This window comes from Lycium barbarum, chromosome 3 (genome assembly GCF_019175385.1).
Source record: "Lycium barbarum isolate Lr01 chromosome 3, ASM1917538v2, whole genome shotgun sequence".
Classification (NCBI taxonomy): domain Eukaryota; kingdom Viridiplantae; phylum Streptophyta; class Magnoliopsida; order Solanales; family Solanaceae; genus Lycium; species Lycium barbarum.
In genome coordinates this window covers 146,936,707-146,995,671 of record NC_083339.1, presented here as the reverse complement: position 1 = coordinate 146,995,671, position 58,965 = coordinate 146,936,707, and the positions used below count along the sequence as shown (strand labels likewise).

The 58,965-nt window shown below is 35.0% G+C and overlaps 6 protein-coding genes across 8 annotated transcripts; 4 read left to right on the top strand and 2 right to left on the bottom strand.

Annotated features, from left to right (window-relative positions):
• The first annotated feature begins 2,799 nt into the window (after positions 1–2,799).
• LOC132633458 (protein FLX-like 3) lies at positions 2,800–17,704 on the top strand. 2 transcript variants are annotated; one of them, XM_060349888.1, is made up of 5 exons: positions 2,800–2,959; positions 5,580–6,117; positions 6,247–6,392; positions 11,972–12,051; positions 12,159–12,499. In XM_060349888.1, the coding sequence occupies exons 2-5, from the start codon at positions 5,591–5,593 to the stop codon at positions 12,240–12,242; spliced, it is 837 nt and encodes a 278-aa protein (XP_060205871.1). In that variant the 5' UTR covers positions 2,800–2,959; positions 5,580–5,590; the 3' UTR covers positions 12,243–12,499. The 2 variants fall into 2 exon arrangements, with proteins under 2 accessions (XP_060205871.1, XP_060205873.1); XM_060349890.1 differs by lacking the exons at positions 11,972–12,051; positions 12,159–12,499 and adding an exon at positions 16,627–17,704.
• Positions 17,705–19,236: 1,532 nt separating this feature from the next.
• Positions 19,237–21,990, top strand: LOC132633459 (thioredoxin-like 2, chloroplastic). The gene is made up of 4 exons (XM_060349891.1): positions 19,237–19,649; positions 20,253–20,432; positions 21,265–21,429; positions 21,627–21,990. The coding sequence occupies exons 1-4, from the start codon at positions 19,464–19,466 to the stop codon at positions 21,684–21,686; spliced, it is 591 nt and encodes a 196-aa protein (XP_060205874.1). The 5' UTR covers positions 19,237–19,463; the 3' UTR covers positions 21,687–21,990.
• A 311-nt stretch (positions 21,991–22,301) lies between these two features.
• LOC132633457 (phospholipase D alpha 4) lies at positions 22,302–26,697 on the bottom strand. The gene is made up of 4 exons (XM_060349887.1): positions 26,384–26,697; positions 25,543–26,097; positions 23,436–24,627; positions 22,302–22,923 (listed from the first exon to the last, which is right to left on the bottom strand). The coding sequence occupies exons 1-4, from the start codon at positions 26,468–26,470 to the stop codon at positions 22,490–22,492; spliced, it is 2,268 nt and encodes a 755-aa protein (XP_060205870.1). The 5' UTR covers positions 26,471–26,697; the 3' UTR covers positions 22,302–22,489.
• Positions 26,698–33,529: 6,832 nt separating this feature from the next.
• LOC132633456 (PRA1 family protein F3-like) lies at positions 33,530–34,460 on the top strand. The gene has a single exon (XM_060349886.1). The coding sequence runs from the start codon at positions 33,640–33,642 to the stop codon at positions 34,180–34,182; it is 543 nt and encodes a 180-aa protein (XP_060205869.1). The 5' UTR covers positions 33,530–33,639; the 3' UTR covers positions 34,183–34,460.
• Positions 34,461–35,432: 972 nt separating this feature from the next.
• LOC132633455 (uncharacterized) lies at positions 35,433–40,803 on the top strand. Its single transcript, XM_060349885.1, has 10 exons — positions 35,433–35,775; positions 37,244–37,306; positions 37,804–37,885; positions 38,040–38,114; positions 38,795–38,870; positions 38,982–39,027; positions 39,537–39,643; positions 39,858–39,927; positions 40,249–40,331; positions 40,443–40,803. Exons 1-10 carry the CDS (start codon positions 35,572–35,574, stop codon positions 40,471–40,473), a joined length of 837 nt encoding a protein of 278 aa, XP_060205868.1. The 5' UTR covers positions 35,433–35,571; the 3' UTR covers positions 40,474–40,803.
• A 902-nt stretch (positions 40,804–41,705) lies between these two features.
• LOC132633454 (inactive protein kinase SELMODRAFT_444075-like) lies at positions 41,706–48,563 on the bottom strand. Of its 2 annotated transcripts, none has more exons than XM_060349883.1 (10): positions 48,339–48,563; positions 45,993–46,284; positions 45,275–45,429; positions 45,086–45,180; positions 43,978–45,005; positions 43,122–43,282; positions 42,874–42,950; positions 42,654–42,801; positions 42,383–42,532; positions 41,706–42,166 (listed from the first exon to the last, which is right to left on the bottom strand). In XM_060349883.1, the coding sequence occupies exons 2-10, from the start codon at positions 46,177–46,179 to the stop codon at positions 41,930–41,932; spliced, it is 2,238 nt and encodes a 745-aa protein (XP_060205866.1). In that variant the 5' UTR covers positions 46,180–46,284; positions 48,339–48,563; the 3' UTR covers positions 41,706–41,929. The 2 variants fall into 2 exon arrangements, with proteins under 2 accessions (XP_060205866.1, XP_060205867.1); XM_060349884.1 differs by lacking the exon at positions 48,339–48,563 and adding an exon at positions 46,914–47,302.
• Positions 48,564–58,965: the final 10,402 nt, after the last annotated feature.

Below are 58,965 nucleotides of genomic sequence, written 5' to 3'. Positions count from 1 at the left end.
TATCCACGTGAAATTTATTAATTCTTAGAGAATGTGAAAAGTCAAAAGTGAACAAATTAAAGTGCACGGAGGAAATAAATTTGTGTAGGAGAATTAAAATTGAACTGCATATGTCTATACATGAGAAGAGAATAAATATTCAGCTAGAACACGAAAAGTCAAAAGTGAACAAATAAAAGTGCACGGAGGAAATAAATGTGTCGGAGAATTAAATTTGAAGTGCCTACGTCTATACATGAGAAGGGAATAAATATTAAGTACTATGACATATGTCTACGTGGGATATAAAAATAGTTGAATAAAGTGTACAAGTTATATAACTTATGGTACAAGCATTCATTGGGTGTACAATTCGTGAAGCTCATGATACAAGCTGAAGGAGCTGTGTTCGTCCCTCCTCCACGCTTATATATAATAGAAAATATATATACACTCATTTTCCTTTTTTACTCCCACTTTAGCATTTTCAAATATAGCTGATTGACTTTTCATTTTCCACTATAAACGTTAGTATTTATTAAATATTAAGATATTCATTTACATGCAGTTTATGGCATCAAACCTTTTCCATTCCCCAAATAAATTTTGTGGCACCTAACAAAAGGAGTTTGATACTTTTTCTAGGATTTTCAGGTGTTCTGAAGATGAATAAAATGGTAATTGTATAACATATACGAATACCCTCATTCCCAAGGAAATATTAAGCAACATGCATTGTAGTGCATTGTGCTTATTTCTAAAGTTATCGACCTTCCTTTATCTTTTTTTTTTTTTTTTTTTTTTTTTTTTTTTTGTGTTTTTCTCGATATCGATCTTTAATTGATTCTTTCACCTCACCAAAAGAGAAGGATAAGAAAATTCAAGAACTTCACGAGAATTTAAAACTGGAAGAGATTAAAGGATTAAGGTTAGGGAGCAAAAAATTCAGTTCCATCGAAGGAAGTTTATAAGGTGGCTTCAAAAACCAATCAAATGCAAGCCTTTTTGACTCTTAGTTGACGCTTTATTTCAGAATGGGAGTGCTTAAATATTAACATTTTGGGGCGTGTAAAATAAAATGCGACAATAATTTGAGACGGATAGAGTATTTATCTTTTTTTTTTTGCCTTTTTAAACTCTTAAGCTATGAGTTGTATTTAATTTTTTCCCTCAAATTTATACCTTTTTCTCTATTTTCTCTTTCTTCCCATATTATTGCATTCCATTATAACCGTTTCATGTAGGGAAGTTTCTATCATATTAATTAGGTTTAATAGCTCTTAAATAGCCTTTAAGTGGATGATTCATTACTTCGTTTTCTTTTCTCCACGTAAAGTTTTAGATGTCCCACGCTTCGATCCATTTGTGGGATTAGTAACCTATCTTGATAGAAAATAAAGGATGTTACATTTTCACCTTATCTTTTACTTTATGTTCTTCTGAAAATTAAACAAGTCATAAATTTTTACATCACTGAAAAGTTCTTTGTGATTTCTCTATCTAATACATAATCACAATTATCTCATCAGTGTAGTAAATTTCTGGTAAGTGTTCCAATTTCATTTCCCAATTAATTTTGTGGTATTCTTTCTCTTTTGTGTTAATTCATGTTGATCTCTACATTTTTGTAATTCTTCCATTTGCCAATTTACTTTCGTTCTTTCTTTTTCTTTTGTGTTAACTAACGTCTCTATCTAATACATAATCACAATTATCTCATCAGTGTAGTAAATTTCTGGTAAGTGTTCCAACTTCATTTCCCAATTAATTTTGTGGTATTCTTTCTCTTTTGTGTTAATTCATGTCGATCTCTACATTTTTGTAATCCTTCCATTTGCCAATTTACTTTCGTTCTTTCTTTTTCTTTTGTGTTAACTAACGTCTCTATTTGTCGTCTTTATATATATGATGGTTAAGTTTGTTGACAAGTAACATGCAGACTGAAAAATGTGGCTCTCCAATTGTGGCAATAAAGATATCAAGCGGCAAGAGTTTGTTATAAAGTATGTTGGAGAAGGTGAAGTTCTTCGATCACTTTTTAGTTATATTGAAGTATTATTTATATTTTGTGCATTTTGAACTTCATTCAACAAGAAAATATGACCACGCTGCAGTTATTAATGATAAAAATATTTGAAAAAAGACTTCAGAAATTAAAGTCACAACAAAGAACAGATTTTTAATACTTGTAGGAAATCAATTAGGATATGGTGATTGATGCCACTTACAAAGGTAACAAATTCAAATACATTAATCAAAGTTGTTCTTCAAATATTGAGATGCACAGATGGTAGAAGTATAATTGGTATATTTTATGTCCGCGCGAGCGCGGACAAATTTACTAGTGTATTTGATATTGTCATTTAATCTTGAAGCATTCAATGCCTAGGAAAGAAAAACAAAGCATTCACTACCAAGAAGTTACTGACTACGCTAAAACGAATTTGCGTTGTAGAAAGTCTACTATTCGTGGTCATCCGATAAAAATGAAAACAATACAGAGAAGATTAATATGACTTATGCACAAAGACATATCTTTCATGTGTTGTTTCTTCAGGGTCATCCGATAAAAATGAAAACAATACAGGAAAGAGTAACGCGACCTTTGCGCGAAGATGAGATACACATATCTTTCGACGTGTTGATCTTATTAATTCTATTTTGTGAAAGAAAAAAATAAAAGATTGCTTTCATTCATTTTCCTATATTCAATATAAGTCCAATTCCACAAGGTCTAGGAGTTAACCATGATACACCTTTAATTTTAATTTTATAAATAATATTATCTTATTTTCATGGAATAAGACAAAGGTAATTTATTCTTATTCTTATTTCCCCTCGACTATATTCCTTTAAAAAGGCCCTAAAATATATATTCTGCCACTTTGCAAAACGCTTCACAAACAATTCTACATAGCGGCGGTGACAAAGGCATCTCTACACCATCTTGTTCGCTATCAAGTTTCTCTATTTTCGTTAGGTATAAAATCAAATCTCAGTTCTAATTCATTACTTTCGATTTAACAATCGTTTAAATTTTCGGTACTGTTTACTTCAGGAATCTATTTAAATTGTTATGATTGAAGATTTTAGGGTTTCATGGTATATTTTTTGTCCTTTTATAAAGTTGAACAACCTGGGGTTTTGATCTTTATTCTTTTTTTGAAATTATTTGTGCTGTATATATAGACTGGGAATTTAAGGATGAGTATTGATTAATCTACTACTATTAAGGATTTTGGAAACTAAACGTTTTTTTTAACCTTGTAATTCTGTGCAAAGTTCATTTTTTTTTTTTTTGTGAATGTTTCTTGCTTGATAAGAAAGCTTTTTGTTGCTTTTCAGTTTTTTGGCTCACTAGCTGTTTTTTAACTCCTAATATATACTGTAGTCCTTACATCGTGTGATCATTAACTTTCCTAGGCATGAATGGCTTTTTTTAATATTCCCGCCAAGACACGTCGGAAAAAGAATCGCAATAAGATTTAGATGATTTTGTTGTATATATTTAATTTCTTTTGAAAAAAACAAGGGATGCTTGTCACATCTAAGCAGGCAAAGATTAGTCAAATAATGTTCCCTAATGTTAGTTTTCTTGCGCACTATCTGACAACGCCAATTAAACCAACTCTTTTTTTCAAGTAACGGATGAGTAAGTTGTGCTCTTGCATAGAGTTGGCAACGGTGCGGGTTCAACCTAAAACCACAAAGATTCAACCCGCATAGCAAATTTTCTATTTTTAAACCGACCCACTTAAAGAATCAGTAGGATTAGTCCACAACGTTAATGCATAATCAAATCCGATAGGTTGTAATTCTACATTTTAATATAGAGTTTAAGTCTTAGACATTGTACTGAATAATTATATAATCATGTCACTTAGCGAGTTAAAAAAAGAAAGAAAGAAAGAAGGGCAGCCCGGTGGCTCAAACGATCCCACGTTAGCAGGGGGTGTGATGTAGACAACCTAACCTAATGCAAGCATTAGTGGCTGCTTCCACGGCTCAAACCAATGACCTATAGGTCACACGGAGACAACTTTATCGTTGCTCCAAGACTCCCCTTCATGTCACTTATCGAGTATTTAAATAACTTAATTAAAATAGTAACTAACCTGCAATTATAGATTACCTGCACTAAAAAAGTTTACATTATCTATGTATATAAATTAAAACTTTTTAACATAAACATTCTCTTATTTCTATTATAGCAATTGAATACTAAATTATTATCAAACCTGTCGGATTTGGAAAAAGAGTTATAGATTGGATAACCATGAATCTGCATCTGACTAATTTCATTATGCATTAAAATCGCGGACTAATCCTTCTGATTCTTTAAGCGGGGAGGAGGGGGGGTTGCGGGGCGGGGCAGGGCGGGGCGGGTTAAAAATAGAAAAATTTGCTATGTGGGGCGCGTTGAATCTTTGCGGGTTTAGGTTGAACCCGCATTGCAACCGCCCACACTGTTTCGATCCCTGTGCCCGAGCACAGTTTACTCATCTGTTACTTAAAAATAGGAGTTTTTGTTATTGGCAGTTTCAGATAGCGCGGAAGAGACTAATCTTATATTAGTTAAATCAATAATATGAACCTACTTCATTTCGTTCCATTCGGACAAAAGAAAACTGAAGTGAGGAGCGCTATTTATCATAGTAATACTATTTTCTTACGTCTGCGACAAACAAAAAAGATTGATATGAGTGAAAGAAATATTAAATTAAGATCTCAAAAGGGAATACATCACTGTAAAGAAAGGGAAAAACTGAAAAAAAAGAAGGGGAAAACTTTAAAAAATAATACAAACAGTGCAGTTTGGGTTGTTGTTGTTGTTGTAGTGCAGTTTGTTTTTTAACTCTTTCCAGAATAGGAATTCCCAACTCATCTATGTAGAACTGGAGTCAATCGGAATAGATGTCCCATATGAAACGTGTGCCCCGCAACTGCCTTGTGAAGAATTTTAAAAATGATTGCTTCAACCAGCCCTGCCTTGCTAGTGTGTTCCCCCACCCCGCTAATGTGCCCCCCCGCCCTGCCTCGCGTAGGCTCGAATCCGCCGCGCCCCGCCCCGTTGCCATCCCTAGTCTTGCAGCAGTAACTTGTTTTAAGTTGACCAACATTCAGAAGTATATTTGATGTGCAATCGAGCTATTGAGTTGGATCATTAGTTTGTAGGGGAATTAACAGATTGACCCCATTTTTTCTGGATTTCCTAAATTTACTCCATATTATCTTTTGTAACTTACATGCATTTCCTTTTTGTTTTAATTGAATGAAATGCGTTTCTACTAGATTTTGTCTTTCCAGAAGTTTGGATGTCATTCTGTGTACTTGCAAGTTACATGTTAATCTGTCTTCACTGATCGGCGACTTTCGTATTATTTTCACCCGAGTCATCTTTTGTTAGTCTTTTTGAACTTTGATCCCTTAGTTTCCACATAGTAAATTCTTTGGAATGCGCACCAGGCAGTGATATACTTGCTTTTTCTTTCCTGCTTTGTTTAAGGCTTAGTTGAACTGCTGTATCATTACTTGTTTCCGAGATGATTGTTTCTTGTTGTTGTGGTCTAATCTTTTTTGCTATTGTTACTCTTTTACAGCACTGTGTGAGATGGCAGGAAGGAATCGCATTCCTCGGGAAGCATTTGATAACCGACGGGGCTATCCTGCAGAAGGACATATTGCCCGGGTTCCTATGCCTCGACCCATGCCTCATCCTGCCTTGTTGGAGGAAGAACTTGAAATTCAACATGTTGAAATACGCAGACTTTTGGGTGAAAACCGGAGACTGGTTGAAGATCGAATTGCTCTGCAACGTGAATTGGGTGCTGCGAAGGAGGAACTTCATCGCATGAATATTGCAATAGGTGATATTCAGGCGGAGCATGAAATTCGCTCTAGGGAACTAATTGAAAGGGGTTTGAAGCTGGAAGCAGATCTTCGAGCTGCTGAACCTCTGAAAAATGAGGCTAAACAACTCCGTGCTGAAGTTCAGAGGCTTAATATTATTAAGCTGGATCTCTCTGGCCAGGTACAGACCCTCACCAAAGATCTTACCAAGCTACAAGCTGATAGCCAACAGATTCCCCATTTAAGGGCCGAGATTGATGGACTGCATCAGGAGCTTTTGCGTGCTAGGTATCTGCTTTTATTTTGTTTCTTTCTGTGTCTGGAGAAATCATTAGCATGGAATGCCGTTGCTTCACAAAGCTGCTCGGTGACCATCAGAAGTTGTAACCCTTATATTAATTTTATCGTGACTTCTAGGTCTGCTATTGAGTATGAGAATAAGGCTAAAGTTGAACTCATGGATCAGAGACAGGCAATGGAGACAAACTTGGTCACTATGGCACGCGAAGTTGAGAAGCTACGTGCTGAGCTTTCTGGTTCTGATGGTAGAGCATGGGCTGCAGGTATGCTCTTAGTAGTTTATTAAGCCTGTGAAGGGTAGCTTACATGTTTTCCTTTCTAGTGGTGGAGGTACTGTCTTTTCTGCTGCTCCAATTGCTTTTGGGAGCTGATCACACTCCAATGTAGAAATGACTTCTGCCCTTTCCTCCCCTTTTACCTTTATTGGCATGTAGTAGAAGAGAAAGTCAAACTATTGATGCTCGAGTCTGGGGGCTTTCTGATGGTGAAATGATACAGAGTCTAAATAGATTCGTTAGTTCATTTTTACCACAGTCCATAAAGACTTAAAGTGTTGGAAACTTTGAGAAAGCACTAAAGTTTGGACTTTAGGGTGTCTGCTGAGCTAATTCCTATATGGGGAACTTCTTTCCTCTCTCCTGTAAATCTTCTTTGCGCGAGCTTCCGTAAGCCCTGAAAATTGAGGTCAGTTCTAGTTATTCACTTGTAGGCTAAGTGCCAGTTATATTTCTCCTACGCATACTTCTTTTAATATGTTAAATGCCATTGCTTACTACCACGAGTCCCCATCTTCATTGCAGCAGGCTGCGATTGCAGGCACAATCTAGTTTCTCTTGAACGACCTCCTCCTTACAGCTGGATTAGATTTCTTCAATCCCATAAAGCATATGACATTACATAATGCCTTTGTTTTTTGGATAAGGCAAGCAATTTTATTGACAACTGTGGGAAATCCCACATACAAGCCATTTACCAAAAGAAGAGAGCCTACACCAAAATATGGTTCTCAACAAAAAAGTATAAATTGGGACCTCATAAGTACACCAAAAAGAAACGAGACAAAACACTACTTTGCGTTCTTACAAAATCAAGTTCCAACCTTTGAAGGGGACTCTTGGAGCAACGGTAAAGTTTCTCGGCGTGACCTATAGGTCACGAGTTCGAGCCATGGAAGCAACCACTAATGCTTGCATTAGGTAAGCTGTCTACATTACATCCCTTGAGGTGCGGCCCTTCCTCGGACCACTGTCTTATTTTTTAAAAGTTCAACCCTTCAAAAGCCCTCATATTCCTCTCTTTCTAAACCAGGCCCTCACGTTTTTCTTCCCTCTTCTGTGAGTCCAACTTTGCAAAACCTCCTTCACTGAACCCGACACGACCCATTGCATCACAAACAAATTGAGGGTCACCCTCCATAACCGACTAGCTACCTTGCAATGCAAAAGAGGATTTTCGACACTTTCGCCTACACTTTTACACATAAAGCACCAAACTTACGTAGGTGATTCTTTTCTTTCTTAGGTTCTTTGCCGTTAAGATCGCACCTCTTGCCGCCCACCATACAAAAAAACAAACCTTGCTTGGTGCTCTAGGGATCCAAATGGATTCATGGGAAAAAGTACATTCGTCTCTCACTAGTAAACTCTGAGTCCGGCACCAAAATGGCACGTTGTTGAAGCTTAAAGACAACAATGGCATGGCCTCTTTTTTTTTTTTTTTTTTTTTAAATATGATAGTGGGTTTTTCGTTCAATGTTCAACGAAATGTTAACAAAAGTTAACGTTTCCGTCAATATTTAAAAAAAAAAAACACTTTTTGTTACAGGTCTGGCAAAAGACAATTTTTTTTTTCTTGTTTCGCCAGAATCCTAGCGAAAAACAAATTCAGAATTTCTTTTTTCCTTTTCGCTGGGAATGTGGCGAAAAGGTATCAACCCTTTTTTTTTAACCATTTTCTCTAGGTTGAAACCTTGAACTCCACACTTAACTCTATCTCTTTCTCCTCATTGCCGTGCCCCTCTTCCTCCATCCTCCATTCTTTCTCTTCTTCCTCTTCTTCTACGAATCCAACACAAGTATACCTCAACTTTTGCTCCATAATCTTCTTCAAACGATTTTGAGGTAAATTGTCAATTTTATAACTTTTTAAATATATTTTTTAATTTATTGAAAGAGTTTGTTTTAGCGTGGTGAGATGAATGAGGTATTATGGAAGACTATTTATGGAAAAATATAGAGTGCAGAACGGTCTAAACCACACATGCAATTTAAATATTTAGGTTTGAAGGAATGTATGTTGTTACTATATATTAAATTGCCATTAATTATAAATAATTAACTAACTACTTGGCTTAAGTAAATTGAAACATAACAATTCAATGTAAGCATTCAATGTAAAAAAAAAAATAAAGAAAAATAAGCACATTTCGCTGGTTGCCTAGCGAAATGCGAAAAAATAAATTAATAGTTATTAAAAAAACATTTCGCTGGTTGCCATCAATTATTAATAATTAAACTAACTACTTGGCTTAAGTAAATTAAAAATCAATGCATTAAGTAAATTAAAGCATAATAATTCATATAAATTAAATAATATATGTAAAAAGTTAGAAAATTGATAAATTACCTCACAATCGTTTGAAGAAGATTATGGAGCAAAAGTTGAGGCATACTTGTGTTGGATTCGTAGAAGAAGCGAAAGAATGGAGAAAGGAAGAAGAGAAAGAATGGAGGATGAAGAAAGAGGGGCACGGCAGTGAGGAGATAGAGTTAAGTGTGGAGTTTAGGGTTTCAACCCAGAGAAAACGGTAAAAAAAAAAAAATTAAAGAAAAAAGGTTAATACCTTTTCGCTACATGCCCAGCGAAAAGGAAAAAAGAAATTCTGAATTTGTTTTTCGCTAGGATTCTGGCGTGAAAAAAAAAATTAATTTGTTTTTTGCCAGACATGTAACGATTTTTTTTTTTAAATATTCACGGAAACGTTAACTTTTGTTAACATTTCGTTGGACACTGAACGAAAAACCTATTATGGTATAAAAAAAAGGACATACCATTTTTGTCTTTAAGCTTCAACAACGTGCCATTTTGGCGCCCGAATCAGTAAACTCTTATAATAAGAGCTAACTATGAATAAGCCGTCACCACTTTCCCGCCATCTCCATATATCCGATCAGTCTTTTGGTGTGTCTAGTCCATACAAAAGTTCTATCAAATTGTGAAATTCTTCCGTCTCCCAATCATGAAGGTTCCTTCTGAATCTTATGTCCAGTGAGTAACACCCTCATGAGACCTCCAGATTTGTTGGACTATCATCTCTCTGGCATGAAGCTCGATATGAATTAGGAAAGGCTTCCTTCAACTCAATCTCCCTGCTCCACTTATGTTCCCAAAAACTAATCCTACTTCTGTCCCCAACTTTAAAAAAGATATGTCCACAAGAGTCTTCGAATCTGTTCATGATACTCCTCCACAAACCACACCCAAACGGAGTAACAATGTTTCTAGTCCTCCATCCACTATCCCATATTTTTCCGCTACCACCCCCCTCCAAAATCATGCTCCTCCACCCCGAATCTCCAGATCCACTTCCTTAACAAAGCTTTATCGAACACCTTGAGATCTTTCAGTCCGAGACCTCCCCGTTCCTTTGGGTATGTGACAACTCTTCAATTCACAAGATGGAACTTCCTAATGCCTTCCACTAAGTCCCACAGAAAGTTACGTTGAAATCTTTCCAACGTTTCTATCACTTTGCCAGGGGCCTGCAGAAGTGACATGAAATATGTAGGAATGCTAGAAAGAGTGCTTTTGATCAAAACTCCCTTACCCTCTTTCGACAAAGTACCTCTTTTGCCATCCGCTAGCCGCTTCTCTACTCTCTCAATCACCGGATTTCACACTGCGAGATCTTTGTGAGAGGCTCCCAGAGGTAGTCCCAGATGCCTCAACACCTGCGCTATTCTCCTGAATGTTATCTACTATTCCCACCGTGATCTTACGTTTACTAAGATTGATCTTTAGGCCTGACACAACCTCGAACCAAATAAGAATAATGCCTTAAATTGCAGCTATAGGACTACCTGCCTATTCTATCATGATACAGGGACTAGATTTTATTATGTAGCTCTATATACAATTTAAGCAAACTGAAACTCCCAAAGAAAAAGAAAATAGAACAGGAGATAAGATGATGTTATATATCAGACACCATTCTCATCCAAAAATTATTTCAAATGATTCAGTAGGGGCCATTTATTTCCAATAGCAAAAGATCTACTTAACATAATCCAGTTGTTATTATGCGAATGCATTGCTGTAATTTTCTTTGGTAATGTCTCTTATTAAATTTCTGCTTATTTCTTAACCAGCTCTTAATAAAGGAGATCCAATCCTCTATACAAATAGGGAACTCATAAGTAGACCAAATGGAAACTATAGACAAAAGACTACTTTGCAATTTTAAAAAATCTTGTTCCACCCCTTGAAACGCCCTCCGATTTCTCTATTTCCAAATAACCACATGATTGCTAAAGGGGCCACCTTCCATGCCCTTGGACTTCTCTTCCCCCCTCCTATGCGTGATCTGGGAGCTCTTCTTCTTGGACCTAAACACTCTTTTTAAAGAGGTGAATAATTTTATTGGTAGTAGGGTGAAAATCTCCCATTGACAAGCTATATATCTTACGAAAACATGTGATTCCTCTTGGATCCAGAGATCTGAAACATTCAGGTGGGTGGGAAGGGTTGATGACTGGTAATTTCTGCCTTGGAATTTTATGGGCAATGAACCTATTTAAAGTGGCCCATTTCGTACCAGAGAAGCCTATGTATGAACAAGGGTTGATTTTACTTTCCCTCCTAGCTACTCTAGGTTGCGGGGTAGGCTCCGGGGGAGAAGTTATAGACACCTTTCCATACTTTGTAGCTGGAGAACTTCATTTAATTTCTTCTGCAGTATTGGGCTGACTACTCCAAGAGCACTCATCCATAAACCGGTTACTGGTAAAGAAATGTAACCAACGTTTATTGGAAGAAGCAACCCCAAAGATTTTGGACCAAAAGCGGTTAGCAGTGACCATTGAATAAGTTTCTTCATATATGAGCCTCGTTAGTATTATTTTGGTAATCCCTTGAGCTGTTTAGCTAGGAACATTCCTTTTTAACCAGTTGTAGAGTTAAGTTAGCACTCATTTCATGATCATGATTTTCTTATTTTGTTTAGGGGATTGCAAGTTTTGCACTTCGAGTCTAAATGACCTTAAGACTTGGGAGTTGCTGAAATTTTGGTGATTGTAATTTTTGGTAGTGCTTGTACCTCATGTATAGAATCTCATTCTGGAGTTGCAGTGAACGGTCTCTTTTAGTTCCATTTGTTCGATGTTAGAGGTAGGCCTACCTGCCAACGAGTAACCCCCCCTCCAAAAAACGTAGAGACAGGAGAAGATTTGTGTATAGATGATCCTTTTTGTTTTCACTGCTATTGTCCTCGGGAAATGGAACCAGGTGATGACCGAATAGTACACAACCTACAATTCAGAGTGATCAAGAGATATATCTGCCATGATGAATAACTTCATCTCTTTTATAGAATCCTTAAGTAAAAGTTGTTTAAAATCCTTCCTCAAACTTCCTTACTTAAAGGTAGCGAGAAGAATGATTACAAGTTGTACCTGTTTAACCCTCTACTGTTTGAGCAGTAGACTTGAAAACTTTTTGCTCTTGATCACCACTGACAAAATTAGATCATACAGTTGCCTTCTAGTGTGGATAAGCAGTTTAAGAAATGAGGGTGCTTTGTTCATTTGGTTACCTATGTTAATGATTTATTATCTGTTTGCTAAAGGTGGATCATATGGGATGAGATATGGAAGACATGATGCAAGTTTTCCTGCACCTTATGGCGAGGGATATGGGGTTCGCATGGTATGAATATTTCTAGTCCCATGAATTGGGAGTTCTATTTTAGTGGTCATCACAAACATCATAGGTAGAGTCGACTTGGTAGATTGACATTCATCCATTATTCTCAGGGTGCTGCTGACAAGGGTCCTCTGTATGGTGCTGCTTCAGCTTCACGGGGTGGACTCGAGAAACCTCAGATGAATCGTCGTTGAGGTGTTCTTTCCTGTTCGCTTGCTGTCCAATAGGAAGAAGAGCCTGGCTTTTATTCTTGTAGTTGTGTTTATACTTTCTAGTCTCTGCTGTGGATCCATAAACTTCGGGCACTGAAGTACTTCGTGCTGCTTTTTATCTCAAAACTGTATAGGGTAATTCAGGCTCTTCCATAGTTGATGGTGACGGTTGTTTTATTTAATGTCTAATGTTATGACTTTATAGTTTAAATTAGCAATGTTCTAGTCCTTTGCGTACATATTCATTGTCCATTTTGTGCTTTGTGAGCATTTGATTTTCTTAGTAGTTTAAATTAGTATTATCATGAAGCATTTCTCAAGGGACTAGCTGATGGATTTGGGAGTATGATGGAGCGTTTAGTTATCTTAGTAGATGGTGTACTGTGTACTGTACGGGAATATGAAGTTGCCAATGTTTGGCTTACTAGACAGTATTTTGGGATATGAAGCTTTACCATGAGGTAGTTGCTTTTTGGACATTGAAACACCGTGATTTCTCGATTGTAGTCTTTGGACCTTACTTGAGCGATATATGTTTGCACTCATACTGGTAGAAGAAGCTGATGCAGTGCAATAGCCCTCATCACAATATGAACCCATAGACTCACCTTAAGAAGTTCCATATTTTATATTACTTTCCTGCATGTATTATCCATGCAAGTATGTAGGATACTTTTTTGAGGCCAGAGTAACTAGTAAAGTGTGGAAATGAATGATGTCCCACGGTAGTTATTGTAGAATGCTCTGTGAGGATCGTGGTAGTGAATATTTCTCTCCTGTTTCCTGGAAGATTGTGGAGGTTCTTGTTAAGCGGCTTTGGTAAGGTTAGATGGTTTTGAAGAATGTCAGCAGCAGTGCATACAACAACAACAACAACAACAAACCCAGTATAATCCCACTATGTGGGGTCTGGGGAGGGTAGAGTGTACGCAGACCTAACCCCCACCTTGAAAGGTAGGGCGGCTGTTTCCGAAAGACCCTCGGCTCAAGAGAGGAGAGAAAGAAAGACAAGACAAGACAAAAGGTTAGATATGATCAAGCGTATTGAAAACAATATGAAAGCAAGGAATAACAAAACAAGAAAGTCATGGTAAAAGGAGAATTAACTGCTATAAATAACTATGAAAATGAAAACAATGAAGGTAAATAAGCCATTATTAACCAGCAGATACTCGCAGAAATCAAGAGACAAGAAACTATACAACAATATAACAACTCTCAAGGGATGATAAGCAGTGCATGCTTATCATAAATGCTGCTCTTGTAGTCACCTGCTGCAAACACAGCAGTGATATGAAACTGTTGTTACTATCTTATCCCAATTTCATTTGAGTTAGAACCATGAAGTTGGTGGTTAGTGATGAACTCAAATCATTATGGGGACTGGAGAGAAAGGATGGTGCCAATAGGAAGTATCATATCACTCAGTGTTGTGTTTACTGTGCGTTGGTATCAAGTTATCAGTTCCATTGGAGGCAGCCGCTACAGCTCAAAATAGATCGGCATGTTCTCGTCGGTTCTTTGGAATGAAGTCATGGTTACAAGATGGGGGACAGAGGCAGAGTGGTGAAGCTTGCATAATCTTGGAGTTGAGAGCTGAAACACCTCCCTGATCTGATTCAACCCATCTTTCAAATTTGAAAATGCAGCATCCATGTCAACTTCTGGGTAATCCTTCCTTAACCTTTCGCTCAACATGTAGCCGTGCCATAATGTTCATAAGGCCAGTCATCCTGGCTGCAGCAATTGGAACACGAGTTGCTCACGTACATTGAGGTGGTCCTCGAAATCTGGAGTGAAGACAGTGGAAGCTACATTGGCAAGCGATCACTGCCTATCAAAATTCCTAGGCAAGTATTCTGTTTCGATGGCCCCTGAATTATACTATCTTTCTACCAGAGATTATACTTGGCTGTGCTTCTCTATCTTCTTTCTGTCTCTGTGCGTTTATGTTCAGGAATATTTAGATGTAGATCGCTCCCGCTCTTCTTGTGTATGCTTGTGAAATGGCTTTATTTTCATCAGGACTAGTTCTTGCTGAGAGACCATCCTAATGTTTAGGGTACTGAATAGTCTAAGATTAGGTCTCAGTTATACACTAACCTATAGATCCTGGGTTTTTCTGAACCTTTAGGAGTCCTTTGGTTCGAAGACGAGATATGCAGGGATTAGTTATGCAAGGATTAGTTATGTAGGGATTAGTTAAACAAGGATTATGTAATGTTGAGATCATTTCTTGTTGAATATTTAGTTTGATGTATTGCATATTAGTATATAATATATAGTTTAAACTGTTTGCTTACTTTCCAAACAAAATAAAGTTTTTCTTAATATTATGAGGGTTAGTTTGGTCATTTTAGCATTTTAATCCATGTATTACTTAATACTCACATTCTATCCCGCAAAACTTATACATGTATTATTTATGAGGAAAACAAAAAAGATCTACCGAACATTGTATAAATTATTGCTGATTTCTATGTGGAGATTAAATTTCTTTCTACCCAACCAAACATGGTATAAACTTATGCTGAATTTTAGATGGAGATTATATACCCTACAACCCAAACCAAATGGCCCCTTATTGTTCTTATTGTTTTGCTGCATACTCATTCCTTTCCATTTTACTAGTTATATAGAAAGTATATGGGGTGGTCTAGTTCCTTCAGAGAGGCGCGTCCTTGTTTTATCAGACAACTGCAATACATAAGGAAGAAGGAACTTTTGCTTCCATTGACTGGGAATGCAGTGTGTGAAGTAGTTTGCTTTGAGATTTCTCAATTTTCTGTCTTTTGTTAACAGTGCTTGCTTCCTTTGTTGTGTTGTCTCTTCCAATGTTGCTTCCCCCTGTTGTTAGGGAATTGTTTATAGGAAGTTCCTATTGGGTTGCAAATGGGAAATCAATGTTAACTTATTGTATGGGTATTTCACTTAGACATTCAGATATTTGTATGAGGGATGCAAATTTACTTTTCAACAAGACAGGACAGCACATTTTTAATTTTGGCTGGAGAAGCAAGTATTGTGAGGATTCATCATAAATTGGCCTGCCTATCGTAGCCCTCCTCCTTTATCTGAGCTTAGACAGGTAATGTGAGCAAGCTCACACAGACGGAGTTTAAATGGAGCGAAATGGGCAGTGAGGATTCATATAACCCACTCCAACTTGTGTGGGATTGAGACGTAGTAGTTATTGTTTGAAGAAGCAATTAGGAGTCTACCTTGCTGACAAGTGGCGCCTTATTAATGGATGACACAATGGTCCTCCTATGCTTGGTTCATCTTGTGGTCTTTTATGTAGTAGTTGAAGCACATGTCATCTTTAGTAGACGGAGCCAATGCTCTGTAGTTTTTCACCTGCAGCTATTTTTGCAGCTAAGTTGCGCGGACTCTTCACTTCCGATGCCGCAACTGTGTCGGATTCTCCAAAAATAAATACACTACTTTTGGAAAGTCCAACACGCACCCCTTGACATTTTCGAAGAGTTCGAGCAACATATATTGGCAGTACGGTAATCTTGTATTCAGGTGGAGGTTAACTTATTTTGAGTATAATATTTGGCTTTGGGTGCCTGAATGGGTGACCTTTACCTGCAGTTGGTGAGTGGCAGTCATGTAAAGGAATCATTCTCGTTTTGGCAGAAGGTGGAGAAAACTTGATTTCGTGCTTGATAAGTTGCTGAGATGAAAGATTAATGTTAAAATTGAACTATGCCTACTTTTTGTTGGTGATTTTCCCGAGGTCTATCAGTTTGAGTACATCCATGGAGATGATGAGATTTTATTGTTTAATGCTCACCGAGGAGAGGTGGGTTTTAGTTCAAGAGTAAAGTTGGAAGATAATTGAGAGCAAAAGAAGAAGCTTTTGGCATTTGAGATGATGACCTAGGCGCTGGAGGTGGTAGGATATCTTGACTCACCGTCGAGTAAGCAGTACATGTTTTTCGGGTCAGCTATTGCTCAAGAATGGACACTCTATTGTCCCACTTGAATTGCTCATTGGTTCTGTCTTTCCCTCCTACCTTCCCTATGAATTGTTTCACAAAGTGTGGATTTGGGTACAAGTGGTGTAGGCTCCCCCCCCCCCCCCCCCCCCCCCCTCTCTTTCTGCCAATAAGAAAAAGGATCAATGTATGTTGTGGTTCTATCTGATTGATTGGTAAATTTACCTTTTCACATTTCTTTGTCAGGTTATGCGGTTCTAAAACTAACCATGCTATATGAAATTGCAAAATTGTCTCCATGAGTCTCTTGTTTATCTGAAGCATTTATGACTAAAGGAATTTTCTCTTTTTTTTTTTTTTTTTTTTTTTAAATTTCCTCGCAAATAGTGCGCTCATCATAGTTTGTTCTTCTCTATTTGCAGATGAAAGCTGGAAGCTTGGTTCAATGATGTGCTTTTACCTCTATCTGGCTGCCTTTATGCTATGGGAAGATATTTTTGGTACAAAGTTGGGCTGTGACCTGTTGGCTGTGGGAGCTGTATACGGTTAAGTTGGATGTTTTGTGGCATAATAGTTCAGTTTACTTGGCTGATATCTTTGTTCCTCAGGGATCCTTGGCTGGCATGATTCTTTCTTTTCTGATAATGATAAAGAAGGGGTCTAGGGAGTTCATGACGATCTGATCTAAGACGATCTGAATTGGGGTATTTCTGAATGATACTGAATAGGAAGTTCGTAAGCAATCCAATTTACATCCACTTGGGATTGAACTTAAGGGTGTTCTTATGATTGGGAGGAGCTTGACTGGGAATCAGCCCACATCTTGCCATCCTGCATTAATGAAATCAATTCCCATTAGTTGTCGCATTACATAAAATTCAAATGGACAGGAGTTGCCATGCTGTTATAGCAGCGCGTGGACATGGTTTTGACATTTTTATGCTCCCAGAGGTTGTGCTTATGAGCAGCAACATATAGTTACGCATGCCAAAGCGGGATTCTAACAGTGAGGGTATCGGAAAAGCAGCTTGATGGATTGTGCGACAGCTGGTAGCGTCACTTTTTATCGCTGGAAGTTAAGGTTCTTTAGTCTTCAAGTACGTTGTTCCTTGAGAGATGGGACATGATAGCAAAATCACAGAATAACATGGGACATACATGATACGGAAATATGGGGACACATATGCAAGGGTCGACTTCCTTAAGGTAGTTGCATGGCCCGATCGTCACTGATTCGTATACAATGATGAAACTGGATTTGCTGTGTTCGCAATGGCATGTTAGGTTCACCTAAATCCAGTTTCAACCAATTACAGCATATTCTTCTTGTCTTCTTTGAGATTGTTTGTTGCCTTCTCTTCATTTTTTTGTTTTTTGTTCTTTTAGGGGAGATGATTGAGTTTGGTATCTGAATGTTAGAATAAGTTAAATGAACTCGTACGACGATCCTTTACATTAATTAATGGGTAATATAGCAAGGAATAATCCTTCCTCTGACAAGTCATAACAGCATTAAAAGCAAAGCTAGACCTAGAAGAGTGAGATAATATATTGTTCAAGCCAAAGAACAGAAACCAGGTTCATTGTTTGGCTAACTTGCTTTCTCTTTCTCAAGTGAGGGAAAATCTAGTGTTCAACTTCTTTCTCACTGAGGAAAATAGATCGAGGTTGGCGTCTCAATGTTAGATAAGCTTAAATGAATATTACGATGAAGTTCATCAGAAGAAGATTTTTGGCCTTTATGGGTAGTAACTGTTATTAGTAGTAAAAGCAGAATAACTAGTTGTTTGGTCATTATGCAAACGAAGGCCATAAAACTAATGGGAATTGCATGTACGAAGCGCATGACTATAGTAAAAGATCTACCGCAATTGAGGTCTTCTTCCCTGCTTTATTTTTTTTCCTGAATCTTTATTTATGAAATTTAGAAGTTCTTGATTCTAACACCCAAATCGGGGAGAGGTCAAGAGTCAAGGAAGAGCAACTAATGATGGCTACAATAATTATCAAGTGAAAATTACTGTATTCGCGTGCTTTTGCGCAGCAGTTTTTGTTAGTTGTAGGGATTCAATTGGATTTCTGTTTGCTAGACAAAATGGTACTCATGTTTAACAAACTTAAAGGACTAAATACACTTGAGGTAATATAATGGAGACGGAAGTATGAGCTCGTTTGGATTGGCTTATAAGTTGCTTATAAGCTGTTTTCAGCTTTTTTGAGTGTTTGGTTGACCAGCTTAAAGTCATTTTGTGCTTAAAATAAGCTTAAAAAAATAATTGGACCCATTTGACTTAGCTTATCTAAAGCAGCTTATAAGCTGAAAACAGCTTATAAGCCAAAAAAAATAAGTTAGACTACCTCAACTTATTTTTTTTAGCTTATAAGCTGTTTGCAGCTTATAGGCATAAGCCCATCCAAACAGGCTCTATATACCTGGCCCAACTTAAGGAGTACTCTGAACATGATTTGGTTTAAGCTTTTTTTTTTCCCTAAAAATGTATTTGTTAGTTGAAAAAATTTAAAATTTTGTGAGTAAAAACAATTATTTCAATTCACCTTAGCGGTGGCAAGTGGATCATTAATTTTTTTTTTTGATTAAGCACCGGGTGTCCGGGTCTCTTTGAGCCCCGACTAATCCCGGGGATGCACAGGCCCTCGGCAAGTGGATCATTAATGTCGGACATAATTCAAAAATATAGATTCTATACCACCAAAGATTGGGGTAGAGTGGCAAGTACGCCTCTATCTTTAAATCGAGTTTTCGGATTCGAGCTCTTTTATGGAGTTGTTTTTTTACAGAAGCATTTTATCCTCAATGGGGAACTTTCTGGCCTCAAAACTTTATCAGCTGAAATGCTCCTCAAAACTGTTTTTTCAAACTTTTAATTCTCTATGTCAAATTTTAAGTTGAAACAATTGATCAGATTATATTGCAAAAATAAAAAAAAATAAAAATTGATATAAATATTTATGGACGTATTTGCGAAATTGCTGGAACCGAGTTGGAATAACCCGTGAGCAAAAGTCGCTTTTGGCAAATTACTGGCTATTATTGTGTCAACACTAACGTAAGGTGAAACCGTGAAAGTAACAAACGAAAGCATAAATCCAACTACATTACTGTCACTGTTCTAAAGATCCCAAACATATATCATAGTCTGTGCCTCATCGTCTTGTTGTTGATTCAGACAACTTGGTACTCGAAGATTCAAACGTATATTTTGTTGTACTAGTTGTCATGTGAAAAGAGAGACAGAATATGCAGGCCTACTCTCTGTTTTCACTTAAAGTTTCTCCTTTTTCCCTTCATTCAAACCCAACATACTCTTCTTTACTGCCCTTTAAACCTACTGCTAAATTTAACTCATGGGGAAAAACGGTTCTTGGTTCTAATGTTGTTAATGCTTCTGATTATGCCCCCAATAAGCCTTTGCTTCTTTTCAAGGTAATTTCTATCATGTCTTTTACTTTACATTTTATGGTATCTTTGAATCTTGATCTATATTATTATGTCTGTTTGAGAGTTCTGCTGCATTCTCAATTGGGAATTATTCAACTTTTTGTTGGTTAATTAACTTTGAATTACCTAGGCGGAGCTAGGATTTTGAGGTTACGGGTTCTGGATTCTAGAAAGGACAGTTTTTTTATTGGATTCTGGATAAAGTATTTATACATATTAAATGAGCTTTTAAAAACAAATACTACGAGGTTTGAGCTAAAGCTATTGGGTTCTGCTTAACCGTTAGACAAGCTTGTAGCTCCGCTCATGATTGACAACACTTATTAATGGCTCTTAAATTAAAAATCATGAAACAACTAAAGATATGTAAGTAGAAGGGAAACCCAAGAATTTGGTGTTGGCATAAACACTTCAATTGTTAATTCGTTTAGGGAGATACGAAGTTTTGGAACTTTATTAAAGATTGGGTTTTGCATTTGTAGTTCATCTCAGTTTAGACCAGGTCACGAGGGTCCATCTGTTCCCTTAAACTACACTTTTTAACTGGTTTTTACTTCCAATTTCAAGTAATCTTTTTCTGGACATCAGGTACATGCAAGTGCTGATGAAACTGATCAACCAAATTGGTGGGAAAAGAACGCTCCAAATATGGTTGACATCCATTCAACTCAAGAATTTTTAGATGCTTTAAGTCAAGCTGGAGATAAATTAGTGATTGTTGAATTTTATGGCACATGGTGTGCTTCTTGTCGTGCATTGTTCCCCAAGGTGAGTATTCAAGCTTTCCCCGAATAATGAACCTTTGCTTTTCTAAGCTAGGGGACGCATTGTTCTCACAAATATCGGTCTGATGTGCAACAATAATCACCACTTTTGTTTCTGCACTCCTGTGGTTTGTGCTCTTTAGCAGATAAGTCTAATAAATGAAAGCAATATTCTGGTAAAAACTGCTTCATAATAACATGATCAATCTCTTTTAGGATCTTTTGATATATCTATTATGAAAACAGAAATTTAATTAGAAGAATTTCATGGACAGAAGGCCTTCTCTTTGTTGACATTTTCAAGTTTTAGTCTCCTCATCTAAGCCTTATTAATCTGTGCTTTTTTTCTTAAAAAAGTACATAATATTCTCCTGCGCCATTTTATATCTTTTGGAGCTTATAGAACAGAAGAATTGGGAGAATGTTCCCAAATTAGTGAGAGCAATGAATGTGTGATAGGTTATAGGCATTTTACTTTGGTCTTACATCTTTTTCTTATGGCTATCAGGATTTGCTATGTCCTATTGTTCGATATTGGGCTAATTTCGTATGATTTAATTTCAACTTAGGCAATCATTGTATATTCTTAATTTATTTATTGATCTGGTTTGGCCTCATTAAGTTTCTAGTAATTTCTTTTGCTCACTTTTCTGTCTTTTGGTTTGTCTGTCTGAATCACCATGCTTACGGTTTGCTTTTATTGCAGTCTAAAATTTTGGTTTACCCGTCTTTCTGCTACCAGTTTTACACACCTGCTAGCGAATGCCAAACAAGTTTTTACTGTCCAAAATATCCTAATAGATAATTGGTTTGTTTTTCCACTTTTAAATGGTCAGATCTGCATGATTGCTGAAAAACACCCAGAGATTCTTTTCATTAAGGTGAACTTTGATGAGAACAAGTCCTTGTGCAAAAGCTTAAACATAAAAGTACTTCCATATTTCCACTTCTATAGAGGAGCTGACGGTCTGTTGGACTCCTTTTCTTGCTCGCTTGCAAAGGTAGGACCAATTGTTTACCACATCGCTGTAGTAGGAACTCCATTACTTGCTGATAATATGGTATCCTAAACTTTTTTGCTTATTTTTAGAGAATAAGTTTTTCTAACAGTCTAAGCATATGTTCTTTTACTCCTCATGTTTTCGCCTTCCATTCAATTTTTCCTTTGAAAGAACTTACTCTGGAAAATATAATGCAGCTCCAGAAACTAAAGGATGCAATTGCAAATTATAACCCAGCTCATGCAAATGAGAGCTGAAATGATTCTCAACTTCCGTGAAGTTTCTGCATATGACAAAGATGAGCAGTCCAAATCATCTTCGAAGTTATAAGTAAACATATCTTTTGTTTCTGAACCTTATTGCAGATTGTTATGGGCTGTGTTCACACTCACAGCTTTTCTTCTATAATATGCTAGAAAGCTGCACATAGTTCTTTGTACAAAGTATTCATTTTTTGCCCTTGCTGTGATCTATATCATGCGATGATATGGTAAAAATTCAAAACAAAATCACCATCGAATGTGTTTTATAAAGAAGAAGTACGGGAGTTTCAGGATTTTATTCAATTTGAAATCCATGGAAATGGAACAATCTGAGAGACTAGTGCATTCACAATGTGCTTATATATACATATACATGTAAAATACTATTCCCTCTGATACAGTTTGTTTGTCTTCGTTTGACTGGGCACGGAGTAAAAGAAAGTAAAGAAGCCTTTTAAATCTTGTGATCATAGACTAAAGATATGTATAATGTACCAAAATGTAATTTAATCTTGTGGTCTTAAATGGGATGTTAGAATTAAATAGGTGCCAAATTAGGAAAGAGGCATTCTTTTTAAACAGACTAAAAGGGAAAGTAAGACAAATAAATTGAGACGGAGGAAGTATTTCTTTTTCCTTTTATTATATTGCTCTAGTCTGTAGTCACGAAACTGATAGTTTCTTCTCTTTGAAATTTTGCAATCAAATTGCACATATAATGAAACCTGCTACTACTATTCATCATGTACAGGATCATCCGTTAGAGGGCTCGGAGCTTCCAACTCGTTATTTTCTGTCTATGTAGTAATTGTAGGTGCTAAAACTTTTGATCTTTTCCCTTTTATTGGTGCTTCTGTATCTGGGAAGTGACCATTTCTCTCCATGAGATCCTCTATATGACCTTCTGCAGTAACATTCATAGGGTAAGTGACCAAATGAACACCCTTCATGTCTTCTACTTCATCTTGATTGTAAATTCTCCACATTTGATCTCCGATAGAACGGATTTTATGCACGCATTCCAAACTTTGAGGTTCTTGGAATACTTGTTCTGCTTGTGCAGTATGTTCATACCACAATGACATACGATATGCATGAATGTCCTTTTGATCAATGTCACCTTCTTCAGTTTTCGACTGATAGCATCCTATTGCAATCTCAGTGTCTCGTTGTCCATCCATGGATCTTTGGTTTATGTTAGCAGAACCGATTAATAAGTATGTATCATCCACTGAAAAATTGAAGAATTGTAAGCACGTAAGCTTTATTAGCCTAAATGATCATTAATATGACATGCAGAAGTGGCAAATGGGCTAGTTGGGTCAAACTTAGTCGGGTTGGAATGAGTCAAATCAATGAATGGATTATGACCCAAGACATCCAAATTTTGTCCGGTTCAAAATGAGTTGGGTGAAGTGACGGGCCATAACCCGACCCGCCCAACATGACCCAGCCTCCCCTCTTTGTTTTTCTTTTTGGAAATGAAATGTGTTTCCAGTCTTCAATCTTGATTTGTATGTTTGAATTTGGTTTGCATTTTTACCCATCGATTACACTATTTGACCTGTTTTGACTCAATAATTTGATGGGTCATTCCAAGTTCAACCTGTTGGATTAAGTCATCAAACGGGTCATACCCCAACCAGTTTAAACTCGGGCATCTTAGACAGGTTACCAGAAAATGTATTAATTTTGTCACCTCTAAATAAACGCATGAGTAGAAGTAGAGGAAAGTTTTCATACCTATCATGAGCTTCGAGTGTACATAAACCATGAATCTCCTATTCTTTTGAGCTCTCCAGTACTGTGACTCAGAATGTGGAGAATAGGGAGGAACAAATTCTCCCTTGAGCTCTTCTTCTCTGTTAGCAAGACAGAAGAAATTCAAGTAATCTCTAGGATGCCCTTGTTCTCCACTTTCTTTAATCGCTTCACCTATAAATTTATACATCATCTTAGTAGTTTCCCGAGTCCAGTGCAATATATCTTGAACTGAATCGCTCTCTGGTAGTCCTTCGGGCCACATTGGTATCACAATGTACACAGAAAACCGCTCCTTAGCTTTGATTTTATTCGCAATCTTTAGTGCAATCTCAATTGGAATTAAGTTTCTGCAGCCACAATGTTGGTCTTGCTCCCAAAGGTGACATCCACCAATGAAATACTGATTCTCGATGTATATAAATCTATCAGCTCGTCTAATTGCTTCAACATAAGCTTCATGAATACTTCTTTCAACTGTCATGTACCTAGGCAAAGGGCACGCAGAGACATGATCAATTGATCGAAACACTTGAACGTTCCAATCCTGATCGGTAGAAGCCATGTTTGGCTGATTGCTTAATTCTGGAATTGATCTTATTGGAATGAGCAAAGAAGGGCCAATTTGCTTATTCCATCTTTCTTCAAAATTGTTGAGTATATCCATAGCTGCTTGCCCTGTGACACGAGCGTGAGCATCATGCCATGGTTCTCTCGGCCCTCCTTTGTGTAGGCTTGCACCAGGTAGGCTTGTTTGATAGAAATCATAGCAATGTGATTCTGTGTTGAGAGTTCTAAACAAGGAGTGTTCTTCTGTATCGTATCGACCATCACAAAGATCTAATCCACCAAGAAAACTAGTGATTTCTCGACTTGTTGATGATAGATGGCTTCTTGCATCTACTGATATTGCCTTTTGATGATGCGCGAAGAATGAGGGTAGTTTATGGTGTAATCTGGGAACCAATTTGCATACTACTTTTGTGTCTCGGAAATAGGCTAAAGAATCCTCGTCGTGTGTTCTCATCAGTCCCTTGTTCTTGATGATTGGTAAAGATGTTTCGTCGTCCCATAGCATGATCCTCACAGACACACCTTCCTCTGCTTTACGCTTCAACAATTCGCCCAGCTTTACTCCTTTTGCATGTGTGATTTCTGCACTGGGATCTCGGACCTGAAAGAGAAGACATCCGTGTTCCAAATGTTAGAAAATGGGCATTAGGTCTAACTCAACTGTAAAAGCCAGGTCAATCCTCAACCAATCTGGGAATATCTAACACCGTCACCTCGCTCGCCTAGACTTGATTTATTGGAGCGTGAATAACATAACATGAGGGCCCAACATTGGGTAAGGAAGACCCAGTCGCTTTTGGATCATCCCATTGCTACAGGATGTGCAACGAAACATCCTCTCTTTTAGAGCAAACCAATCCCCATTGGATCCTATCCCTGGCCAACTGATATACTTTTGGGCATACCTTCAACCTTACTCGAAATTCCTTCTTTACTCTATTGAGATCAAGAGCGGCCAAATATAAGAGGACTCTAATACCGTGTTAAGAAAATGGGCATTGGGTCTAACTCAAGCCCCATAGCTAGCTCACCTTCTGAGGTTTACCCAAAATCATATAAAGAGAAAGCAAGTCATTCCTCAACTTTTTCCTATGTGATACAGAGGAGTCCTACCAAAAACTTTTTGCGACTCAAGTATTAGTAATTTGCGACTCAAAGTATTAGTACTAATAGTGGTACTAACATATCTCGATATTAACCATGGTAATGGTTCTAACATAGTTCCACTTTTTTGTGAGCTTAAAATAAAATATGAATTGGAGATGTCCAATTCACAAATTGTAATAGAGGAGGTTAGGTTTATACTCGCCCTGATGTCTTTACTTTTTGGATATTTATATACGAGGTAGGGGTCAATGCCAAACCCTCAACATTTTCAGGTGAACAGAACCTGAGGTAAATCTGGCTATATTAAAAGAAAAAGTCATTCCTCAACTAATGTACGACAATCTAACACCAAAACGTACACATAAAACCATGCAACAAAATGTGAAATGATAATAGTTTTTCCCCTTACCAGGACCATCTTAGGATTGAAAGACCACCCTGCAATGTAAATCAAATGCTTTGCACCCTCAATGGCTCTGTGTATATCCTCCCACAAGTTCTTAGGTCTCTGCTGAAATGGCGGTTGGAATGTATGTTGGTGATGGGCATCCTGATATAGAGTCACACTGCAGTTTGATCTTTGAGGAAACGTCGAATTTTTGAATCCTGTGAATCCACTATTCTCTAATACTCTTCCCCAACTCGGTTCATATTCTGCTGGCTTGAACCACACGATGAACTGCAGTTTCAGTTTCTTCTTTGGCTTTTTGTTTTCACTAGAAAGTGGGAAAAATCCCTCGATTAAACTTGCTTCGTTTAAGAGCTTATGTGCCTGAATTGAGAATTTTCCTAAGATGGAGCATTTTGTTTTTAGAGTAATAGTAATGTTTGTGTTTGGAGAATGAGCACAGAGGATTTGAAAAGTCTGGTTCCAAACGCGATCGCGTTCTTGTGTTGTTTTTGCTACTGTCTTGTTGTCAATCTTGATTGTGACAAATGCAGGTTTTCCATTTGCTGAAATGCACTGCCAAAACAGAGAGAAAATAAGAGGACTTAGGCCTTAAAATGGATATTTTTTTAACAAAATTTTATGCATTCCCACGCAATCCTGCAATTTATCAACTAACTATTACAGTGTATTATGTATTGTGATAAATTATCATAAATAGACTAATTTTCTGCTAGTTGGCAACACGCCTCAACCCTCTGGTCTTTATCCGGACCTGGGACTGGCAATGTGATCATTCCCAACAGAGGTGGAGTTTTTATGATATTGCAAGATAAACTTTTGTTTGAAATGATTTACTTACCTTGAAGGGAAGAGGTGGCTTGCGAGATGTGGCACGGAAAATTGAGACTTCAAGTGTTCCATGAAAAAACTTGTGTTTGCCCTCCATTTTTTTGCAGTCTTCAAATTATTGACAATATTTGAGAGGAAAAGATCAAATATTATACAGAATTTTCTTTGGTTTTTTGTCATGGAGTCACATTAGTATGTTGATATATAAAGCTAGGTAAGTGTTATTTTAATCCAAGGATAGACAGGTATCTATGTTTTGTAAATCAAGATATGTGTGGAAACTTGGAATACAAATGAGATGGTGGAAGTGGACAAAACTTAAAAAACATGTACATTTCATCCTTAAAGGCAACCTTCAAGTTCACTGATTATTTCTGCTTTAAGCTGAAGTTTTCCCATTCCACAATTGTCACTTTTGTATTAATCTAACATTGGCTTAGGTAGCACCAATTATCTAACATTGTCTAAGGTTGCACCAAGAGTTTTTTAATATTCTTGAAATAATAAATTTTAAGGGTTAGGATAAAAATTACTTACACCCGGTGTTTAGACTAGAGCAAGATACATGTCTTTCATACCTACATTTCCCACTTTAGTTTTTAACTGCTAAAGCTAAATTACTTGGTTTGATATAACACATCAAGTGCGAGTAAGTAGTTTAACTATAGAAAATACTATTATTTTCAACTTTGATGCAGAAATTCTGTAGGATGAAGGTTTAATTTCGCCAAAAAAAAAAAAATACGATGAAATTAGTAATGTAGAAATAAGGCAGATTATTCGTTACAATATATTTTAATAGACTGATATATAAAAATGTTTATGGTATTAGTGTAGTTTATATCTGTTATAATAGGTCATTTGCATACCATGATTTGCAGATTTGCAAATAACAATCCATGTTTCCTAGAAGTTACATGTAATTGATTGATACGTTATCCACGGTGTTAAGTTTATTTGTACTGTTAATGTGTAGTAGTTAAACTCTAGACAAATGTGATCTGAAATAATGGTGAATATGTATTACATTTGTTTGTAGCAACCTTACCTCAGCAGATTGGTCTATATTTGGTAGACGAAATCCTTCTTTCCTTTTATTAATTATTCAACTAATTTCATTGCATAAGATACTACTAATTCTTTGTGGGTCTAATGTTTGGCACGTTGGATTAATGCACTCCATCATGTCTATTTTGCTTACTGATTTCGAACGAACAACATATTCTTAGTTTGAGGGTATCTATCCTCCTGTTTTTCAAGATCTAAACGAATTATTTAATATTCCCTTATTTCTAGAAGAAGGGGGAAAAAAAGAAGAAAAATAAGTTAGGTAGTGCTGAGTATAATAATAATTAAGCAATTAACTGTAGGCTGATCCCTTAACACCAACGGATCTTTGGCCAACTTTCTTTAATCTATTATTGGAAACTTGGAGGCAACCAAACTGCTGAATCAAGAGAATATATATAATTTTTCAATTCAGACACCTATTTTACACAAAATAATAGTGCTAATAATTAAAACCTGTAACTGCCATTGATTTATCTTTCCACCTTTTTCCTTTTCCCCGCTGCAGGTTGTGGGTTGGTTCTTTTTGGGTTCGTTTGGTTCGTAGACAAAGTTATATCGGAACTATAATTCAAGGATCATAATACCAGGTTTAACAGTTAATAGATTATTAAGTGTATATAAATTTCTTTACGAATTTCCTTCATTAAGTTGGATTGGAGATTTTTGATTAAAATGAGTGAATTTAATATTTTCTATTTGTTGGCTTAAAGGATCGAGTATTACATCATTAGAAAGTGATTGAATATGTCACATTTCTGTTTGAGTGATCTTTTGAGTGAAATAGCAAAAGATGAGTAATTTTTTTAATACAAGAGAAAGAAAAGTGACTTTATTAGCTTATCTCCAATAGTTTAGTGATTGTTTAAACAATGAATCTGATTCAACGGGAAGCTTTTAAGATGACATTGCATTGCCTTGTAATAAATGTGGTGAGGAAAAGGTAGCTTCCCGCTAGAGTTATTTTATGGAAACAATATTAGTGACTTTTTTATTAAAAAAAATTATAAAAGTGACTTTATTGTGCTATTTCTAGCACTTAGAATAACCATTTAAGTAACTCGGAATGTCTTGAGTAATCCTTTTACTAAATAGCTTCATATTGAAGCCTCCCTCTTTTTTTTTTCTTTCTTATTGTGTTTTTGGTGTTCTGCTGGTTCATTCATTGTTGATATAACTCATGATGGTTCATATACTAATTTTCAACCTATAAATTATGGATGACATTCACCGTGCCATTTTCTAAAGAGAACCAGACATAGCAAACTAATCCTCTCGTAATTATCTGGTGAAGTATGTTTCCAAGGAAAAAAATGTTTGTTCCTATAAAAGAAAATCGATAATGCCCAAACAAATTTTCATATCTTTTATGATTAGAAAAAGACACATTTATCTAGAACTTTGCCATACAAATATCCAACTTGATGGAGACTTGATCAATTGTCGAATATCCACTATCGGATTTCTTCCGTCTGTTATACATATCTGCCGGTTTTTCCAATTGTTAGAAAAGATTTCTCTGGAATAGTTTTGAAAAGAAAATATAGTTGTTCTTTGACTTGTCTATTTCCCAAAATAGCTTATCACGATGGAGTTGCAAATTAATCTTTAGACAAAAGCACTTGCTTAGAAAAACTTTTTCAAAAGTCTTTCCAAATTTGTTTTTCTAAATTCACGAATGTGAAGTCCTGATGTCATGAAAATTTTACCTTAATTTAAATACAACGTCTTCCTTTTTTTATAAAGAAGATGAAACAAATAGATAAAAATTCGCATTACTCATCAAACAAATATAAATAATTACTTTTTTTTTTATGATACACTCCTATTGTAACCTCGTTTTTGGCAGAGCCCTAAAGAGTTCCTAAAGGTTAAGTACTATCACTAATTCACGAGATATAATAATTTAAGCTCAACTTTACTGGGAAATATGGAATAATGCATAAGGGTGGAGTTCATTAAGTAGATGCGGCACTAAGAAATGTGATGGGATAGCTGAAAGTTCGTCACCTTTAGTGAAAAAAAAAAAAATTGTGGTCAAATTTAGAAATTTGTAAGTTTATTTGGCTTAATTTAAATTATTCGAACCAATAAATTTTAATATTAAATGCTTAAAAATTACCCTTTCGTTAACTTTTATTTTTCACGTTTCACTTCTCGAGAGTAAATTTGATCAATCTTCGAAACTAAATTGAACTATTTCAATATTTTAAAATTAAAATTTGAATGTTTGAAAATTGTAAGAAAATACTATAAGTTTTAAATTTTTTTATATTAATATAATGAAAAAATACATGTGACACCAAAACCATGCAATTTGACTAACAATAAACGAAAAATAACTAGTAAAAGTGAATTGAGTAATAAATACTTGAAGCAAGCACTCATGGTGAAAAAGGTTCACATGGGGTGCTGTTCTTCTGCACTTGAAGCTTTAATTATTGATACTTGATAGTATCATTTGGAAACTTGGCCAATTTAAGATCGCATCATGCTTCCCCACTCCAATTGACTTGGGGAAACTCAATCTACCATTCACGTTCCCAAATTTTTCTCGAGAACTACTTTTTAAGCTACTTTTTTAATCAGCACTTATTTCATATTTCATCGACCCATCTTATGTCATTGTATTTTGACGGGGTATAATTGAGGAATTTTCTTTTCTTAAAAAAAATTGACACGCAAACAAATACTCTCTCCGCTCATGATAAGTGTCATCTTAGCTAAAAACACACATATTAAAAAATTAAATAATGTAATGTGAAGTTTACTAAATTGCCCCTATATAATAAAAATAAATTAATTTTTCCTCTTGATTAGAGCATGCACAAATAGTAAATCTTTTGACATTGAGAATCCAACAATACCAAGTTACTCTATGGCTTTTTCAATCATCATTTAGATGTTACTTTAACTTGTCAATTTTTGTCTATTGGTAGAGTTGGAAAAACTAACCAATTTATGTCTTGATTTCCTAAAATGACACTTATTATGGGATGGAGAGCGTATCTACATAGTGGCTGAAATTCATTTTAAATGATTGGTGATAAGAATCCTACATATTTTTTCATGTTATCGTCCTTTCAGAAAACTAAAATTTTATATTAAACGTGTCTCAATAAGTTGTCATTAAGGATAAAATAAAAATGTTAAATGACATTTTAAAAAGAAAAAGATAACATTCACATCTAGACCAATTAAAGGAAAATACATTACCACCAAAGGATGTGGTGCAGTGAATGGGGCTGCTACTCCCTCAATCAGATGTTTCGAGTTCATGTCCTGTGTATAGAAAAATATTGTTAGGGAGCGCTTCCCCCGAATGGGCCCTACGCAATCAGAATCTGAACTCAATGCAGATACCAAACACCGGCTGTTAAACCAAAACCAATTAAAGAAAAGTACATCACATTAAGTGACATAGATGAAATACTCCTACTTATTCCCTTTTATACTCCTTCCGTCCTATATTACTTGGCCACATTAATAAAAATATATAACCCAAATTACTTGTTCATTTACAAAATTAAGATAAAATTAATTAAATTTTTTCCATCTTACATTTAGTATTAAATGTTCTTGATAATAGTCAATATTGATTATAATGTATTTATTGGAGAAAGATAAGAGTAAAATAGTAAGATTCATCTTTTATTTATAATTTCTTAAGGGGCGTGCAAAAGAGAGAGTGGTGAAGTAATATGAGATAGAAAGAAGGACAAAGAAGAAAAACAAATAAAAAAGGAGCTTTTTCGTGTAGACCGAGACAATCCACGTGGTTACACTTCGTTGTTGCCTTTGCCCGTCTTTAAATCATCGCCGTCCCCACGACGTTTATTAATGAGGTCTTATCGCCCTCACCTTCTCCCACTACTATGTATCATCTAAATACTATATCTAATCAACCAACTCTTGGGCCATTGCCAAAAGTCCCTCTACTATGGAGCTTTTGATTTACTGTTGGGCCCTCTCGGGACATTCTGCCCACTTCCTCACATTTATGTCTCACGCCTCTCGTAGGGGGGAGACGGATTCAGTTAATTTGCACGGATTAAAACGGGTTAAATTACTAAGTTAGTCATAATGTAATTATCCTAATCGATAAAGATTGTAGTAAAAGAGTAAGTATTCTTTCATTCGTAATTAGAGGTTTCGGATTCTAATTATCTTTGTTAGGAAGTATTTTACCCCTAATATGAATCTTAGAGTGTTACCCCTAATATAGGATTTTCCACCACATATTGTAATTAGCCTAAAGTGTTTTTGGTCAAAGTGAATCAAAGAACGGGTGATAAACTCACCCAACATGACCCAAATTAAACCCTCACCTCTTTTTCTTGTTTTTTTTTTTTTGCATTTTAATATAATTCTTCCAAACTGACATAATTCTAATTTTTCAATCTCAAGATTTGATTTTGTATGTTGGGTTAGATTTTGACCCCCCAAATTACATTTTTTTTGACTTGCGTCAAGTCAATAAAAGAGTCATAATCTAATTCATTTAAGCTTGAGCAAGTTATAAATGAAAAAATTGAGTTCGTCATCTTTGTTCTCTCTGAAACGCTTCTATGAGTTTCACGAATGAAAACCATCGATCGAATCATCATGTTAGGTCAAAGTGAGATCTAACTTGTACAAAATTGAACGTGTTCAATGTGCATGCTTACGCTAGCTATAAAGTTATAATTAAAAGATATTCCCCTTCGGTACTATCAAAATGTTAACCTCTTCTTAGACTAATACAGATATTAAGAAAGTAGTTGGCGTAGTCAACAAAGAAAGGTGACAAATATAATATTGGTACAAGAGGATACTAGGGCAAATGAAAAGCAGGTATTGAAGGAGATAATATATTTTTTCTCTGTTTCGCAACATTTTTTTTATTCTATTCCAAAATGACATTTTTTAATATTTGAAAATGCTTTAAATCTATCCTTAATGACGTGTCATTGCATTCATGTTTAAAATCATTAGTTCTAAACATATTTTTAATATATATTAAGAGTTTTTCTTTGTTAAATTTTGTATCCAGCTACATGCGACCTGTAAGATTAACCGAAAGAAACTAACTAATCAGTTAGTACAATTCAAACAAAAATATCTTGGGTTCAAAATTTAATCGGCCTTTTTATGAGTTTTCATTTTGATGTCTATCCCTGTAATGTGTAACTAAAATGAAAGGTATGATTGGATGTGACATAGTTGAAATTTCAGCTATCCTTTTAACTTAACTTATTATAGATTTTATTGATTTAAAAATCATTTTGTCTAATGAAATTTGTGAAAAGTAAATAAACAAGTAAAGAAACACCGCGGCAAGAATGGGCCGGAGACAGCTATCAATTGCCACGTGGCGCTTAGCTTTATGTTGCTGAGACTTCATATTTTCACACAACTTATAAACTGAGAAAATAACAAAAATGGTTCCTTATGTTTGAGGATAGGTTCAAAATAGTCCATGAAGTATGCATTAAAGAGTTTTGATCCTTTATGTTTGTCAAAAGTTAGCACTTTGTTAAATATTTATCGAATTCTGCCTATTTCATTTCACGAAACTATTAAAAAAAAAGAACTTATCACCTATCGGGAACTCACATTTAAAGGTAGAATTTTTCAGTATCTATTATTTTTAAAATTTATTTCTAAAGTTTAGTGCAACTTTTGAGGTGTAATATGTGCTGCTTTTTTAAAAAAAAATTGTATCTAACGCCGTATCACAGTTTAGGATTTATGAAACTTTTTTGTGTCTATGGTTAAATCTTTTTTTCCACAATTTTTGTCAATGCAAACATAAATTGTTTTAATATTTTATTTGTGTCTGGTGCAGTTTTTTGAGTTGCACATTTTAGGATTTGATGTAAAAAAAATTGTGTTTATAATTAAATATTTTTTGCCCCCAATTTTCGTCAGATCAAGCGAACATAAATTATTAAATATTTTGACGGGGGGTAAAGTATTAACTTTTGGCGAACTTAAAGGACAAAAACTATTTAAGTGCATACTTAAAGGACTATTGTTAATTTACCCTCTAACATAAAGGACTATTTTTATCATTTTCTCCTTATAAACTATTCAACATTAAATGCGATGCCCCTCATTCACTCCGTCCCCTTTTAGCTCCAATATCAAAAGTCAAAACAGCAAAGAAAAAAAAATTGCTAAAAATCCTCTCTAATTTCAATATCTCCGGCGAAAAAAATGACGAATTACGGCACAATACCTACGTCATCTTCCGGTCCACCAAACGTGGAATACATAAGTAGGGCAAAACAGGTGATTAGAGAAGGTTTAGGTACACGCCGTCCATGGAAAGAAATGTTCAATCTCCACTCAATTAAACTTCCTTCAAGCATCAGGGATGCATTTTCACGAATCAAAACCAATTTCTCATACTTCCAAATGAACTATGCCTTAATAGTGCTTGGAATTGTTTTCCTAAGTCTGTTATGGCACCCGATCTCGCTTATCGTGTTCATTGTTTTAATGGCTGTTTGGTTGTTCCTGTATTTCCTTCGCGATGAGCCGTTGATGATTTTTAACCGTTTGATATCGGATCGTGTGGTTCTGATTGTACTCGCTGTTGTTACTCTCGGTTTGTTGCTGTTAACTCATGCTACAAGCAATATTTTGATATCGTTAGCAGTTGGGATTTTTGTGGTGTTGATTCATTCTGCGTTAAGGAAAACTGATGATTTATTTATGGATGAAGAAAGTGCTGGGTTCTTATCTTCGTCATCTTAATTTGCTCAGTTAAATGTTAATCCCCACTGTGTGAACCGATGCAGTTTTTTTTTTTTTTTTTTTTTTTTTGAGTTTGTTTATTGGGATAGCATTTTCGATTGGTTGTTTGTATTATCACCATACACTTTTGTTTATTCCTCGTTGAATTTGATCATTGTTGAATGGTGATTTGTTGTTATTTTTAGTGATTTTGTTTTTCTGCATATTGCGTGTTGTATTTAATTGATGTCGGCAGGAATAATTTGGGGGACATGCTAAAAATGTGTACTTTCGCGATCCTTCTTCGTCCAACTTGGCCCTTAACCCTTTTAGTTTATGTGTAAGTAAAAGAAATTGATGAGGAAGTTATGGGGAAAGTTTTTTTTTTTTTTTTTACTTTTTCCAGAACTGATAAGCATTATTAATTCAAATACTAATCATTTGTATAAAGCAATAACAAGCCTCATTTACTACCCAAATTGAGAAGTTTCAAACCAACAGACTTAAAGAAATAAGGATAAAGCCAGTAATCTATGATTACAAGTTTAGCACATCTACTTTATATAATGAAGTTATATAATGCCTGAAATGCCAAATATCTTACATCTCAAGATGCATTTATTTTCCTATCACGCCACTTGAGTCATGGTTAACGAGTCTGACAATATTTATATTTTTCTATCCTTGCGCTACGACAATATAAATTGTTTTTACAAATCGCTAAAGCTTCAGCTATAACATCTTTTCCTACATAATGAATTGCGCTATCATAAGCATGAATGAAGCAATACTATTAGCCTTCAAAGTTATCGTTACAATAATCATTTTTTTGGGTATTTGTGAACCACACCTGCAACAACATAAAAGCAACACATTTTCTGAAAAAATAGTTAGTGAATTGGGGTAATCCATGTTCATTAAAGTCGAATATAGCTTTTGATAAATTTCCACATCACTCCATAACAAAGAACTAAATACATAATTATTTCTAGCTTTTCAAATTATCCATAAAATGGATACTGATTTGACTCGTATATCACTTGAGATATGTGATTCGCTTAATTCGCTAATATTAATATACTAAATTTTCGGCAAGGAATGAAGTAGAAAATATATATTTTTTTCCCCTACCAATCAATGTTGAGTTGTAAGGTAATATTTATATTATCATATCACTTATAAAAATAATTACAGATAAACAACAAATAATGTTATTAATTAGTAAAGTAGGGAGTTATTTGCTACTATTATATTAACTTAAATCCATATCCATATCATTTTAATGAGATAACCGCAACGCAAGCTGAGAAAAAGGGACCCGTAAAAACAAGTGAGAATAGAATATTTGTACGGCGTGCTGAAGTCGTTGTACCGTGGAAGGCCGTTTCATTCAGCTCCTCTACCGCAAAAATGGCTCAATTACCGGGGTACGATCCTTACTACGTAACTCAACCAGTAGTATATGGTTACAACAGCAATGAGCAAAATGATATAAAAACGCTGTTTGTATCTGGACTTCCTGACGATGTTAAAGCTCGTGAGATTCATAACCTCTTTCGCCGGCGTCATGGTTTTGAATCGTGTCAACTCAAATACACTGGTCGAGGAAATCAGGTATCCTCTCTTTCCTAATTCCCTGCATGTTTTAGATGCTAAAATTTATTAAGTGATCGAGTAAGGGTTTTTGAGTCGCCTATGTGAGTAGTTATGCTTGATTCAAGTACGAATTACCTGTCTGATTATCTGCATTGAGCCTCATTTTAGTACGAATGCGACCTCTCTATCTCTCTCTTTCCTAATTCGCTGCCTATTTTAGATGCGAAGCTATTGAGTGACCAAATAAGGGTTTTTTAGCGCCTATGTGAGTAGTTATGCTTCATTTTAGCATGAATCACCTCTCTGATTATCTGCATTAAGCGTTACTGTTAATAACATTCGGTGACTAAGAGCCTGTTTATATTTTGGCTTATAATAGGTGTTCTTAAGCCAAAATAGCTTTTAAGCACTTTTGTAGTGTTTGTGTAAGATAAAAAGGTGATTTTAAGTACTTGTTTTTAAGCCAGAGTAACAAAAAAAAAAAAAAAAAAAAAGTCAAAAGCCATAAGTTAGGAATATACTTATAAGCCATAAGTTATAAGCCCATCCAAACAGGCTCTAACGTTCCTAATTCGCTGCCTCTGTGAATAGTTATATAGTGAGTAAATACTTGTTATATATTGAGTACACACTGGTAATAACAAAATTACAAATGCTTCGTTATCAAATTTTTCTGGTTGTATATGAGAGAAGATAGAGGAATAAGAAAATTTCATCAATAGTCCTATTTTGTCCTTGTAGCAGTTTTTGGTCCCTATGTGAATAGTTATGCTAAAAAGCAAGCTACTAAGTGATCTAGTAAGGATTTTTGAGTCGCCTGTGTGAATTGTTATGCTTCATTTTTAGCATGAAGCAACTGTATGATTATCTGCATTGAGCGTCGGTGTTCGTAACACTCGGTGACTAACTTGTTGGAAAGAAGTTAATTTTATTTGTTGAAATTAATTGAAGAGGAATTGCAACTGGAGCAGTTAATAGCATGGTGGATGTGAAATTGAATGAAGTTTGGAAGTTTTTGGGTACGAAATATCGATTTCTGAAAGTTATTGTTGGTTACTTAAATTTTGTAGGCAGAAAGGTTTTCACTTTCTATTAGAAATAATTCAGGCTTTCACTTCTTGAGACTCTACTGATTAGGATTTGGTGAAGATAGAATTGTATCTTCATTCTTCTTCGAAAGATACACAATGTGAGCAGATGTAGGCAAAGACCATTTTTACTTTAGCTTATTCCACATACTAGAGAGACTTGTGCAATTTCTTTGGTCAGGAAAGTAAATATTTTAGTTACTAATTGTTTGTTATTGAAGACAACATGACCAATGTCTAAGCTTTGTTCTGTTATGAAGTTTTTCAGAATTTCTCGAATAGAAAATGAAGGAATTGGTAGCGAAAGACCAGCTCCATTTTTCCCCCATTAATTCTAGTCTCTATGAGCCCTTTTAAAATTACAATCCAATTCCTAATCATCTTGTTCCATTATGCAGGTTGTTGCGTTTGCTACTTTTATTGATCATCCATCAGCAATGGCAGCCATGCATGCCCTGAATGTGAGATATCTAATCTGAGTAGGTCTAGTTATGTTCCACATTCTGCTTGGATCTAGGAAATTACATATATGCTGCTTCTAAGACCATCTTATTCCAAGTTCTTTTTGTGTTCTGTATAAAAGATAAAGGGCTCAGAAATATTAAATTTATCCAACTATTCACAACAAGACCCGGCCTTATTATCTGGGCCTCCTCTTAATTCATTTGCAAATAAGTGATCTTTTGCATTATGAATTGTGGCTGCTGATGATTTAATTTGGTTTTGTTTTGTCGCTCCCCTTCTTCTAACACTAAAAAGCCCCACAGTGTCCATTAAGTGCAAAGGGGAAAAAACAAATTCTAATTGACTTTGTTTGTCCATTAAGTGCAAAAGGGAACAAACAAATTCTAATTGAGTTTGTTTCTATCTGTCTTGAGGTTCATGTAGACATTCTACTTTTACTTTATTAGTTTAGTCAATTTGTATCTTTCTTGTCCTTTACCAATCCCAATTTCAGGGTGTAAAGTTTGATCCTCAAACTGGATCCACTTTGCATATTGAACCGGCGAGATCAAACTCTAGAAGAATACAAGTTCCAGGTATAAATTTGTTGCAATAGTTGACATTTTTTTATAGCAATAAAGTTTTTGCGTCTCATTCCGTCAGATATCCAATAAAATGGGAAATTTCTTTTCCAGTTCTTGTTTTTTATGATTATTGCTTCTATTAGCTCATTTAGATGGTTATTCTCAGGAAGAGGACCTTATGTAGTTATTGATAACAGAAGCAAGTTCAACAAAGATGACAAAGACACATCAAGCGATGAAGGTAATAGCTTTGATCTTTGCTCATGCTTCCAAGGCCACATTTTAGATGCCAAGAATATCTGTATTTCTCATGTGCCCTTTTTTAAGAATTCCTACGAGGAAATAAATTCGTCCAATATTCTAAGTGGGATTCATCTATGTTGCTCGGACCCTTCACTTTTGCCGCCGTACCCGTGTCCGACAAGACACGACACGGGTTTGGGTACGGAATTCGTGTCGGATCCGGTCAATAGAGATCGGATACTTTGACCGAAATTCATGACCAAATTAAAGAAAAATTTTGAGATTATGATTTCTCAAGATAACAAAAAGTAGAGATTTGAAGACATGAGATGGCATACCTTCAATATTATGTAGAAAATTTAACTAGTTTCTCGGAGCACGCAGTCTAGCACCTAGTAGAATGGAAGATTGAATCACATGTCTGGTACAAACTACATGTAGGTGCTTCCACAAAAAGCTCTCATAATCTAGGCATATTCTTGTAGCTATATTATTAGAATTTTGAATTATTTTTGCCGAATCCCCGCACCCGTATCCGTACCCGGATCCGTACCCACGAATCTTAAAATTTAGATCATACCGAGTCCGACCTCTAGATCCATACCCGTATCCGACACCCGCACCCGAGTCCGAGCAACATAGGGATTCATAACATGTTAACACTATTTGCTTATTCAGGTGATATTGATTCTGATCCTTCCGAGCCTGACTATCCTGATTCTGGCACAAATGATGATTCTTCGGAAGAGAAACGGTCAAGCATTCCTGACTCTCAAACTAAATTTTACTTATAGAGACATGGGTTATTTGAGGTCTGTTGCTTTAATCTGTCATGGAAGGCTTATTATTTTCTATCGCGGAACAGGGAGGAGAAAGTGGTGGAGCCTGACCAGGCTTTGGACCCGAAAAGTGTAAGTCTATATATTACCCACTATCTGTAGCATGTGTTGGACACTGGACTGTTCTATATGAATTGCAAGCAGATTAAATGAAGCTCTAAATGTGTGCCCTTCAAATTTTGAAAATTGGAATAAAAATGTATGTGTGTGTGTGTGTAGGATTATATACATGTATAAAACCGCCAAATGTGCAAGTGCCGCAAATTCCTGTTGCATGTTTAGTTTTTAGTGGCGAGACCTGAGTTATTTTCACTTTACATGTTTAGTTCTTAGTGAAGAAGACACTGGCCTTATTTCAGTATTTTTATTTTGGACCAATCATCTTGGACGAGTCGTGGTTTTTTTTTTTTTTTAACTGATGAATTCATTTTTCTGGAGTTCTTATTTCTTTCCAAGCAAAGTTTTATATATATATATATATATATATATATATATATATATATATATTTGCAGCAAGTGCTCTTCAATCCAATGCATGAGCATATGCAACTTTAGCGTCTCATCTGGATTTGATGGTATAGGAACAAAACGAGAAGACAACAGATGGTGCACAACCATGCTCCACTCTGTTTGTCGCCAATCTTGGTCCAAATTGCACTGAGGATGAACTGAAGCAAGTTGTTTCTCAGTAAGTTCCTGTATAACTCCTGCACAGGAGGGTTTTCGCTTTTGGTTCTTTCTTGAAACTCAGTGTTTATATGCTTAAGCAGTTGGTTCTGTAAGTGCTAGCTGCAGAATGGCAATATTATATTAAGACATTTTTCTGGCTCATATGTACCATCTCTTTAAGTAACTTGCTAGAGGTACCTATAATTGACTGTTTATATGGCTTTTACTGCCAGGTATCCTGGATTTAACACCCTCAAGGTGCGTGCAAGAGGCGGGATGCCTGTTGCTTTTGCTGATTTTGAGGTACTCTCAGCTTCTTAGTGTGGCTACAGCAAAATGTAAATTTGTCATCAGGTCAAAGACTTAAAGATGAAGCTAATTTACCTGCATTTAGAAATATCCCAGAGACGTGGTCATGTGTTCAGAATTTTCAACAATTTTGGTATCTGCTGCAGTCATTCAGGAAAAATTAGACTTTCCTTCTTGTGCTATTTTTTGTAAAAAAGGAAGTGGAGTTGGAAAGTACATAAGCAACCATACATCTACATATATATACTAACTGGAAAAGGGATGTTACTATAGTCATATTCCCAGCAGTTATGTGTTTAGTTTTTGTTTCTATAGGGCGTTGAACAAGCAACTGAAGCGCTGAATGCACTTCAAGGAAGCGCATTACCATCTTCTGATCGGGGTGGCATGCACATAGAGTACTCTTCTCAGACCTTAATATGCTACTGCTAGTACATTCTACGGATTTTCATTCTTGTAGTGATGTTACTAAAATTTCCCCCCCCCCCCCCCCCCCCCGTCCTATTCAGGTATGCGAGATCCAAAATGAGGAAGCCATAGATGCCTTTTATGGTAAAACAACAAGTGTTTCAATGGTTACCGACTTACTGGCTACTCTTGCACTGCTGAGCTGAAGATTTTTGCGGTGCTTAGTTTCCCCGATGTCTCTCTGTGCTATATGTGTCGGTATAGATTTTAGAGCGCATTAGGGTTCTTATAGACAAATTGGATATCAATCTTAAAACAATGTCACGCGTGCAAATGCAGTTAATTTGACTACTGTCTAACTGACTTCACATGGACTGCAACTAATTAATCTAAATGCTCATTGACTCTAAAAGAAGTTTTGTAACTGTCTGCCAACTTCTAAGCATCTTGCAGCTGCATGCTCATGTTCATCTTCTTAGCTACTGTCTTGCCTTGTTGTAAACTGACTTTCAGCTCATATTTCCCTTTAGTTTATCGCCAACTCATATATCTATTTCCTTAAATAACCTCGGTTCAACTTGAATGGCAAGAATCCAATTGACAAAGTAGAGCCAAGAATTCTGATAAGGAGATCAAAAAACCTGAAAATGTCACGCCCTAAGTTTGAGCATATGTTTCTATTACATTAATGCCATCAAATTTTTTATTTGTTTTTACGATCCCCTCCGTTGCATGTGGCTCCGCCACTGAATCAAAACGGATTTGCCAACTATTTGGGCAGACAGAACCATATCCGCTGTACAAATAAAAATTGGGGAAAGAACACGCGTGTCCTCTCAAACTAAAATAATTATCTGCCCATAACACCCTTACTTTCGTACCTCATTTTTTACCTAAGATGCCCCCATAATTATGATACCAACATGATATATAAATATACTGAGATGGTATCATGAAAGACTGCTTCAGTCTTTCTCTTAGTCCTACATGATACCATCATCATGTTCATTTATTAAAAGAGACTTCTCGAAAAAAAACCTCTATTATGCCACATGATGGTATCTCTCTTAGTCCTCCATGATGCAATGGAATCACGGAGGAAGGGTATGGGCGAGGGGATATTGCAGGTAAATATTTTCAGCTAATTAGGGTAGAAGCGAAATTAATTAAGGAGGGGCATGGGACGGGTAAATATTTTATATTTTAGGGGTATTTGGTGAAGTTTTCCCTATTTGGATTGTCGAAAACTCTATATCAACTGTACATTATAAGAAATTAAAAAATGTGAATTGTAAGCAAGCTGGCAATCAAGATTGTGAAGATAGGTTCCTTTTTCATCAAAAATAACGGTTTTTTCTTTGAGCTACCCGAATAGACTTTAAGATTGAATGGAATGACTTAAACAGTTTTCATACAAAATCATGTAGACAGGGCATCAAATACAAAACATATACTACTATATTACGCCTACCTTCTATACAAGATATGACAAACACATGGCTTTCGACAAAACTGCCTGGCTAAGTAGACCTGATAAAGCAGCAAATTGTATCTTAGCGTGTCGATATCAAGTTATATACAGATGGTCCTAATATGCTTTCCTGGATTGATCCCTATCCCAAATATTGGAGGGGCTCCTTTTGTCAAATGAGAGCTTAGCACTGAATTCCTCCAATCCATCGCTTAATAAGGAACCACTGAACCTTTGATACTGTTGTTGGGAATCTGACCAAATCCTTCCGCTATGGCTTCCAACATCATGTCCAGGTGTTGCAGACAATTTTCCAGAATCCATAATAAGGTCGCCTTCAAGTATTCGAAGTACCTTCATAGCAACATCCAAACAAACATGAGATTTAAATTTGAGTTCAACTTTTAGGTTCTTAGCATTGAACCGATTATATACTTGTTTCACACACACACAAAAATCTATATGCACCAAGTTGAAAATGTTGGATTCAGTTGACTCCTGTTGGTTATATGCTACGTCCGCCACTGCATGCAACCATGTTTCATGAAAAGTTACAATTGTACTATTTACCTGAGACATGCGAGGCCTGGCCTGAGGGTCCCGCTGTATGCATAAAGATGCTGCATGCAACATGCAGTATATTTCATGTTCTGAGTAGCAGTTCTCTAGCCGTGGATCTATTAACTCATCAATAGCACATTCTTTCAACAATGGACGCGCCTAATACAAATCAATCACAATATCAGCTGAACATGAAAGGGAAGGAGGGCGCTTTTCTTTTTATCTGTATTCCAGATGTCAGCAAAAAAATGGCTACAAACTAAGGTAACTAAATACATACCCATTCTGTGAGACACTGCTGGCCCTTAGGCCTCGTAAGATCCACTGCCTTGCGTCCTGTAACAAGCTCCACCAGTACCACTCCAAATGAGTATACATCAGCCTTTTCAGTAATTTGGCCACTTTGAGCATACTCGGGTGCCAAGTACCTAAACTCCACAAATTAGCCTATTGATCCTTTGTAATATAACATTAAAATAAACCAAACTTTCAAAGCCTACCCAAATGTTCCAATTACTCTCGTATCAACGCCTGTGTCACCATCAGGTTGCCACCTAGCCAAACCAAAGTCTCCAACCTGGATAAGAAAAGTGAACAAATAACTAAAGTTAGAGCGCTGCGCCAAAGGTAGACGCAATTCATTGTATCACAAGTAAAGCAACTTATTTTGTGCTTCGGAATCAAGCACAAAATAATGTGTAATAATGTGTATCATTGAACTTTCAACTGAGAAAAAGATTCTCCATACAAGTGGTTCAAAGTCATGGGTAATGAGAATGTTGTTGGGTCTCATATCTCGGTGGACAATGCAACCCACTCTGCATTCTTCGTGAAGATAGCGCAAACCTCGTGCAGCACCTACAGCAATTTTTTGACGAGCAGACCACTCCAATGGATCTCTAGTACGACCTGTGAATACCAGAAAGTGATTTTAAGAAAGGAGGAAAAAAAAAAAAAAAGACAAAAGAACCAACCTTGAAGCTAAATGAATAGATCACCAAAACCACTTAATAAAAAAGAATATATAAATATTATCAACTGAGCTCAATTCAATATGAGATCAAATGTAGATTCACAATGGAAAAATAAAATCTACCAATGTTGAATGCTCTGTACATCTAAAACAATGGATCTCTAGTACGACCTGTGAATACCAGAAAGTGATTTTAAGAAAGGAGGAAAAAAAAAAAAAAAGACAAAAGAACCAACCTTGAAGCTAAATGAATAGATCACCAAAACCACTTAATAAAAAAGAATATATAAATATTATCAACTGAGCTCAATTCAATATGAGATCAAATGTAGATTCACAATGGAAAAATAAAATCTACCAATGTTGAATGCTCTGTACATCTAAAACAATCCAACTTCGATGTTGCAGTTAATTTGCAGGGCAATCAAAGTTGAGAGGCGATGGAAATACAAATCTAACCATAAGAAATTACAAACTAGTACAATAAGAAAGTGAGCTAGAAAGGACACATTTTGCATGTCCCTCTTCACACAAGGTATCTTCAACAACTAGAGAGGGTCTATATACTGGAAGAGAAAACTATCACATTCAAGCGCAGTTTAGGACAGAAGAAAAGAACAGTATGACATACCATATAGATGGGAATCTAAAGATCCGTTGCATATATATTCGTATACTAGTAGTCTTCTGCTGTCTTCAATACAGAATCCTATCAGCATTACAACATTTCGGTGCTGAGCGCAGCTGAGCACTTCCACTTCCGAGCAAAACTCTTGATCCCCTTGAGAACTAGCCAACTTGTGTTGCTTAACAGCAACAACTTGACCATCTGGAAGAACTCCTCTATGAACAGATCCATATCCTCCCTCAGCCAAAAAATTAGCTTTCGAAAATCCTCCTGTTGCAACCTCCAGCTCAGCGTAAGTGAACCACCTGGGAGGTTTCCCAAATACAGGTGCCTTGTGTTGACAAATCGAGCACAAGGGAGGTGGGCCCAGTGGTGCGCTTCTAGATAGCGAAACTGCTTCTCTCACATTCCCACTGTAATCCAAATCAGCTCTACAACTTGGAGATCCAAAATCACTTTCTTCATCAAGCTTGCTAAACTTCCTCAGCAATGCCTTGTTTGTGGAATCTTGTGGCCTGTCATGAGTTCTCAATGAGCCCTTCCCTTTAATTTGTGAGAGTTCAGAATGTGAATTGATTATGTGGTCCACAATCCACGGTTGGAACCTTAAACTTGAGGACGCAGACAAATTTTCACTCTCACTCTCTGAACTCGATTCATCTACATCTTCCTTAGCAGCTAATAAGAAATCCGCTTTCTTCAGATCCCTATTTACCTCAGTGACAAAAAACGGTGAAGTTCCAGGGTCGGAGCTTGAAACCGATGAAGTACCAGCTTCAGTCGTACTAAACATCTCTGGACTACTTGATGGAGTTACCAGTGGACCTCGAGAGGAATCCAATGAATCTTTTTTGTTTGATTCTTTTCCACATGTTTGAGTTGGCTCTGAAGATAATGTGCCTGTGACATCAGGTTCCTTTTTAGGTGAACCTACTAAATTTAAACGGAGAACTTTCGGTTGAGATTTCTTCATGACCACAATATTGCACTGCAACTCTTCCATGCAGCGTTTTTTCTCATGTTTGAGATGCCTGGAAAAATTCAGAAAATAAGAAGCAAAGTTTAATAAAGCTTAACCTATAACATCACTTTATTAAGGCATCAGACTTACTTGTCCAAAACAACCCAATTAGCTTGAGACTTCTTTGCCTCAGCAGCCACAGCTCCATGTGGTGAGCCAGAAACAATTTTGATCTTTACATTTATCTGGAGGAAAATATGAGGAGAAGAAGAACCAAATGTTTAGTATTAATGTTTTTAATGATGCGTCAATAGTGGAGATAATGACTTTAATGCTTGCCTTGTTGGGATCATAAACATCATGGAGCTGAAGAATCATCTGGGAGCAATAATCTGTTATGTCGGACTTGTGCTCAGAACTATTTCCAGAGTGCAACTTCCAGTGGCCACTGGCACAATCTCCAGCAAACCTAGGGAAACCCCATAGCTTCCTACCTACAAATGATTGAATAACTTTTAGAAAAGGTACTCTTCTCTGGACCACTTTTTGTGAAAGCACAGAAGCAGCATAAATATAATACAGGCCAGAATTATACTAAATAAAAGGTCCCTTCAGAAAGCAGCGCCGAGAAAACATGAAGCCGGATTAGCTACAATGAACTAATTAGCAGCTGCAAGAACAAAAACAACAACATACCCATGTAATCCCACAAGTGGGGTAATTAGCAGCTGCAAGAGTATATCCTAAACTTTACAGCCTCCCACACCCTTAAAATTGCCACCAAAAGCTTATCTTTTCATGGAAAGCTTTGAGGAAAAAAAGAATATATCCTGGTTGCCCTTAAGAAATTTCAAGTTCGTACCTAACCTAACAAGAATACCATAATGGTGCAGGAGAAAATAACAAGCCAAAATTTCTCACTGATTGCTGCAGTGCTAATCAACAATTCAATTAGCTATCACAGAAGCAAGCAACAAAAGAATTCTAGCTACACTGAATGATCATTTTCAGGACATCATAAAGGAAACCAGAAAATAAAAAACAGCACAGAAATTACCAGAACTTTGTGAAGGCACAACCACGAGAAGTGTAATGCAATCACCAGGCTGAACAACATGAGTCAGAGACCATACAAGAGCTGTTTTTGGTATTTCCTTCGATGCCTTAACAGCCACCATGACTTTCTCAGCAGCATCAGCAGAACTCGTATCCTGTTTCCCTTTATTCATCTCCCTACTCATCATCAGAGCACAACAATGGCTTTCTTTCCTATTTGTCTTTTCAACTTTGACTTCAAATATTACACCATTTCTCTTTACCAGATCTCAGAACCCACAGGAAATTCATGTCTGCTCCAAACAACAACAAAACAATATATGCATTATTGTACTGACTGACCCACCAAAAAGATGTGATGCTCATGCATATAGAGGCTAAACAGCCACTATTCTATCACAGTGTATGCTCAGGAAGAAGAGACCACCTAATGACAACTGATAAGACCCCTTTCTCTCCCCTACGAGACTAAGAAAAACAGAAATTAGCCATGGAAAAATTTTATAGCTAAACAGCGAAATCCGCTAATTTAGTGGATTATCAAAAAATTATGTTACCTACGAGCAATATAGGTACGGATTAACAAAAAAGGTTTGTATCTAATTCCAATTTTTTTTTTTGTAGTGACTGAATGTCTCAAGAATCTGTAGGAAAAAGAAAGAAGATTCTCCCTACTTTTCATTTTCACTTTGTTCTTTTCCAATAAAAAAAACTGTAGCAAAAAATGTAAGAACATATTATGACTACCTACTGACTGGGAAGGACAAATCTATTCAAAAAGATCCAAAAGAGTTGAAAAAAGCAGAAATCTATCATATGCTATATAAATCAATGAACAGTTGATGGTACATGATTTCTGCAAATAATAAAATGCAAATGACAGTGATATTGTCCCACAAACACCACAGTCAAAAAGGGTTACCAAATAAGGTGTTCTTTATTAGGCTGCTTTGAGACCACAAGAGTCAAAAATTGATGATAAAAAGCTTCAGGTGAAAGAAAATCTCCAAAATTATTGAATGGCTGACCCCATTTTCCCCCCTTTATCTCCAAAAAATGGAATATTGGAATTCAATTAAAACTGTGTAATTCAGGAACCCAATAATAGGTTAAAAACAGTTTCCCTCTGCCACTTCACATCACAAAATGCAAAGCCCCAAATGTCTGACAAGCTAAAAGATGACACGAGTTGAAGTTTTCAGTGACCCTCAACGGCAAAATCCACTTATCAAAAAAAAAAATTTGTTAAGGATTAGCGATGAAGTTTGTAGCTAATTCCACTTTTTCGTGGTAGTGACTGAATTTCTCAAGAATCTCTAGGTCAAAGAAAAAGATTCTCCCTACTATTTTTCATTTTCAGTCTATTCTTTTCCAAGAAAAAGAACTACAGAGAAATATGTAAGAAGATACTGTGATTACCTACTGACTGGAGAGAAAAAATCAATCATATGCCATAAAATGAATGAACAGTTAAGCACATGATTTCTGCAAAGAATAAAACAAATGACAGTGATATTGTCCAACAAACACCACAGTCAAAAAGGGTTTACCAAATAACATGTTCTGTTTTTTTTTTAGGCTGCTTTCAGATCACAAGAGTCAAATATCTCCAAAATTATTGAATCACTTTGACCCCATTTTTTCCCTTTTATCTCCAAAATAGAATGTTGGCATTCAATTAAAACAGTGTAATTCAGAAACGAAACAAACAGTACTTTTAAACAGTTTCCCTCTGCCATTTCACAACACAAAATGCAAAGGACCAAAATTTCAAGAAACTAAAAGACAACAACGAACAAATCGTTGAAATGACACGAGAGTTGAATTTCTTCAGTTAACCTGTAGCTGATTTTTAGATAATAATAGAACCTAAAATCACTCAGATCTTTCCAATTTATTGCTATTTTTAGATAATAGTAGAACCTTCAAAATTCCAACTTCAACCCATAAGAGTAACAAATGATACACAGAAAAATGCTAGAGCAGTAAACAAATAAGGAACTGTTTGGCCATGAGAATTATCCATTTTTTTCCTGAAATAATTTTTCACTTTATTTCAAAATCAGTATTTGGTTACAAAATTTTCCAAATCCAAGTTGGAGTTGCAATCAAAATCTTGAAAAGTGCTTCAAACTCCATCTTCATAAATTCCAAATGAAATGTTATCTTTAAACACACCTCCATTTTCAACTCCAACTTCAAGAATTCCAAATAAAATGAAAAACATTTGGAATCTATAGCCAAACACCTGCTAAACATTGGTTTTTTTGGGGGGTAAAAAATAATGATATTGAAGATACCAAGCCATCAAAAACAGCTAAAAGAAACCATGTAACAAAATCATTACCTGAAAAAGCTAAATAATGAAACTGGAAATGAATGAAATGGGTTTTTTTCAAAGTTGACCCACAAATTCAACAACTCATCAATGGATAAGTGAAATATATTTTTGGAGCTGCAAAGAGATATTATTTGTTTAACAGTGGCTTAACACTGTTATAGAAATCTTTACACAGAAATATAGATATCAAAAGATGATCAGGTGAACAAGACAGCTAATATATAGAGGAGTATTTACTCTTTCTTTCTTGTTAAAGTTTATTTTGCAGATTTCTTTTTTTTACTGTGTCAACACACAATCAATTCAAATATTCAATTCAAGTCAGACATTTATTTGTTCACGTAAATACCCTTGTTTTTTCAGAGAAATATCGACCTTAGCCTTTCTGCCTGATCTTCTTTTTTGTTTTTCTTTAATTAAACAACTGTTTTTTTTTTTTTTTTAACTTACATTGATTTCAGAGATTTATAGATAATTAGTAAACGTATGTTTCAGTTTTAAATTACTAATGCAGATTCACGTTTTGATTTGTTGTGTGCTTCTTGGAAAGAATTTATTTTAATTGTTCTCATTGCTAACTTTTTGAAGTTTCAAACATAAAGTGCTCACTAGAAGTTACTTTATTGTAGTTCGTTAAATCATAAATCAATTATGACTGCTTTGTTAAAGCAATGAACTGAAACAATTAATACAGGAACAAATGGAGATTTTTGATACAATAAGATATACTTCTCCTTCTTCGTACTCGTTCTACTAAATTAGGGGCCAAGATTTTTGTAACCCAAAAATAAATTTTTAGAATCCAAATAACTCATTAAAAAAAAAATAGGCTTCATGCACAAAATATGTGCATAAAAGGGCCAAAGTGTACATTTACAGTTAAGTTCTTTTACGCACAGATTTTGTGCGTAAAAACACTGAAATCCAGCCTTTGTTCCTTGAAAATCACTCAAAATTAAGTTTTTTTGGTACTTTGACCGAAGATTAGTCACGTTTCTAAACTTTAGAATATAAATATTTTATATAGAACTTAATATCTTTTTTAGCGTACAGTAATGTCTCATTATATCAGGTATACATATATGTTTGGATCGTCATTTTAGGGGTTGTAAAGTGCTCCGAAGTAAATTTGGAAATTTGTTATCTTTAGGTTTTTTTCCGTATTGAACCAGAAATAACATATAAACAATTTAATATAGATTTATCATAAACTAAATAATGAGGGTAGTAGGGTTGGCCTTAGGCTGTATTTGTAAATAAAATGTACATTTTATGATAATATTATATATATTTTTGGGTATTATTTTTTTAATGATAATTAGTTATTATATTATTTATTGTTGATTAATAATAACTCGTGCGACGTCCTAGATTAATTAAAGCCCTATAAAATACGAAAAAAAAAACTTAAAGATAACAAGTTTCCAAATTTACTTCGGAGCACTTTACAACACCTAAAACGATGATCCAAACATATATGTATACCTGATGTAATGAGCCGACATTATTGTATGCTAAAAAAGATATTAAGTTCTACATAAATATATTTCGACGTTTTGAAACGTGACTAATCTTCGGTCAAAGTACAAAAAAAAAAACTTAAAGATAACAAATTTCCAAACTTACTTCGGAGCACTTTACAACCCCTAAAACGACGATCCAAACATATATGTATACCTGATGTAATGAGCCGACATTATTGTACGCTAAAAAAAATATTAAGTTTTATATAAAATATTTATATTCCGATGTTTTGAAACTTGACTAATCCTCAGTCAAAGTACGAAAAAAAAAAACTAAAGATAACAAGTTTCCAAATTTGCTCCGATAACAAGTTTCCAAACTTACTTCGGAGCACTTTACAACCCCTAAAACGATGATCCAAATATATATGTATACCTGATGTAATGAGCCGACATCATTGTACGCTAAAAAAAATATTAAGTTCTATATAAAATATTTATATATCTTCGGTCAAAGTACGAAAAAAAACTTAAAGATAACAAGTTTCCAAACTTACTTCGAGGCACTTTACAACCCCTAAAATGACGATCCAAACACAGGGGCGGACCCATGTGTAAAGTTTGGGTGCTTCGGCACCCATTAAACTCAATCACGGAGTGTATAATTGTATAGAAAATATAAAGGAAAGAGATATAAATAGTTAATAGAGCACCCCCGAACTCAAAATTCCTGGATCCAGCACCCCCGAACTCAAAATTCTGGGTCCGCCTCTGTCCAAACATATATATATATATATATATATATATATATATACATATATATACCTGATGTAATAAGCCGACATTATTGTACGCTAAAAAAAATATTAAGTTCTATATAAAATACTTATATATCTTCGGTCAAAGTACGAAAAAAAAATTAAAGATAACAAGTTTCCAAACTTACTTCGAGGCATTTTACAACCCCTAAAACGACGATCCAAACATATATGTATACCTAATGTAATGAGCTGACATTATTGTACGCTAAAAAAGATATTAAGTTCTATATAAAATATTTATGTTCTGGAGTTTAGAAACGTGACTAATCTTCGGTCAAAGTACGAAAAAAAAAAAAACTTAATTTTGAGTGATTTTCAATGAACAAAGGTTGGATTTCAGTGCTTTTACGCACAGATTCTGTGCGTAAAAGAACTTAAGCGTAAATGTACACCTTGGTCCTTTTATGCACATATTCTGTGCGTAAAGCCTATTTTGGTTTCTTTTTCTTTTAATGGGTTATTTTAATTCCAAAAATTTATTTTTGGATTACAAAAGTCTTGGGCTCACTAAATTATTAGCTCAAATATCTGTTTTGAGGTAAAATATATTCAAAGTACCTTTAACATTTTGTAATATATATCTTTTGAATCAAACCCACGCGGTTTTCCTTATAACCACTAACGAGAATGACCTAAATTGACACTAGAACATAAGGGTCATTTGATACGCGGGATAAGGTGGATATTTCAGAATTTATTTATATCTTATACCAAACAGAGTGTAAAATGAAATGTCCAAATTTAATTTTGGGATTATTTTATGGCACCTCTCAGATCAGATAAATTAATCCCAAAATAATTTAGTCCGCGAACCAAACAATCCCATATAGTCCTGTAATATCAGTGTGAATCTTTTCAAACTATAGGTGAGGTTAACCACTAATTCTCACTGTGCTCTAACCTATCTCCTTTTCTTTATTCTCAAATGCAATGAAAAGAACAAAAATAAGATCTTGGATGAGCCAAAATATCTTGAGTTTTGAATTCTACTGCACCCAAGTAAAATGGAAAAAGAAATCGAGATTTTGGATTTGAAGGTTGTCGATATACACATTACCAGCCAAATTCATGTCTCAGAATTACTGCTACATTTTCTGTAAGCTATAGTTAATGTGTTCCATATCTGTCTTTCTTTTTTTTTTTCTATTTTGGCACGAAATTCACCAAGTTCAATATATTTGTTTATAAATAATAAAATTAAATAGAAACTAGGAGTACTATTTGTTTATATTATTTTGAATGAGCTGAAGATTTGCTGTGAGACCCCACTAAGGAATGGAAGGTGGCATTGCAGCATTTATTTTGTCTTTTTCATTTTTATATTATGGTTTTTGTCTTTTTTTTCCTTGGGAATCATAAACTTTGCAAATAGTAATGATGAATACCACAGTGAAACTTTATATTTTTCTCAATATTATAAAGTGAATAGGGACAATTTCAGCGTCCCTATGCAAATTTTAAATTTAGGAGGGAAATTGATACAAAATTCCAAGATTTAAAACATAACGATAAAAAGTTAGAGATAGAAAAGAATAGGGGAAATTGAAAAAAGATAGAAAAAGTTTAGTTAACGACATTTATATACCTAACTTTATACTTTATTCCTAATCTTTCTTTCTTTCTTTAGGATTTGTTTAAAATAACTTGCAATGCCTGTTCTAAATTATTGGTAGATGCACTTGCCATTATATAGCTTTGCAAATTATTAGTAGTACTTAGCTTGCTTTTTCAATTGTTATATAATTATTACTCAAAAGTTGGCAACAATATAGACAATATTGCATATTGGTGACCATACATATATCATGATCAACTTTTTTTTTAATAATCACATCAATGATGAGATGTAGATAATTGCCCACCAATCTTATGCGAAATGATTTGTTGAGATTTTTTTTTATCAAAGTACTCGTGTGATTAACGTTTTACTTATTCCTTATCTTGCTGGCTTTAGATTAAGAAATGTCAGTCTTTTTCTTAAATTTTTGGTTTTTTTTCTTTGTCTGTTAGAAAACAAAGCTATTTTTTACGATAAATTTTTGTGTTTAATTGAAATAAGAATTAATATCATTAAATGTTATTTCATTGTTCTGTCTAAACTCCACCTATGATGAACTCGCTCAAATTACCAGTATCAAGTTGAACAAGGGATCGAGGGTTGTGGTAGGGCAGCATGCATCCACTTGTCACGATAAATCTTTTAGTATGGGTATAGAATATGAAAGATCAAATGAAGAAGTAGTGATTTGTATAGTCGATTTTAACTTCTATAAATTAAGGCGTAATTATTATAATGAGTGGTTTGTTCTTATTGTTTCTAAATGATGATAGTATCATGTTATCCCAAAAGTTCATATTCTGTCTAAATGATGTTAGTATCATGTTATCCCGAAAGTTAAGAGATAGAACTCGATATTGGCCTAAAATAGTAAGAAATATATTGTCCGGACTCCGGAGTATGAGAAGCCGTTTGGACATGATTTGTAGTTGAAGTATTGTTTGAATATGCAATTTGAATTTCTTAAGTTATATTTTTTCTTATAAACATAAAAACCTCATAAGTTGTGAAAACCATCAAAACTTTCTCAATTCTTATATAATCTTACTGAATGGGCAAGTCATAGTTCATAACAACATCAATTGATCAAACTTTAGTTCAATAAATGAAAAATTGAACATGAGTTGTAGTGTAACCACTCTTTAATATAATTCTTCGCATGGTTGGTAAGAAAAAATTTGTTATAAATATAATACCAACTTGTAGATCTTTTAATATTTGATGTAAATGGTTGGTAAACATGATTGGTAATATATACAGTGGCGGAATCAGAATTTTCACTAAGGGGGTTCAAAATATGAAAATGCAAACACATGAAGAAACCAAAAGAGTTCAACGTCTACTGTATATACATAAAAAACAATCTTAATCATGTATAAATAATATAATTTTCCGCCGAAGGGGGTTCGGACCTTGGCCCTTCCTCCCTCCGCCCCTGAATATATATACCAACTTATGAATCTATTTTTACAAAATATAAACTTATGAGTCAACTTTTACATTTAAAAAATTTGAAATCATGATTTGGGATTTTCGCATGTCCAAATATTGATAATCATCATATGAGATGAAATAGTGACACAAAATCGCATGTCCAAACGCCTACTAATTGAAATTCAACAAAATCAGCTTGGTGTACAAGAAAGATGCTCCTCGCAAGGAAATGGTAGTAGTACTTTCCCTCGCACTTTAGATCAGATTAGATTGGGTAATATACATTTTTAATTTGGATTTATTGTATTAAGGCAAGCAAAGCTAATTGCATTCTGAATTTATGTTAAATGATACTCAGACAGTCAGACTACTATATACAAAGAGAAAAGCAAACTAGTTTTAACTCAATGGTCATAATAATTGAGCCAAGGGTCTTTCGGAAACAACCGCCCTACCTTCAAGGTGGGGGTTAGGTCTGCGTACACTCTACCTTCCCCAGATCCCACATGGTGGGATTATACTGGGCTTGTTGTTGTTGGTCATAATAATTGAGATGATAACGGTGAAGGTTGCCTTTCGACCAAACCCAATAACTTTACCTCCAATTTTATGTTCATATCAAAACTTTATTAAACATATATTATAAAAATTATAATTTAGAACTCAACAACAACATACTGTAATCACACCAGTAGGGTCTGGGAAGGATAGGATGTACGCAGACCTCAGCTCTACATTTCTGGGGTAAAGAGTTTGTTTCTGATAGACTCTCGGCTCAAACGAGATGTAACTAACGAAGAAAGTAGGACAGAAGAAGAGACAACAACAACAAAACAAGTGTACAAAACAAGTGCAGCAACAAATATCAATACACATAGGTGTAAAACAAACTACACGATACTGAAATCATACTACTAAGAGTACGTCAACACTGAGCTACCTACTAGTCTTCTAGCCTAAATCTTGACCTCCATACTCTTATCTAGCGTCATGTCCTTAGTCAACTACAATTATGTCATGTCTTGAAAATTAAATTTAAAGCCCAATTGCTAATTTTTAATATCGATATCTTATAATTTGGAGCACATAAAATTATGATTCTAATTTTGCTACTGTTTTATTGGAGCATAGTCCAAGAATAACTAAAGCCTGCCCCTTCTCGTAGTGCATTCTTAGGTATTATTGCTTCACAACCCCAAAAGGCACATGGCTCAGCTTAAATATTCAAATCAAGGCTTCCCTTATTTTTTACTTTTCCCAGAGTCGGATCCGGAGCCCCACAAATGGTCTCTCGGTTACTATTGAAAAATTGGACTGCTTCAGTGCTAGTATTTTTTATTTTTGGAATAAATAGTTTAATATTTTCATTTGTTGATCCATATTTTAATTGTTCGTAAATTATCCCGTATTTATATAAGTTGAATACGTCATCAGTCTTTTAAATTTGTAAGAAAATTTTATTGAGGCACTCACATTATGACGTAGAATACTTGAATACATGATAAAGCATTCCTTTAGACACATTAACTCGTATTTTCTAAAAGTTTTTGCTCGTGCTCACAAGCACTAATAACGTAAATAAGTTAATAATATAAAATATCTTTCTCCTTTAGTTATATAAAAAAAACATAAGCATTTATTGGAACTTGAATGAAGTTTTACGGCGTATTGAGGTTAATGCGTATAATTAAAAGAGATTACATATTTTAAGTGATTATCTTATTTACGTAATAGGCACATGAAAACACGCACAAAAGTTTTTTCAGAATTTTGACTCATGAGTATTTAATAGACACTCTTTATAATTGCTCTATCGAAACATTTAGATTATCTAAATAAAAGTTATTGACAAATTTAAAAGATTGTCGATGTATCATGAATTATATAAGGAAACCAAACACTTTATCTATAGTCGATGTTGGACGACGACACACATCGTATGCCCATAATTGTACATTTGAAGCGTAGACGATATAATAGGGCTCCTTTAGTATGAGGGATAAAGGATAATTAATTCTGAAATTAAATTTGAGATGAGTTTATCCTAGGTTTGGTTGAGATAAAATCACGGTATAACTAATTTCGAAATTAGTTATTCCAAGATTATAATGTTATTTTTATACCTGTAAAAAGAATGAATAATAATCTCGGATAATTAATTGTGGAATAATTTGGTCCCAACCAAACAACCCCTAAGAGTCTGAACTTCAAATAAGCCTATTAATTGAAATGGTTTAACTCTAATGAAACGATTAAAAGATGGGGCTTGAAGGTCAAAATTGTACAAGAAAACCAAACACACCATTTTTATTACAGCCAAATGTAAGACTCTGACATGTACTATACACTGTGTACAATTCACCAAAAGCTTAACCCTGACAAGATGACACGTGACGGGACGGAGCAGAATGAGACGTAACACGCCGTTATCCCAGCTCCGTCAAATCCCAAATTTATAGTGATTCCAATTCCCAAAGAACAATAGACGGCTTCTTCTAGTCAAAACTGTCAGCTAACGTCTCGCCGTTTCACTGCACAGTATCTGTAATGTCACGTTACCAGAGAGTTAATTAACCTCATTAATACGGCACTGTGACTCGACGGCGGATTTATTTGATGTCTGTCAGTCTTCGGCGCCACTCTCCACGCATCATGTCTCGCTGCTTTCATGTTTTTTCTATATTTTTATATCTCAATACACCTATAGACCCTTAAATTTATTACGCCATTCATTTCAATTTATGTGAGTTAATGTAACTAAAAATAGAGTTTAAAAAATAAAGAATGATTTTTGAAACATGTAATCTAAAATAAGTGATAGATATTTGTATCGTTATAAATTATTTCATTAAGAGAAAAAAATTCAAGTTAAATTATTTCTAAATAGAGAAATGTACCATTGTTTTGGGCATGGATTAAGAAAAAGTGTATCGCATAAATTGGGATAAAGGGAATAGTAAATTTCAATTATGACTTATTTCAATTGAATATTTAAACATATAATAAAGCGATTCTATTAGACATTTTTGTTTTGAATTTTTTTTTTTGACGTATTCTCAAATTACTATTATTTAAATTAGTTAACCATTTAGAATATGTTACGTCCTTTAATTATGCGCATTAGTCTCAATGAGCTGTAAAATCTCAAACATGTTTCATTTAAGGTTGATTCGTATGGTTAAAGGAGCATACTTTATGTGATTTACTTAACTACCTAATAAACGTTTAATAACACGCATAAAAGTTTTTCAAAATTTGAAGATAAAATGTCTAATATGAATACGTTATTATATATTTATTGTTAATTCACTCAGTAGTTTGAATGTCTAAAAAATATTTATTATCAAATGGAGGAGTTGTCAATGTATAAAATCTTTTTCCGTTTATTTTTTTTTCTTTTTCAATTAATTATTTCTGGAACCAACTTTTTCTGCTGAAGTTCCGATTCTGTTCTGTAAGATTTGGACTAGAAACGGTAGGGATGTAAGTGAGACAATTTTTCCTTCTTTTGTACTGATCGAATCAGACAAAAAATTAAGGGACAGGAAGTTCTTAATAGAATTACCTGCTTTGAATATTTAACTCTTAATCAATTTGTTAATTATGGGACACAAGCATGCGTTTCGAAAGGGTATTTTTTGTTTTTATCTGCTCATCATTAGACATAAACATTTTGTACTATTAAGACAAGAATCCTCATTTCCATTGGATAGGCCTTTAACATTGACCATAGGCCCCTTTACTCCTTGCCTTTCATATTTGTTTTAAAAAGTTCAGTGTCTGAAATTTACTGGTGATCAATAGGACTCATGTTGAGCAAATCATGGACGGATGGAGTGTTGTATCGCCGGATTCATTTATTTAATACTTTAACTATAAATTTATATGTAAAAATCTATTAAAATGTAATAAATAATGGGTTCAAACTCAAATTTTTAAAAATACAATAAGTTGCCTCTAGAGACCCATAAAAAAGGTAAGGTGTTCTAAAGTTTTGATTCTCAAAGTTCTAATCTAAAATCACTGATTAAGGTGGAAGCATATCTCTCATATTCAATTTTACATAGAGATGGACAGAATTTTTACTAGTAAGATTTAAAATATAAAGAAGTAAATAAGAGAAGAAGCCGAAAAATCAAAATCTACTAGGAATATATAAAAATAATTTTGATTTTATATATATAATGATATACAGATAAATGCCTTGTGCCCTAGCTACCTGTCTGGATTACCTCTCTCACTCATATATACAAGATTTTTAAAATAAAAGATGCGGTTGATTTTTCATATTTATATATAGTAGATATATATTCGTGAGTGAGATGTTTTCCGATTATAAAAGAAAACAACAACAACAACAACAAAAAATAGTGTTAGCTTACAAGTGGATCTGGAGAGATTAGTGTTTGATCGAGAATAATTAGAGCTTGTTTATCTTGGCTTATTTTAGATATTTTAAAGCTAAAATGTCTTTTAAACACTTTTATAATGTTTGAGTAAAACAAAATAGTGTTTTAAGCAAAAATAACAAAAATGACTTACTAGAATTTCTATATTATAATTTTGACTTATAAGTCTAAACTCGTAAGCCCAGCCAATCAGGCTCTTACATGCATCAAAGAGAAAATCAAGAAGGAATTCTCGTAGCAGCAATATTTGATGAATTGATATAATCAAGGTTAGGTTTGTTTGATTAACATTTAAATCATGGGGATTGAGGATGGAATCAAAAAGATCCCAAATATCAAGGGGATTGGGCTTTGTGGGGTCTTGTAATTACCAACTTGTGATCGTAGGCCTTACTTGTCCCTGAAACAATGGGCCATAGTGTGTGGTCCAATGCTACGGGGTTTAACTTACGATGACTCTCAGACGCTCCTCTCATATTCAGGTCGTTCGGTAGATAGTCGAAATTATTCCGAAATTATAATTTCGGGATTAATTTATTTCATCTATTAAGATTATTTTATACTATTTAAAAGATGGTATAAAATAATTCCAGTATAAGTGGGATAAGAAGGTATAAGCTGAGATATTCCAGCACTAATTTTTGTACCATGTTTGATACAAGGTATAAATTTATCCCAGAATAAATTTATACCTTCTACCAAATATGGTATAAAAATTAGTGCTGAGATATCCCAACTTATACCTTCTACCAAACGACCCCTCAAGGTACAACTCTACGAAAGTACACCAACTCCTTTTTCCATTTTTTTTCTTTCTTTTTCTTGGGGGGGTAATTGTACTTTTGGTTCTTTAATTATTGATAAATTCTGATTTTAATTTTCATAATATTTGATTAAGCATATTAAACATTCAACTAATTGAATTGTGCACTTTGATCCCTTTATGTT

What these genes read in the sequence shown, in the direction of transcription:
- LOC132633454 (XM_060349883.1), bottom strand. Translation starts at nt 46,179, where the DNA reads ATGATGAGTAGGGAGATGAATAAAGGGAAACAGGATACGAGTTCTGCT. An exon ending in TTTAGATTCCCATCTATATG is followed by an intron (nt 43,283 to 43,977) that starts GTATGTCATACT and finishes TGGTATTCACAG; the next exon opens with GTCGTACTAGAGATCCATTG. An exon ending in AGAGTAATTGGAACATTTGG is followed by an intron (nt 42,802 to 42,873) that starts GTAGGCTTTGAA and finishes TGTGGAGTTTAG; the next exon opens with GTACTTGGCACCCGAGTATG.
- LOC132633456 (XM_060349886.1), top strand. Translation starts at nt 33,640, where the DNA reads ATGACGAATTACGGCACAATACCTACGTCATCTTCCGGTCCACCAAAC.
- LOC132633458 (XM_060349888.1), top strand. Translation starts at nt 5,591, where the DNA reads ATGGCAGGAAGGAATCGCATTCCTCGGGAAGCATTTGATAACCGACGG. An exon ending in TGGTAGAGCATGGGCTGCAG is followed by an intron (nt 6,393 to 11,971) that starts GTATGCTCTTAG and finishes TGTTTGCTAAAG; the next exon opens with GTGGATCATATGGGATGAGA. An exon ending in AGGGATATGGGGTTCGCATG is followed by an intron (nt 12,052 to 12,158) that starts GTATGAATATTT and finishes CATTATTCTCAG; the next exon opens with GGTGCTGCTGACAAGGGTCC.
- LOC132633459 (XM_060349891.1), top strand. Translation starts at nt 19,464, where the DNA reads ATGCAGGCCTACTCTCTGTTTTCACTTAAAGTTTCTCCTTTTTCCCTT. An exon ending in AGCCTTTGCTTCTTTTCAAG is followed by an intron (nt 19,650 to 20,252) that starts GTAATTTCTATC and finishes TCTGGACATCAG; the next exon opens with GTACATGCAAGTGCTGATGA. An exon ending in GTCGTGCATTGTTCCCCAAG is followed by an intron (nt 20,433 to 21,264) that starts GTGAGTATTCAA and finishes TTAAATGGTCAG; the next exon opens with ATCTGCATGATTGCTGAAAA.
- LOC132633457 (XM_060349887.1), bottom strand. Translation starts at nt 26,470, where the DNA reads ATGGAGGGCAAACACAAGTTTTTTCATGGAACACTTGAAGTCTCAATT. An exon ending in AGCCACCTCTTCCCTTCAAG is followed by an intron (nt 26,098 to 26,383) that starts GTAAGTAAATCA and finishes CTGTTTTGGCAG; the next exon opens with TGCATTTCAGCAAATGGAAA. An exon ending in TCAATCCTAAGATGGTCCTG is followed by an intron (nt 24,628 to 25,542) that starts GTAAGGGGAAAA and finishes CTTCTCTTTCAG; the next exon opens with GTCCGAGATCCCAGTGCAGA.
- LOC132633455 (XM_060349885.1), top strand. Translation starts at nt 35,572, where the DNA reads ATGGCTCAATTACCGGGGTACGATCCTTACTACGTAACTCAACCAGTA. An exon ending in GATTCTTCGGAAGAGAAACG is followed by an intron (nt 38,871 to 38,981) that starts GTCAAGCATTCC and finishes ATCGCGGAACAG; the next exon opens with GGAGGAGAAAGTGGTGGAGC. An exon ending in CGGGGTGGCATGCACATAGA is followed by an intron (nt 40,332 to 40,442) that starts GTACTCTTCTCA and finishes CGTCCTATTCAG; the next exon opens with GTATGCGAGATCCAAAATGA.